Below are 72,089 nucleotides of genomic sequence, written 5' to 3'. Positions count from 1 at the left end.
GTCTGAAAATCTAATCTAGGGATGGTTTTGATATTTGTCAACACCACTGCCTTGCTTAGTATAGTATGCATGTCTGGGTCTGAGGTTTGCAGTCTGCGTTTACGTTGCCGAATCCAGAATGATGCACAATGACGTCAACGGCCCAGAGACGACGACTATGAAGACACTAGTCCCCACTCAACATGACAAAACATGTGCATAAACAACTCTTACCTCACATCGAGAGGAAATGTTCCCTTTTTTGATGACTGGTGACGTCTGTCGTTCCAATACGTCCTATTATTTTTTTCATGCGTCACACGTTGTTATACCTGCAATGTTTACAAACACGGGCCTTCCCCGACCTGCTTTAAGGAGGGCAAGGCAATAATATCACGTGCTCTTCATGAATCATTGACATGAATTAGACTAGTACTATTGATACAGAAAGAACAGAGTATTTCGATTGAAGTTCAAACGACACAATTGCTCCTGTGGCAAGATTTTTACAATATTCTAATTACAAACTGAAGTTAGATGGGGGGGGGGGGGGTATGAATTATGCATAGAGCTGCTCTCCAAGTTATTGGAAACGTGCATGTCCTCACATTAATGAACCAGATTGAAACTGACTGCCTCCCGTATAAAGGGTACATTCATTGTTGAAAATAAATGTAAAATTCTGAGTTACAGCTATCATACAGGATGTACCCTTAACTGGAAAATTAATTATATGAAACTATGCGAAATTTGACCTTGCACACTTAATATATTCAATTTGTCTAATCATCGAAAAAAAATCATTAATTATGGAAATGAAGCAATAAGATTATAAGCTACATCACCAAACTGTAATGGACACATGCACTTATTTACCATCAATGCATGTATTACGGGAGGCATTCAGTTTACATCTAGGGACACAATGTCGCAAGAAACTGTGTTCATTCAATCTTGCAATCTTAAAGTATTGCATGCATATGTGCAGTTTCTCATGCATGGTTGTATCAAACAGAACCGGTGAACAGTGACATGAAACGGGCTGTACACATACGTGTTTGTTTCAAATAAATGAATGTCTGGACCTATTTCACCATTTACATGGGTAATATTTTTACTGTATAGCCTGTATAGTTGTCAACGCCGTATTTGACATATCGACCGAGGCTACAGTTTTGTATTCAAGAATCTAATGGTTACTTTGAAATATTAAGATTAATAATAATTGTGAATATATTGAAATTATTTACAATGTACATATCTGGCCAATGTGAAATTAATAATGTGACTTTCAGATTATTCACGTGACATGATCATTGCTTTGATATTCAAATAGACCGCGATTACACACACACACACACACACACACGCACACACACACACACACACACACACACACACATATATATATATATATATATATATATACATACATACATACATACATACATACATACACATACATACATACATATATAAACAGAAACACACACATCCATCCATCCATCCATCCATCCATCCACCCATCCATCCATACATACATACATATACATACGTATACATACATACATTCATCCATCCATCCGTCCATACATACATACATCCATCCATACATACACACACACACTTACGTATCCCTCAAACACGCAAAGACAAACGTGCACACAGATGCGTATTTTATAAACTTCAATAAATTCTTACTGAATTCACCACACCCAACCCCCCCTTTTACTAGTTTATACGACAATGGTTCATACACTATACTAATCTGCTTTAGCAGAACATGCCATTTCAAATAAATCTTCCGATATTTCTGTATCATAGTGATTTAATACCGTCGTTTTATCTGTGTGACCACTCATGATCAGTGAGTGCGCCCTCTTCATTTCAGTTTACATTAAAAGAAATTACGCTTGTCCATAAAAGCAACACAATACCGAAATTCGCAAACCAGCCAAATCTAAGCTCTAACTTGAAAAAACATCATGAAATATAATAAGTTGGTAAAGTCAACGTTTTTTTTATTCCAAAGACATTCTAGAAAACGAGAAAACGACTCTATCTAACTTAGACCAGAAATTTGACAAATGTTAATTCCTCAACAATTTGAAATAAACCTTTCGTTTTCATACAATATTTCAAATATATACCTATCATTAGTCACTCGTTTTTGAGGGAAAGTTTACATCTCTCATTACAACTACGCCGACTACTTTCTCATCGTACACATCATATTTCCCCAGACATACGTCACTTGAAAGTATTCTACTCTCTCATTAAGCAACTGTATGTATGTATGTATGTATGTATGTATGTATGTATGTATGTATGTATGTGTGTGTGTGTGTGTGTGTGTGCGTGCGTGCGTGCGTGCGTGCGTGCATGCATGCATGTATGCATGTATGTATGTATGTATGTATACATCATTCACTCATTCTTCCTTTGTTTTATGTTCACACAATTCAATTGAGTATCTACAGATATCAATTGGACAAGCTAAAAAGAATGTATTATCAATATAAGACAGCTTAAATCCCTTTCTTTCATATAATCTTCTTGCAGGTTTCATTATAGACAATGTCTCTAGAATTAGTTTGCGATAGTTATTTTGAATGGCAAATTCTATCACAGCATTGACTAGTTTACCCCCGATTCCTAAATGCCGACATTCCTTATCAACACTCATTGTCATCAGCTCCGCGGTATCAACATCCTTCTCGGCTTGCCGCAAAGAGACTGTACCGACTAACTTTCCGTTGTGTTCACCAACCCAGAAGTAATGTCGTGGTACATCCATGTAATATTTCTTGATATCCTTAAGGTCGGTTGAGAGGCGCCCAGAGCAATATTTTGTAAACACACAGTAACAGAGTAGATATACCAATAGCATGAGAACCAGAGCAGTGACGAAAACAACGGAAATAGACTGCGAAAACCACCAGGACATCACCATAGCCGATGTAAGTATTATCCATGTCAAAACCTTGTGTAAAGACGCTTCCACTAAGCCAACAGTGTGTCCTGTCATCCCCGACCTGAAGAGAGCTTTGGCACGTTCTTCATCTGCAGTTGTAAATTCTCGGACAACCACTTTACCCTTGTCGCTAGTAAGGTTGGATTTGGACGTCATCTTTTAAAAAAAATATTAATATTATATATATAATTATACATGTTAAAGAGGTAAAAAAAGGTAAACATTTGAGTTTGCAGTTTCTCAAGTCGAGGGTTATATATGCTGTTGGGTTGAAGGTTAAGATGTTATATATGCCAAGCTTATCGTCAAACAATTCCCTCAGGGATATATGGATCCAAAGTTAATCGACTTACATCTAGCATAATGCTTATAATAAAATTGGGTTTTTAATGGTTTTCATACATACAATGTTCAACGTTTCGCTCAATTATGTCTAGCTTTAATGTTAAATGAACATATCAACTGATTACAGTAACATAGTAAACGTTTCTAAAGAGTGAATTGCTCATTTTGCCTTGACCACATCTACTCAAATTACGTTGAATATAGACCATTTGTTGAGCACCCATCTTTGCTCGAAGTCGCAGTGCTCTTAAGAGAAATAAAGCATTTGCAAGACTGGTCTAGATTGAAAGCATGTGGACCCATAATTAAATAGATATTTGACCTAAAGTTATGAATCAGTCCATCCAGAACTCGTAGACATAACGAAAATTACCCTTACGATAGTGTAATGTCAGCATTCTTAACCTCTCCCTATACAATGTGGTCAATCCCTTATGTACCAAACTGTATGCAAGAGTAGCCAGTACTTGGCAGAACGAACGTAATACTTTGATAATGTAATGTTAGCATTCTACCCCCCCCCCCTCCCCAATAATATATGGCCACTCCCTTATATACCGAATCTTCGGCATCAATACAACCAGTAATAGTAAACAGTCAGTAAGAAAACAATCTTTGAGTGCGTATGTAACAAATATTACAGCTAAAATGATGTTGGTTTGGTGTTTCACTAATGGGACCGTTACGTTTTTGACACAAAGATAGACATATTTCAACTGCAGACTAACAATAACAGACACACAACAAACACAGCAGGGTCCTTTGCCTAATTACATTGAACAGTGATAGGCATTGCTATTCTTTTACAGTGCAGTAAAAACAGGCTTCTAATGAAAACATTACACATGGACTTGATGTTTTAATGCCTTCAATTGTTTAATTTCTAACTGATAATCAACATATCAACTTGCTTACTTCTACACCCTAAACGGTACACAACACCTAATTATATATTGTTTGTTTTGCATTATAAGTTGTCTGAGTGTGTAAAAAATGTCATGTTACATGAGTGAAACACCAAACCAACATCATTTTACCTGTAAGCACATTACACAGATGTTGTCCCTTTTGAGAAAAATCTGTATTGTTAATTATTATAACAATGTTGTGGAGCTAGGCGTGTGGGGAACCGCTCCATGTTTTCATGTTAGACCACTCTAGGAACAACCCAAAAGTCAAGTTGACATACATGACTTATGAATAATACAGCTATCCGTCAAATCTATATCAGACCCACTCAGTGTTTAGTTCGACAATAGCCCCCTCCAACTGGTTTGTTGTATTGCAGAGTCATTCAATTTAGGTTTGACCTTGAAAATAAAGGTTAAGGTCAAAGTCTATCTGAAGTGTAACTACACCTCTAGTAATGTGGGTGTATGCACTTGAATGGTGTCTCTCAGGATAAACACATTGAACTTGTATAAACAAAATGTATCGAAAAAGTCACCATTTAACTCTTGAAGATGAAGGTCGAGTTCAAAGCTTTATTATCCAATTTGAAAGCTAACCTCAAATGCAGACACTTGAATGGTGTCTCTAGATACAAATCTTCATGAATTATTGACTTATTTGCTATTTGACCTTGAATATGGAGGTCAAAGTCAAAGGTTAAGGTCTGAGTAGTCTTGCTGCTAGACGTTCGGGCTTTCTTTCGATACTATAAGAGAATGAAGTTCGCAGTGAGGGCTTGCCCGATGTTCCATCCTCGATAGCGATGTTCGGTCGTGTGTCGTATTCTATCGGAAGAACATCCGAGGTCTAGCAGATAGATCTAGACTAAGGTCTGAGAAGGAAGCTTACTTTTGATAATATGTGTCACACTTAAATGAATTCTTTGTGTATTCTACTTCTTGAGATAGCGCAGAAAGACAGATTTCGCTTCTTTTGACTTGAAAAAGTTTCCCAAGGTCAAAGATCATATTCTCATATAGAAAGCTTACCATTCATAATGAGGGATATACACTTGACTGGTGTCTGCATTTATCAAATGTTTGGAGATGAGAGGCGAAGTGTGTTTTTTATGGCAAATATTGCCAGCATAATGCTGTATACATAATAAAAATATAGTCACGAACGTATGCACGCATGAACACACACACGCACACATACACACACAGACGCTAGGATGGACGAATGCATGAATACAATTCAACGTTATAGCCTCTGAGTAGTGCCCGTTCGCGGCTAAAATTCTGTTCCCCTGTGCAATTTTAATGCAGGACTTCGAATGGTTACTTGTGTATATCACATCTTTGTAACATACGAAATTATCTGGTTTTCTCTGTTGACCTGAACTCGTAGCTATTAAACATGAGTATGACCTTTCTTCCTTTGCTATTGGTAGGTATAACGTGAGTGCGACCTTTGACACTTGTCTACCCTAGATTTAGACATGGCATAACTCTAGGTTTAATTTGTTGAAATCTAATTGCGTCCAGACAGTGAATTATCCATTTATACATACATATACATACATACATACATACATACATACATACATACATACATACATACATACATACGTACGTGTGTGCGTGCGCATGCATGCATGCTTGCATACATACATACATACATACATACATACATACATATATACGTACGTACGTACGTACGTACGTACGTACGTACGTACATACATACATACATACATACATACATACATGCATACATACATAATACATACATACATACATATATACATGTATGCACGTACGTATGCATGCGCACTAACGCACGTAAGCAGATCTACAGACAGGCGGACAGACAGACAGACAGACGGACAGACAGACGACAGACAAACATACATACATACAGACAGACAGACAGACAGACAGACAGACAGACAGACAGACAGACAATTATACATGGCATACAGATATTACGTGATATTATACAATATTTAAAAACCTTCCCTTCTCATTGACAAGACTACAGACAACCCTCCTCAGAGGTTGTATCGAAGCATAAATCATAGGTCTGTGGCTGAATACTGTGTTATGTGATTGATTGATTGATTGATTGATTGATTGATCGATTGATTGATTGATTGATTGATTGATTGATTGATTGATTGATTTTTGATTGATTGATTTTTATTACCTTTACAAGAAATAATTACAAGAAATAATTACAGATCACTTGGAAAAAAAAATATATATACACAATTTATACAGGCAATGGGAGTCAGAAAATAACTTTGCTAATCAAGTCTGGCCCCTTACATTAATATTTAATGGTTACACATTCACGGGTGTTACAAAACGCACTTGCCCCTCCCCCAACCCCCATCCCAATCCCAATCATTTTAAAAGTGGTGAGAAGAAAGTTCGGTGAAGAGTGTCAGCTATGCTATATATTCTTTTAGTAACCCCTTAAGTGACCGCTTGAAACTATGTCGTGTTGGTTCTTTCCTGATATTGTATTTGATGTCGTTCCATGTAGTTGCACCTGTATATGATATTGATTGGTGTTCAACTGATGTCTTCACTGGAGGAATATATAAATTACCCTGAGCCTTCTGTCGTGTACTGTATTAATAATTCAACAGCGTGCAATAATCGGTTATCGAGTGTGGTAAATTATTGTGTATTAAGTCGTAAACAAAAACCCTTACTAAATACTTGTGTAACTTAAACACGTCGAGAATTTCTAACTGGTTGAAAAGAGGAGAAGAATGTTCCCGAAAATGGCTATGCACGCATAGGGACTAATAAAATACAATTTAAATATGAATGAAAATAATGTGACCATTAGTAGATCAGCCAATTCAACTTGATAGTCCTGCCTGCATACGGAGCAAGTCGTCCCTGCACATGTTGAGGGTCATGTCAGTAATCTAGTCCCTTGCACCGTCTGCAAGCAGGACTACCAACTTGAATACAAAATGTCGTTGTACAAAATTAAGTAAGCTCGGTGCTTGGTAGTATTTCTTTGTTTAGTTTATAAAGGTCATTGAACTTAGTTAGAGGAGAAAACACTGCATGGTCATAGGTGCAACATTCAACCCCTTTTCTCGCAATTTCTCCGATTAATGCCGTTCGATATGCTCGGGCACTGTTCGTAGAAGATGACGAAAAGTTATATTATAGGAAAATGTTGGATACTAGAATTTACGGGGAAAAACGTTCTACCAGTACCACGAGTATCGGAGTATGTCGGAATACTTAAGAGAAGAATGGCCTATCACTGGTTATTAATATTTGAAGATATAAAATTTGTGATCACTGTATCTAGGATGTCACCTATTTCCATCACAAGCTATATTGCTATGTTATGAATATACTACTGTAACAGTACTAGTACATATATACTTTGTAACCTGAAAGATCCATTGTTTCCACATGTAGCAAGTGTTTACATAATTCTATTATAAGCGGATAAACGACCTCCCCAGACTTCAAGTCAACGTGTATGGCAATATATGTCACCGTTTATGGGTTGAAGTGAGGTTTATTTTACACTTGTGCCTGTAATTTGGCTTAAAACGTGAGTTAAGAGCGAAAGGAACTTACCTTTTTGAAATGAGACGGAGAAGACTGGTACACGGCTATTCCTGAGGTTAAATAGGATCTATCTGTGATGACGATGTTCACTCAAACCGTACTGTAGTACTCTTTACGTAACTGTGTATTTGGCCTTGCATGCCTTGATTACGTCACAAATCAACCAATCAATAAAAACTATTTGTGTACTGGATTCACATGTGATTCAGGTGCTTTCTAATGTTCAAAGGCACTGAACAAATAAACCAGTGGTACGGGAGACCAGCAGATGCCTTGTTGACAGTTGTTTCTTTGCCGACTTTGTTTTCCCTGTTCCTGTTTAGTGATTTGAATTATACATTTATTTCTCTATCTCGTGGATAGTATGTAGGTAGTCTAGTTGAAACCCCAAGCATGGTGTAGATTTTATTAGCCCCTAACGGGCGCAGCCAGGAGGTGCTATATGTATGACCGCTTTCTAGACGATTCGGGACCAGACCGATTCGGCACTGGTCGATTCGGTACCACTTTTTTGTTACCCTGGTCGACGGTACCAGTACCCTGGTGGTTTCGGGACCACTACAAACATCATTAGAGTTTGATTTTTCTTATGTTTTTCATTCATTCATTAAAGCTTATTCTAAAGCACAACCAAGTTTCTACTTAGAACATTTTAGTTGTGTTGCGAATTTATGTGTGGGGAGTAAATGTATCAGTTTAGGATATTTTACTAAGTGTACACATTGTTCACAGCGTCATCAATAAAGAATTTAGCAAACAAAAAAACAAGTACATGTACAACCTTGCGCAAAAATTATGCTGTGCGTGTCAACTCATTATGCTAATGAAAACATCGATAGATCTACCGCTAACAAAAGCTAATGCGGCAAACACAAAAAAGTACGTTGACACCTTCTACTATAAAAAGGGTGATGCTGGTATTGTCCGGCCTCTTCCCTTGCTAAAATTGAAAATGGACATTTACAGTTAAAATCACATTAAATGCAAAGTGAGAAATAATGAACGAAAAACATCTGAAAATGAGACTTCTAAGTTCCATGTCCCAGAATGACCACGGCAAATAAAACAAAACAGTGGTTTTGGTTTGCATAAAATGTTGGTACGCTTCTGTTTGCAGTCGTGCAAACGAATCGTTGTCAAGTAAGGTAAGGGGTCGTTATGTGGGCTTGCGTAGATCGTCTGAAAAAAACAAAACTGTACACAACTAAACATGTCTAAGTAGAAACATGAAAATAGTCACACTCTGATGTTGTTGCTAGACTTCAGTTTGTAGTAGTAGTGCCGAATCGTAGCGTTGCGTTGTCAACTATGGGGATCGTGGGACCGAATCGACCAGGGTAACGATCGTAGTTTTCGCTGCATAGATCATCTGAAAAATACAAAACTGAACACAACTAAAAATGCTCTAAGTAGATACTTGGTTGTGCTTTAGAATAAGCTTAATGAACGAAAAACATAAGAAAAATCAAACTCTAATGATATTTGTAGTGGTACCGAATCGACCAGGCCGAATCGGTCAGGTCCCGAAAAGACCAGCACCAGGTTCGTCTTTCTGTACGTCCGTGAGTCAGACCATGCGTCTATCTATATTCGTGGTCAGCCCTATATCTTATACCCATGACTCAATTTCAACCAAACTTGGTACAAATGTGCGAAAAACTCTAGGGTGCATGATGAAATGGCGGCCATAATTATCCTAAAGACACACATTTTGTCTCATTTCTCCACAACAATTGATAAATACAGACACCACTCTTGTGTAACCGCACATTATGAATATTAATCATTCTAAAGAGACCTTGAACTTTGAATTTAACCTCCACCTTCAGGATCAAGAAGCAAATTCTTCAATAATTTTTGGAAGTTTTATACCTAGAGAGACATCATTCAAATGTGTACCCGCACAATGTTAGAGTTAAGATTACTATTGTAATATAATTCTGACCTTGAACTTCATCTTCAAGGTCAGATTTAGACTTGTTAAATAACCTTTGAATTTTTTATAATAGTACCACCATTCATATTGTCTAAATTAATAATTTAAGGGCTGACCTTTCTGATATTAACAGCACACTATATGTTGTGTTCGATGGGGGTCTCAGTCACGGTACACCTTGTCAACATTAGAAACGTATTTCTTTCATTTCAGCTATTTTCGACAATTTCATCCCTTTCTTAGCTAGAAACTGGAGTATTGCGTAGTCTAATGTCTCGTGACCAGTTGATCACGTAGATACTTTCGCGTGTAACCATGGGCCATTCACATCTTTCTAGATTGTCCAAATCATAAACCAACTCGTAAATATGATTATGCATTCAGATTTATGGTAGTCTTGTGATTTAAATACATATCATTTAGAAGATAAGATTGAGTTGTGACTGGGTCGGCAGTGCAAAACTAGGTTGGGTCGGGTTATCGGAACCAAACTATTATTTTCTTGCGTTACTATTTCAGATCTGCAAACGTAAAATTGGAATACTCTAAAGTAATTGTTGAAATGTATAGAGGGCCAATTGTCGACTCTTTTGGAAGGATCTGACGACCAGGAGAAATATATCATAAATGAAATCAACCGAGGCGCGGCTAGAAAATAATAGGTGATATAGAGACAAACATGTTCCTGTGTGTTCACATAATAGTGGCATATAATGCTGAAAGACAAAATGATTCGATAGAATGGCGCCCTCTGTATGCTTTATTCTTTCATCTTATTTTACATCAGTTAGCTTACATCTCAGTCGTAAACATGTCTCAAGCATTCACCCCCCATACATGAATAACATTGTAGTAGGTTCAGGGAGTACTCCCATACAATGGTCAACGGATATGTGTACGGGTATTTTTCACAACAAAAATTCCTAAACATGAGTAGATTTTTCATCGGAAACATTTCTTATCACAGTTCAATGACATAAGGGAAACGTCTTCATGCTTTAGACATACTTTGAAAGCATCTGAATTAAGGTAACTAGAAATCTGAAACAGTGAGTATGTCTTTACTTCATACACGGGTAGATGTTTTGAACGTGGGCCACACACTTCGTCTGAAAATCAGGCGTGTACGGGGGGGGGGGGAATTGCTTGATAAATGGAACACCACCGCCATGGTACGAAGATTTTGGTATCTCACACACACACACACACACACACACACACACACACAGATATATATATATATATATATATAATTCTTAGCTTTAAATACAGATTGAAAAGCAAATTTGTTGAAACTTTATTTATGATGTTTGTCTTACCAGCCTGTGAAAGAACAATGCACTTTATGAATATGTACTATTTGTCCTCCTTTGAAATGGGAATGTAACAAAAGCTATGTCATGATATCTATAAAACTGTTCCTTCAGAATATGGCTAAACACTAAATATACCACATAAATATAAAGGTAGCAATACGTTAAAGCGTATGAATTATGTCACAGTAGTACCCAATATGACAAATTAAATTTCTGATCACTTAACAGGAATTAGAAAGCAACCGTCCCCTCAATACAATACTTTTCCAAATTTGCAGTAATGTGAAGTTGCTAAAAATCAAAACTGAAATTTGTGATCACTTGCTTGCGTTTCCTGTTACGCCGTTGCGTTAAATGTCATTTATTGTATATCTACAAGACCATAGAATACACACAGTCTTCAATATCATCACATATATATATATATCTGTAATGGTCGATACCAACAAGTTTAAAACATTTCCCTTCATATAATCTTATCGCTGGATCCATGACAAATAAAGTCGTCAAGAAAATTTCCTTTATTGCCACCTTTCCGTGTAAAGTCTAAAATGATATCAGCCAATCTATTTCCGATTCCCAAACGACGGTAACACTTCTTGATACTCATCGTCAGCAACTGGGCTTTTTCAGGATCTGTTTGGTTTTCTCGCACACACATCCACAGCCAACCACTTCGCCGTTCAATTCAACATCCCAAAAGTGGCGTTCCGGTTTCTGCAGGGAGTATTTCATGATGTCCTTCCGATCGCTTTGAAGACGCGACATACTATATCCCCTCGTGAATGAATAGCATAAGAAGTATGACGTCACCATAACTGCAATAGCGGTAGCGAATGAAATATAGACAGACGACCAAATCCACCAGGACAGTGTGACTCCAATCGTCATCGTCAGCCATATTTCTTTTAACATGAACTGACGTTTGTAGAGATTAATCGTTTGAGCCATCATCCCCGTCCAGAACATTTCTATGACGTCACCTTCGTCTTCCCTCGAGAAGCTTCGGATGACAATGTCCCCCGCATTTGTTCTGTATGACTTCGTTCCTTGGGTCGACATGTCTGTAGATAGCGATCCGACGTAGATATGATAATGGCTTTTGGAAGGGACTACAGAGCGGAGAAATAGAAAAGGGAAATAGCATGATAATCACGGTTTTGAATGGTGGTTATGGAAAATTAATCTTGCAAATTTTCAATCCTTTTTCTTTTTGAAACATATAATAACTTAATATAATAACACATAACTCATACCATCGGTATGTATTTATGTCTAGTATGTATTTTTTTGTAAATAAAGGCCTGGGCTTCAATCCCACATTCCCGCTTTAGTGTTATCTTATGATATCTTATCAGTGGAGCCATAAGGATTTACATAAGAGAATGCTCAGTTGCTAAGATCTGCCAAAACCAAATGTAAATTATGTTAATGAGGTTACGTGAAAGTGAACGCTAGTTTTTGACTACAAACCCTGGAATGATATAACAAGCTCAAAAACAAAACAATTAAACCTGAAACTAAACAAATAAGGCACAAATTGTGGCGGCAACTTTCCCAATTACGTCTTCACGTCTCTTGATTAAAATGAGAAGTAATATATCATACCATGTTGTACAATCAGATCATGGAGGGTCGACTTTAATGTCAATTTATTGATAGAAAACCCATTTTGGACCAATGTTGTTGAATATTAGTAGTTGGTTATTAGGTATATGAACAAGTATTTTCAGAGAGTGTCATATGGGTAGTTATGTTTTAGTTATATTTGTTGATTTCGGAATTAAAACGTGTAATGGGATCGATCGATTCTCCAGGGTTTCACAACTGCAGCTACTCTGCAGATATGTAGGCATCGGTGATGGTATTTTTGGAACAGTATTGTGTATTATGATAATCCTTGAATAGATCTAGAATATCAGCTCCTTGAATGAAGATTAGCTCATAAGTGACTGTGTGAGAGATATGATATGTTGCGATTATTGACCTTTCCATGGGAAGTCTACCCGACCTTGTTTCTTCTCATCAACTGAAAACTATTTCCCTTGAATGAACGGAATTCAATTACAATATAGAAATGTTCAGAACTCACGAATAACTTAACATATGAAACTTTTAAATACACAACTTTACCTTTAAACTCATAGATATAAGTATACTTGTATACCGTATTCAAGAAGCAGGGCAAGGTCAGCAGGTACTCACTTGATATTTTGTCTGAATGTATGTCTGGGATGGTATGTGTGAGGCAATTAATGGCGTGAACGTTAGGTGACGTTGCAGTAACAGTACTGTACCGGCTATAATTTAACATAGCAGCGATCTGAATGTTGAAAAAAAAAATCTATCTCGGCAGCGCCTTATCATATTCACAAAACCTATGTGAACGGCTTGAACAGCGAGACTTAAAGTAACCCACGATATTGAATCATTCTTGGGCAGACACAAACGAATAATGCAGTAACATATGAACCCCGAGTTGACGCTTCAGAACTTATAACATCCAAATGAAGCATCGTTTTTTTTGGTTACAATAACAGAATTTTAACACACACGGACCATTTATTTATGTTAGCATACTATAGTTAGTTGATGCACTAAAAGTATCGAACTTACCTTTAAATTGCGAACACAAGACTGAGCGGTACTTTCAATGCGTCAGCAGTCGACGGTTGAGTGTCAAATGCCAATTATATTGACCTACTACGGTCAGGTTATTCATAAACCTTTCACACATAATATGGCCAATATCTGGGAATTTTGCATATGTTATTAACTTCATTTTCATAAAATAATAATAGGAAATATTAGTAATATATAAAACCCAACTTATATTGTACAAAATTATGGTGGTTGCAAGCTGCACTAAATAGCTTTATATCAGGGTCATATTTCTTGATTTTCATAGTTTTACTTAGTATTGGTTGGTCAGACTCTCACCGCTGGGGGCTCTACTACGTGACCACCCAGACGAGGGATTGGGGAAACGTAAGATCAAACGTAATCCAAAGTTGCCGGATCTCTTGAACCCAGAGCAGTGCATGCTGGGGAATACTTCACGTCCAACTCTGCAGGCTTGGCGATCTAGGTACCTTCGCAACAGGTTATCATATCACAAGCGACATACATCTTAATGACAACAGACAGCCTTGTAAGCCCATTATTCATGAACTTGTAATAATGCTCTGTGTGCGGACGACTTTGGATCGGTTTCCCCCACACTATTGTCTGGGGGACGGGGGGGGGGGAGGGGGCTTGCATTAAACCCTCCCAGTGTTGAGCGCCTGGGTAACCGAGACTAAGTGTCACTGTCACCGTACTGTGTTACATGGTATGGTTTGTTTCTTCGTTGTCAGGTAGAATACACTCTTTTCATTTACGATTACCTGCATTCTTTATTCAAAAGTCATATTTTTCAAAAGTCATTTTTCTAACATTGTTTCAGAGGCGTTGAGTACACATATGCTTCTGTATTAAAACACACAAAGGGTAGCTCCTTGACCCGTGTGACCTTAAACCCTTTACGTTCGTATAATTTCCTGGCAGCATAGTAAACAATCAAGGTCACCAACCATACTTCTGTGAAGTCGTTTTTTCGCGAAAATTCTACAACAGTGTCCACTAATTTATTTCCGATTCCTGAACGTCGGTATCCATACATGACACCCATTGTCAGTAATTCTGCTTTCTGTGGATCTGACCGATCTTCTCGCACACAGATTGAGCCAACGACTGTCCCGTTGTGTTCAGCCACCCAGCAGTGGTGTCTTGGTTTACTCATGTAATACTTCGAAATATCCTTGAGATCGTTTCGAAGACGGTAGATGCAAAACACTCTTAAGAATGCAAAGCATAGCAGGTATACTATAAACATGATTGTAGAAGTAGTAACCAGGGATGTATAAAATGACGGCCACATCCGCCACGATGCTAACATTCCAACCAGAAGGCTAACCCATACTGATGCCCACTTAAACTGGCGTTTGTAAAGGTTGAATGTGTGTCCAATGTTCCCCGTCCAGAACAATTCTTGGACGGCGTCTTCGTCTTCACTGACGAAGCTTCGGATGATAATGTCCCCTACATTCGTTTTGAATATTTTCTTCTCTTGTCTTGACATCTCTGAACAGACATAAATGACTCAAAATTAATAAGTGTTTTCATGTGTTAATGTTGTCTACATTGATAAGCGAACAACTGTAAGGTATGACCGGTTTGTCTCAGCTGCATTGTTATGATATAAGAGACCATGAAGTTATTTTCACAAATCCCACATCGCAAGACCTGTCAAAATATCAGAAATAGAGTGATAAACATTGGCAAGTCTGACGAAGAGATCTGCTGTTAAATGGGATGAGGCATTATGTGAAATTAAGTACATTAGGAGCTTCACACTTTTTAGAATACTGAACACACAATGCTGATACCTGCTGTGAGAACGTAAGCATGAAGAAGTGCAGCTAAGATAAAACTAATTATACCTTCACCTTTCTTTCCCTGTAATGCTGTGTTTTTGAAGGCCCATGATTCAATGCCAGGTCATTGAATTTTAAAATATCTTTTCAGTAAAGCCAAAAATGATTATATATGATTATTCTGTACTGGACCTTTTCAGATGTTTTTTTTAGCTCTGCCTGATAATTGTTTTCCATGCCTACATTTTACATGTAACCGGACTGTAACTGTGACTTAAATTGTCGCGCCACAACTCGTGTACTTTGACGAGGAGATCGTTACTCTACATTTTCGTACATGTATACGAAGATATGCCTACCTACCATTCATTTTATAAAGTGTTCTATGGCAAATGTTAAATACGTGAACACACACAACTACATGTACAAACACATACATATACACTCGCATAATATAAATATATCGTAGTATATATGGAAAGTTGTGACTGTCTTATGTGGTTGTTATCCAATATGTAATGCACTTTTCTCAATATATTATGGTCAAATGTTAATATACGATTGTGAACCGTCGATGTTTTACAACCATATAAAGACATTGTACCACCATATAACGAAGTCATACCACCATATAAACACGTTATACCATCATATAATCATGTGCAAACATAGTGATGTTGTACCCATTGTGGCGTCATTATGAGCGAATGGTTAGAGTGATCGGCTTGTAATCGGCAGGTTGCAGGTTCGAGCCCCCATCGCTGCTATTTGTTTCCGAGTGGCTAAAGTCCTTGGGCAAGATTTGAACCATGATTGTATAATTGGGGACCTGATAGGATAGAGGTTACAATGTGAATGCTTTTAATCCTATGCACTTATAAAGGATTGTATGCTTCCCAGGGAGTTGAGGAAGTATGAATGACCGTTGTGCCGATATAGATCTGAGACCGGGATAATAATTGTAAAGCGCTTTGACCACAGAGTGGGAAAGCGCTATATAAAAAACAGTATTATTATAATTATTAATATGTTTTACCACCATATAATGATGTTTCACCACCATATAATGGACGGTTTATAATCGTATTTTAACATGCATTTTATCATGATATATTGAGAAAAAGGCTTTGTATATTGGATAACACATAAGACAGTCACGGCTGTCCATATATCTTTGTATAACCATATTTGCGCAGATACCCTCAGCTGACCACAGCAGTAAAGGCAGGGGTCTGCGTTTGATGGATTTATGTACGTAAAGCCTTGCCTTGAACTGTCTATTAACCCTTGACCTTTATGAATTTAGTTGTTGTTTTTATAATAGTTATAAATCGCTTATACCATATGTAGAGTATGGCTACCCGCCTACTTGTTGATTACCACACGGAATTTAACTTAAGAATAACATGGTTACATGTAATATAAGAGATCTTTTAAACGGTGTCTACATTACTAAGCTATACATTGACTTTCAAAGCACGAAAGGCATACAAACGTGATATACCTGATCGTCAACTTTGATTAACAGCGATCGGTCGTATTGAGTGTGGATACCATATCAATACCATGTACGTGAGGAAATGCTAGATCTTTCTAATACTGTGGCAATTACACATGTAACGCCTGCATTCGGACTTTCACTACTTGTCACTCCCCATCAACACAAAATACCAGAACGGTCTTTGTTTAATTCGACCTGTTGTGCACACTTCATACCATGGAGGTATTACAAGTATGCTATACCTCCATGTTCATATTATGAGCACCAGACGATATATGTTGACTCGCCAGGCTAGTATATTGACATAGCACACACACACACACACACACACAATATAATAGTTTTTAGAACGAACTACTTGCTTATTCTAACAAATATTCATGTACTCGACACACAGACATATGAAGCACGTATGAAAGGATCTAAAGTTGTTGACAATACCCTCTGACAGCTACAAAATCAAAGGATAACCTTGAACTACAAAAAACGGTGTGAGGAAGCTCTACATTTATTTCATCGAAGCTGTCAGGAATGGAAAACACAACCGTTACGGTATTTAGGACCTCAGACCACTAAAAGAATTATTTTAATAGTCTGAGTTAGGACGAACTACTCAGTCGATGCACGTTGGTTCTTACACGTACACAGTCCCTCCTATACTAGCCAACTTGAAAGACAAACGCTACTACACTAGTTCAGCTATCCTAACTGACATTTTGATTTTTTGGGTTTTTGGATCCTCCAGGGCCGACGAGGGAATTTTTTTTTATCAAAATGGCAGTTAGGATAGCTGAATAGTGTATTGCACTAAGCGCTAGACCTTCAAGACTACATGTAGGCTACCCAGTTCCTTGCAACACCGCGTGATAGAGGGACTGTCGCTCATAAACAACGTCGTAAACCACATGCCTCTTTACCACACGTACCCGTCAGCAGAAATATGCACTGTGGCTTGCGAGAATGGACGTTGTGTTCAAAGAGTTGTGAGACAGCTTGTATATTACCCATTGCATTCCCAGTATGGACACAGACATATCACAACATAATACTAGTAGTTACCTTTTACCTTGGAACTTTTGCCTGCGAGGGGCTTTGAAGTTGCTGAGTGTCGACGACTAACACGCAAAGAAAGGTTAAAGGTCACTTAGGCCTGTCAGAAAAGCAATAACGCATGTAAGTTGTTGTCAGTCTATAGCTTAGCAACCATCGATAAACATTTACACATAGAAAATGTTATGATATCAGAACTCCTTCTTGTTTATTTAAATCACATCGACTGCCGTACCTACAGTTCACAGTCGGCACATGGCCAGCTACACTGTTGTAGGTTTTCTCTTTGTCAAACTTGTGAAATAATGCATTACGTCCAGTAGTAGCATACTCTAATTTCAAATGCAAACTTCCCACACGTTCACGAACATACATGTACTTGTATATTGCACCTGAGATCTTACACTGTACTTGCCCTTTGTCCAGAATATCTTTCCCTTATTGGCTATTAGGCAATTTAATCCCCAGCCAGGTACTCAGTACCACCCTAACATGGCATAAACATACAGACTGGCAGGCAGGCTGATAGGCAGGTAGCAGGCGCGCGCGCGTACGTGAACGAACACACACGTACACACACACACACACACACACACATGCACACATACATACATACATACATACACACACACATACATACATACATACATACATACATGCATACATGCATGCATGCATGCATACATACATACATACATACATACATACATACATACATACATACATACATACATTGTACGAACCGAACATTTAGAGAAGCCAAATAGCGCACAATTAAATACTTTCCCCGACAACTTCCAGTCGAAACAACATACGGTCAAACACAGGACACTACACAGCATTACACTTAACAATTATCTTATTTATCTCAGTTGTAATGAAACAACATACACTTTAGTAATAAGTCTTGGAAGTGTATACAGGATTTACAAACTTATCAACTGAAGTACGTAGTTCACCAAATGTTTTAAATAAGAAAAATATTCAGTTCTCAGACTTGACTTGCGACTTGACTGTCGAATATCGCGACTTGTAGTCTTACCGGTGGTGCACACAAACTCTCCCAGAGTACAGAGCCGAGGACGGCGAATTCTTGAGTGTTGAAGGTGGCTATGCGGGACAAACTTCGACTCACGGTTCCTCCGTTGTACAGAACTGTACTTTTACGCCATTGTCCGCACCATTTTATACCACACGTCAGGGTCCGCTTACTCTCAGCAATGTTCAACTTTACACGTGAACGACATTTCACCGGACAGCTACAGTCACGGGCCTCCCTTGACTTAACCACTGAGAAAACTTCTGGAACGAGCCATGGACTGCCTCAACTCCCAATAATTGTAGAACAATCGACGTGGCACTGTATTCCTCGCTATTTAAAGACTATGTTAATTAACAGTTAGTGAATACACCTGGTCATTAAAATAATGCATAACAAATAAGACAGGTGGTTTAAGAACCAACCAATAAATACACTTTATCATCATCACAACATACATACATACATACATACATACATACATACATACATACATACATACATACATACATACATACGTACGTACGTACGTACGTACGTGTACGTACGTGCGTGCGTACGTACATACATACATACATACATACATACATACATACATACATACATACGTACGTAAATACATACATACATACATACATACATACATACATACATACATACATACATACATACATTCCAATTCTATGTGAAATAAAAATTGTTTGACCAGTATCAATTTTAAATCTACACCAAATACAGCGTACTGGCGATCAAAACGTATTGAATAAATACGCCATGCTTATCTTTTATGCACCTTCTGTAAGGACAGAGGCACGTGTTTGGCAGTAGAAATTTATATTACCCGTGTACTTGCAATGGTGTCTTTTTATATTATGGTATGGTGGCCATGAAGTATAAACAATTCATATTTACAGATACATTCTTATTGTATTATGCTAAATACATTTACTTTAAAAAAAAAGAAAAAGAAAAAAAAAAGCTAAATACATTTACTGTAAATGACATATTTCGGATAAGCACCAAAAATATAACTTGGATGTAGAAAATGTCGTCAGATGTATTTTAGTTACAATCCATACTACAGCCATCTTGTTGCTGTTGATATAATTTTCTATTTCGTTTAAAGAAAATTCCACATCACGTTTGATTTTTTGTAATGATATTCCTTACAGTATTATCGAATAAAGACATATTTCCTTTCTAAACAATACGTGCAAATTTGACTCGTAAATCTTAACTAACTTAAATCCTTTCCCTTCGTACAATTTTCTTGGAGGTTCCGTAACAACCAAAGTCTCCAGAAACAGTTCTTGGTGCCTATGTGTTCTTGCAAAGTCTACAACAGTATCTACTAATCGGTTCCCTATCCCCAGACGTCTGTATTCCTTCTTTACACTCATCGTCAACAACCGTGCTTTCATAGGATCTGCCTCGTCTTCTCGAACACAGACTGAACCAACGACTCTTCCGTTGTATTCAGCAACCCAGAAATGACGTCTTGGTTTATTAATGTAATATTTAGTAATGTCCTTTAGGTCGTTTTGAAGACGTAAAGTACAATACCCCTCTGCTTCCATTATGCTGAAGAAATAAAATATCACCATGGTTGTAAAAACAGCAAACAGTAGACTGTAAAATGAATGTGTCAACCACCAACATATTATCATTCCTGCCAACATGCTTAACCATATTGATTTCAACTGAAACTGACGTTTGTAAAGAGGAAATGAGATTCTTACGCCAGTCACAAACATAGCTTTGACTTCATCGTCATCTTCAGTTGTGAAACTTCTTATGACAATATCTCCTGCTTCTGTCTTGAAAAACTTCTCCGCTTGTTGTGACATCTATTAGGGAACAAAACCGTGGGTAATCGACATTAGAGAAGGTTATATTAATTGGCAGGGCGTGGGTACAAATTCATCCTGAAGGAATCAAAATATAAGTACAAAATCTACAAATTTAAGTGTAAAACTAGAAAGTGTAAAACATATAAGATAGTCACGGCTTTCCATATATCTGTGGATAACTATATCTGCGCTGATACCCTCACCTGACCACTGCAGTAAAGGTCACCTCTGCGTGTGTTGGATGTACATAGAGCCTGGCCTTGAACTATCTATTGACCCTTGACCTTTATAAATTTAGTTCTATAATAGTTACATATCGTTCATACCAAATGTAGAGTACGGCTATCTGCCTACTTGTTGATTATCACGTGGAATTTAAGCTATTGCATTCTAAGAATAATATGGTTACAAGTCGTAATATAATGTATTTTACACGGTGTTTACATTACTAGCTATTGGTTGAACTTTCAAAGCAAGTAAGGCATGCAGACGTGATATACCTGATCGTCAACTTTGATTAACAGTGATCGGCCGCATTGCGTGTGGATACCATATCAATACCATGTACGTGAGGAAATGCTGGATCTTTCTAATTATGTGGCAATTATACATGTAACGCCTGCATTCGGACTTTCACTACTTGTCACTCCCCATCAACACAAAAATACCAGAACGGTCTTTATTTAATTCGACCTGTTGTGCAAACTTCATACCATGGAGGTATTAGAAGGATGCTATACCTCCATATTCATATTATGAGCACCAGACGATATGTTGACTCGCCAGACTAGTATATTGACTTGGCACACACAATAATAGCTTTTAGAACGAACCACTTGCTTATTATAACAAATATTCATGTACTTGACACACAGACATATGAAGCACGTATGAAAGGAACACAAGTCTGACTGCTACAAATTCAGAGGATAACCTTGAACTACGAAACACAGTGCGGGGAAGCTCTCTACATGTATTTCATCGAAGCTGTCAGGAATGGAAAACACAACACGTTACTGTATTTAGGACCTCCGACCACTAAAAGAATTCTTTTAATGGTCTGAGTTAGGACGAACTACTTAGTCGATGCACGTTGGTTCTTACACAGTCCCTCCTATGCTGACCTACCTTTAGTCTTGAAAGACTAACGCTACTACACTAATTCAGCTATCTTAACCGCCATTTTTATTTTTTGGATTTTCACTCATCCTCCAAGGCCAACGAGCGAAAGTTAATTTTTTATCAAAATGGTAGTAAGGATAGCTGAATAGTGTAGTACACTTAAGCGTTAGTCCTTCAAGACTACAGCTAGGCTACCAAATTCCATCTCAGACCACTTCGTTAGTGGTCTGAGATTCCGTGCAACACCGCGTGATAGAGGGGTACAGTCGCACATAAACAACGTCGTAAATCACATGCCTCTTTACCGCACGTACCCGTCAGCAGAACTATTCACTGTGGCTTGCGAGAATGGACGTTGTGTTCAAAGAGTTGTGAGACAGCTTGTATATTACCTATTGCATTCCCAGTATGGACACAGATATATCTCAACATAATAGTTACCTTTTACCTTGGGACTTTCGCCTGCGAGGGGCTTTGAAGTTGTATCAGACTCAACGACTAAACACGCAAAGAAAGGTTAAAGGTCCCTTAGGCCTGTCAGAAAAGCAATAACGCATGTAAGTTGTTGTCGGTCTATAGCTTAGCAACCATCGATAGACATTTACACATAGAAAACGTTATGATATCATAACTCCTTCTCGTTTATGTAAATCACATCGACTGCCTTACCTATAGTTCACAGTCGGCACATGGCCAGTTACAGTAGGTTTTCTCTTTGTCAAACTTGTCAAATAATGCATTACGTCCAGTAGTAGCATACTCTAATTTCAAATGCAAACTTCCCACACTTTCACGAACATATATGTACTTGTATATTGCACCTGAGATCTTACACTGTGCTTGTCCTTTGTCCAGAGTATCTTTCCCTTATTTGTTATTGGGCAATTTAATACCCAGCCAGGTACTCAGCGACAGTACCACCCTAACATGGCATAAACATACATACAGGCAGCAGGCGCGCGCGCGTACGCGCGCGCACGCACGCGCACACACACACACACATACATACATACATACATACATACATACATACATACATACATACATACATACATACATACATACAAACACCCACACTCATACATACATACATACATACATACATACATACATACATACATACATAAAGAAATACATAAAGAAATACATACATACATAAAGAAATACATACATACATAAAGAAATACATATAGAAATACATACAGAACTGCATTAGGCATGTGCTTCGTTGTGGTTGATGAAGGTACAAAATTATATAGAATTTGAAGTGTGTAGTCTCAAGATATAGCTTAATTACTGAAGATCATTAGTTATGCAAGTTTGATCACAACACTACAATGGACCACATTTTGAAATTAATATAGTTTATTGTCTATATTGCAGCCAGAAGTCCATAGCAATATGACACTGTCAGTGACAGTAGAATGCATGATGCCATATTTTCAGATGCATTTACAGTATTTCATAGACTATTTTGGTCAAGAGATCCAAGCAATTGCAAACTAAGGTCACTTGTTATCATCTATCTCATGTTACAATATTATGTAAAATATGGATAAAAATCATTTTAATGCAGTCACCTGTACTTCAGTACCATCCATGTTTTAAACCCTTTTACAAACGGGCTTATGAAGTCAGTTTCAGACAGACCTGTTCCTGTTAAGTGTCTGTCTGCGTCTCATCATTTTCTGTCTTTCTCAGTCTGTCTCTTTGCTTGACAGCATGCCTGCCTGCAGCTGTCTCCCCCCCCTCTCTCTCTCTCTCTCTCTCTCTCTCTCTCTCTCTCTCTCTCTCTCTCTCTCTCTCTCTCTCTCTCTCTCTCTCTCTCTCTCTCTCTCTCTCTCTCTTACAATGATCTATGATAATTGTTTTCCTTTTGTATAATAGCAAATTTGACCTGTACTCAAAGTCTGATGAACTTCCCAATATCGAAGAGCTCAAACCTTACTACCAAAGCCTGGTTGATAAATACATGCCCGGCAAGCTGAAGTGGTAAAGATCAACATGTGGAATATATCAGTGCCTAGGCTTACTAAGTAAGCCTCTCTAACAAGCTAAGGATGTTGGGTAGATTTGTTTTGCACGGTCATTGCACGATTATAGGGAGATGACGAGTAACAGGGTACATTTTTTTAAAAGTTAAAAAAATTAAAAGTGAGTAACAAACTCACAATATTTGAAGATAATGAGTCGAAGAAAATGCTTTCTTTAAATATTTCTCATCCAATTGCCTACACCAATGTAATCAGAGGTATTTTTCTTATAAGACAATAAACTATGACCTTGACCAATACATTCATGGTCAAAGAGCAGTTTACTCCAAACCTTTGAATTTTTTCACATATAGGTACAGTTATTCATGTGTATAGATCCATAATTTTAGAGATGGGCAACATGTTTCACATATGATCTTTGACCTTGACCATAGATCTTTACTTACAAACAGTAAATTACTAAAGAAATTTTAAAAAGTGTTTTCATTTAGGCAACACTTAAGCACATCTAGTCAGACTGACCTTGCCTTGTATATCAATGTATTATACTATTTATATTAGATGTCCATTTTCTCCTGTATTGTGTTTGGGTCAATTAGCATCACCTGATGTTATGAACAGACATTGCTATTAATGATTTTGTCAATTTGGAAGTGAATTGTAGGACTACATTTTAGACACTAATTAACAGCACATTGGCGTTAGGGCCTTTGTCATCTCAGAAGACTTGTTATAGTAAATATCAGATGAAACCTTGTTGCTTTTTTGCTTGTTGCTTGTAAAATTCATACATATAATATGTTTAAGATGTGCACTTTGTTTACACAACTATTATATAAACTTCGGTATTATAAAGGCTTATGCTATAATAACTGTTCAACTACTTGCTTATATTCAACAGCATGTATATTATGAATCTAAACAAACGTGTGTAAAGAGTAGGCTTAGTGGTATGTAAACAAATTATAAGTCTCTTCCACACCCAGGGAAAATAAAGCACAAATAAATGTTTTGAAGGTTTTTTTTTCCAACCTGAATATTTATACATGTTAGCAATTTACACAGTGATTTATAGCAAAATATCAGAGGTTATAGGGAGCTGCTTTGAGTGAGTAAGTAAGTAAGTAAGTGTGTGTGTGTGTGTGTGTGTGTGTGTGTGTGTGTGTGTGTGTGTGTGTGTGTAAAACTCATACCAAAACTGGATGGTCTAAACAAACTCAACTCAAACGGTTTCTAAATTTTCCAACTATTTGTAGTGACTATCCATCTCTGCCATGTTGCGTATTTGAAGACGTCTATGAATAAAAGGAGCACAGAAGTAAAGGCAACTAATAAACAATCTGTGCAAAAGAAATGCAATTTCGAATGTGAAACGTTTCCAGAACAACCATTTTCTTTGTTTCTGTCACAAAGATTACTAGGTCAATTGTGATTTTCTAATGTTGTTATTTAAGTGTCATCGAATAGAAACATATTTCCACCTTCATAACTATCATATACTCGTTGTATCCTACAATCTTTATCAACTGGAATCCTTTCCCTTCATACAGTTTTCTTGGAGGTTCCATAACAACCAACGTCGATAGGAATAGTTCTTGATATCCATGTCTTCTTGCAAAGTCTATAACAGTATTTAATAAACTCTTTCCAATGCCAAAGCGTCTATATTCCTTCTTTACACTCATCGTTAGTAACTCTGCTATCTTAGGATCTGTCTCGTCTTCTCGAACACAGACTGAACCAATGACTGTTCCCTTGTACTGAGCAACCCAGAAGTGATGTCTCGGCTTATTCATGTAATAGGTGTTGATGTCTTTTAGGTCGCTTTGAAGACGTGAATCAAAGTAGTTTTTAAATGCCAACATACTCAAGATATATAATACCACCATGGTCGTAAAAGCAACAAACAGTAGGCTGTAAAATGAGTGTGTCAACCACCGACATATTATCATTCCTGCCAACAGACTTAACCATGTTGACTTCAACTTAAACTGACGTTTGAAAAGACGAAAAGTGTTCTCTTTCATACCAGTGACGAACATAGCTTTGACTTCATCGTCATCTTCAGGAGTGAAACTTCTTATGACAATATCTCCTGCCTCGGTTTTAAAGGTCCTGGACCTCTCCACTTGTTGTGACATCTATAAGGAAACAAACCAGGGGTGGAATGTTATATATGGGGGCAAGGGGTTACTTGGTAGGGAATGCTTACAGGTGTACCGTATGGATTCAACGTAAAACTACAACCTCTCATAAATATGTACCGGTACTAAAACTAGGTTCAAACGATTTAGTCCATGGGCCAGAGGGGGTTACCGTGCACCCCCCCCCCACAAACCTCCAACATAGGTATTTTTTGTTCATTGGAGTCTACTGAATGAGAAACAAAATGTTAACTGAACATTTTGGGATGCACTACCAGTTTGGCCTCGATTTCAAATTACATGTGCGTCACAGAATGGCGTCGAAAGGTTGAGGGTAGGGGTAACACATTGTCTTCCATTCGACACATGCAAGCACGGACTGTATTATCCAATATATATTTGGAAGGCTTAGAAAATTTCCTTTCTAATGATATAATGTTTGCCATATATATGCCAAGAAATAAAAATTTTGGAGGCTTTAAATTGCCGATTTTTGAAAAATCAAAAAATTTTCCGGAAAATTACATAAAAACTTTCCATTCTTTTTTTAAATAACATGATCTGATACCCATGAAAGGTGTTTGTTTATTCAGTTGAATGAGCTGAACAAGAAAAAGTAGGTTAACATTGAATATTTGTGGGTTATTACTGATTTTCTCCCATTGAAACCAATATAAGCTATTATTTTGAAATACCGACGGTAGGGGGTAGGGGTAAATTATCTTCTTCTCTGTGCTTTTAAAGATAGGGTGTCATAGGGCTAGGTGTAAGCTAGAGAAAAGGGGTCGAGAACCTGTGTTATTTTGTTGGCACTTGGGGGCACCTTATTTGGAAAAATGCTAGTCTAGTACTTGGCACCTGAATTTGAAATACAAGTGCAAAGGTTTGAAACCAGGGGCCAAGTTAATAAGAGTCTACATTTTAGCCAGATGATAAGCGGCGAATAACTACTTTATTTGGTTGGCCACTTAGTGCATCCATTTTGTCAAGACCTAGTCCAGTGCTTTTTCTGGCCCATCACTTGTTCTGACAATTTAGAATGTAAATGCAAAATTCCATTTTTAAAACTAACAGTTCAAAGTCTACATTTCTGCCAGGGGATATCATGTGGTTGACAAGTTTTTATGTAAGCCAGAAAGTAGACCCTGAGGTCAAACACAAAACAATATAAAGCTTTGTTTTAACCGCTGCATGATATAACACATAAAACATGGGACCTGCACCATTTGGACTATTCTCTGTGTTAGTTTGCCATCAATGTGACCTTTGATCTTGTTATCACAGGACAACATACTACAAATAAAACTCTTTGCTTTACAAAGGACAAAATACAAAATCGTCGACCATGTATAAAATACATATCGGAATTAAGTTGAAGAAAAATAACGGTAAGTTCGAACAGACGTCCCCGTGTTTTAAAAGGTTCAACCATAGCCTCGGTGTTAGAGCTTTATTCTGTGTTTACATCAATCGTATCAGATTCAATACAAATTCACCGTTATCCCTTCACAAATTGATACTGAAATAAGTTGGATTTGACACCATTCATTCGTACAGCCATGGTATAACCACAGGGCCCTGTAACGTTAATAATTAACAAGTCCGAGTTGAGGCAAATGGATTTTGTCATCGGAATAGTACTATTGTTACTTATAGTTCAATAGGAAGAGTTCAAAATGCTAGAATGATAACCATGAATTCAACCTCACCTTGTGGTAACAGCGTCAAGCGGAAACAGAATCGGAGAACTACAAACGTGTCTGGGGCGAACACTGTTGTAGACACAATGTTTAATAGTCTGCGGTAATGTTATAGCTGCTACGTAGACGAAGTGTGTGTGTGTAGATATGTCATATTTCATGGGGTCAGTAAGGTCAGACGACATTCAGGAGACATGGTCATCAAAAAGTTCGTTGACCAGTAAACAAGTAAGTCTTCACCACAGGCATTTGTTTCCCGAGTTATGGCTCAGAATATTTCTATCAGAATACAATAAAATGACGATAATATCGTTAATATTGACGTATTAAACCAACACTATATGAAAGGGGTGAAATTAAGCTTGTTTCTGTGATCGCGCAGTTTCACTCAATGCGAAGGAAGACACACGGTATGAAAGGCAGCCACCATTACCATACGTAAACATGAACGTTCAACCGGCCGTTGTACTGGGCAAACATTTCGAAGATTTTACCTTCCATCACTTCCTGGTTCCCAAATTTAATAATCTTCCGATAAATCGCGTCGTTGTTACAATCGGACCACGCTTACCAAAGATATCAACGGATTTCTAATGCCATGTAGGGGAATTGGAGCAGATATTTCTTTTCTAACTACCTATTTTGCATATTGTCCTAGCCCTTTATGTAACAGCAGCACATGCTACGGCCGATAACGGCTCTCCATTTAACATGTAGACATCGATATCCAATCACGTTCTTGGAAGGTAGTTAGAAAAAATCACAGAAACAAGTGTAATTTCACCCCTTTCATATAGTGTTGGTTTAATACGTCAATATTAACGATATTATCGTCATTTTATTGTATTCTGATAGAAATATTCTGAGCCATTGTGGTCTTCACAATGTCAAGTACGCAGGGCCGTAGCCTGACCAAATTGCCGGGGGGAGGGGGGGGGGCAGAACTTTGTCTTGGTGCAACCCTGCATTTAAAATTTAGAAAGGTGGCCAATATACATACATTTGCATGTAATTTACATTATATCCATTTTAGCGTACGCAATTACACATCATATGTAATGTCGTATCTTTTGAAAGTAGTTGCCGAAACGATGTCACATTCCAAGTAAAAAAAACTAAACTTTTTAATTTAAAAAAATTGGATGGTGCTTTCTCAAATAAGTAACACAACAAAACAGCCCTCTTCTTTACCCAACTATTTGTCCAGGTACAACGGGAAGTAGAACTAACATTTTGAACAGATTTTTTTTTCTGTCTTTCCCAAAACTTGTATGGCCCTACTGTATGTCGGAATCCAAGCTGAACTCAGTGGAGTCTCCTTGTCATTATTATATTGTAATGTAAATTGAAGTTTGGATTTTGATGTCGAAGGGACAGCTCTGTTTACAAAATTCAGGGCCATTCTTCCCATAGCAAATTGTCGCTTCAAAATGAATTGCGGAATAATGCTAGTGTCAGTGCAATGAGATAATTATATGAAACAATATTTCAACTAAAGACAACTTCGAACACAATTAATGAAAGTGGATCTTCAAAGAGTACATCTTAAACTGCGTACCTAGTTTAACAGTTCTTCAGGGCCACCAAATATTCCAAAAAGAGATCTGCCGTTTTATCAGTAAAATCAGAAAAAATTAAAAAGCTGTTCAACGGGCCCAACCTACCAATTGCAATATTTTTGGCATTTCAATTTTTATTTTCTGATGATGGGCAATGTATCATCATGCAAGCTTCACATGTCAGTAACTGTTTCAAAATTAAGGGAATTTCTTTATATTTTATGAATGATACATATGACCATATGCATTTGAGTCAATTCCAAATTATATAATACCTTATACAGTGGTTTACTTGGCTCTGATGATGCATACAATTAAGACTGAATTGAGATTAAACTAAGCTGTTGCATATCCAATGTGCAAAGGAATGGGCAAAATTTACGACCATGGAAAGGGGGCTGAGCAGTCGTTGGGCCATCAACATTCTGATAGTCTGAAAGTCTTGAAATGTTTTGCTCTTTATTCGTGATTTTTTGCAACCAAACTAAACTTCAGAAGTCATTTACCAAGTGCACATCTGAAAAAAAAATATCTTACAGCTTTGCCACAACAAAATACACTTCGTTGCCAGGTAATATGTACTGCATCGTATAATTGTCTCAATTGTGGTACCATATACACATGCCAATCAAATGAAGTGGTGGGGTGAGGAAAGGTATTGGATTAACCAATGTGCGTCTGTGCTTTCTGTTCAGTGTGGCCGTCCATCGACTGGACGGTCATATCCCTGAGACAAACAATCAATATGAAATAAACGTTGCCATTGATTGGATTTTGGCTTTGACCTCATATTCACTGTTAAAGTGGCCATATTGATGAGGACTGGGTAGTTATTTTGGATATTTAATTTATAAAACAATATGTCATGGCTTCTTATTTGAACAGGCAATGTGAAACAGCATATGCCAAGTCCTTTACTGTAACTTAGTAACGTCTGTAACTTAATAAAGCTTTTTGCAATGTATTGAGTTTCAAATACAGACTTTGTCTTTGTTGTTTTACTTTGACATTTCAAATAGGAAGCCACAACAAAATTGTTTTATATATCACAAAGGTCCAAAATAACTACCCAATCCTCATCCATATGGCCACTTTAATACCTTCAAATGAAACAGTCATTGCCCTTGTAAATGACCTTAACCTTCATATCCATGGTTAAAAACACGTTAGACAAAACATTCAGATGTTGTGTAGATTGTAGTCAAGCACTGAATGACTGTTAACCTTGATTTTAAAGATCGAATTACAATTGCACAATACATTTGGAAGTTTCTGATCATTTGAATTTCTTGAACCTTAAATCCAGAGTCAACACACATGTACAAATAGTGGAGAAAGATTATATAGTCAGACTGACCTTGTTTCATATGTCGATGTCTTGCATACTAATTATTTAATTAATGTCTATTTTCTTCTGAATATGGGGTTAATTAACATTATTCACATTATAAGAAGACAGTGACGTTCTGAAATTACAAGTGATTACTAGCTCATCATAGAATCATATTTTAGATATCAATTAATCGTGAACTAGTGGCGGAAGCCATGTCTTCGAAAGTAAAAGACTTGTACTAACTATAAAGTACAAATAAGACTGTAGTATAAGCTCTGTTAAAATACTGTGATGGTGGGGGGGGGGGGGGTAACACATGTTAAAGCAACATATACCCTTGATTATGCAAATAACGACTGGCTAATAAGGAACTGTAACATATTGAATAGATTGTGTTCCACGGAGACAAGAAATAAAAGACAGTCCATGGTGTGATAATAACAAAACAATGAACCATAAAGTGATGGACACAGTAGGTAAGACACCACCATTCCAGTTACCACACATATCCAAACTGATTTAAACTTGAACTGTCGTTTGTAACAAGACCATTGTGAGTGACAGGTGTAAGGCTTTTATGTTGCGATCTATATATCATTTTTAGATACTAAGTAGCCGTGAACTAATGGCGGGGGCTATGTCTTCGAAAGTTGAAGACTTGTATTAATCCAAGGTACAAATTTAGTTTTAGTATAACCACTCTCTGATAATATATAGTGGCGGTATAAGGTGCAATACCTGTTAACGTTACTGGTACTCCTGATTTTGTAACCAACCAACGACTGACTAAAATCATGACAAATATACTTTGATATGGAGATTTGCAGTGGCAACAATTCTTCCTAAATGTATAGCATAGGCTATATTCCACAGACACAAAATTTGAAAATAAACCAAAAGAAAAAAAGGAATATGTCGACCGTTTCCTTTGGTGGAAGTAGCCATTATGTTTATTGGATGCATCTCGAATATATTAACTCGAAGAATATGCAAACATTACCTCTTTTTATTTCGAAGACGAATACTTTTAATCATGCCTGTTGAGTTTCAGTGAATAAAAGCACACTTCCGATTTGAGAAATATAAACTGTATGTCATCCTTGATCTTAACAAGCGTGAAACCTTTCCGTTCATACATTATTCTTGGAGCTGCCATACTAAACAAAGTCGTCAGAAACAGTTCTCGATAATGATTTTTCACTGCAAACTCTACTACAGTGTCTACTAATGTGTTTCCGATTCCCAAACGTCGATAGCCATTCTTAACATTCATCGTCAACAACTCTGCTTTCATAGGATCTGTCCCATCTTCTCGAACACTGACTGAACCGACGACAGTTCCGTTGTGTTCAGCAACCCAGAAATGATGTCTCGGTTTGTTGTAATAGTTAGTAATGTCCTGTAAATCGGTTCGAAGACGTATATTTGCATACATGTGTTCATACTTAAAACTTAAGAAATAAAATACTGCCATTATTGTGATAATAACAAACAATGAAACGTAAGGCCACAATAAGCAAGAGACCACTACTCCAGTTACTAAGCATATCCATACTGATTTAAAGTTAAACTGCCGTTTGTATAAATCAAAAATAACTGTTTTCCTCCCAGCCAAGAACATTGTTAAGACGTCATCTTCATCACCACTAGAGAAACTTCGGATGACAATGTCTCCTGCCTCCGTTTTGAATGTTTTCTTTCCTTGCGTTGACATCTAAATGTGTAAGGTGAAACAGTCGGTTTGGGTTATCCTTTTGTCGACATAAGGCTCCCTAAGGTAGTTCAGATTTCTGCACAAACAGTCATCTTATTAGTGTAACGTTAATAAATAATAAAACAAATAAATAGATAGATAAATAAAGAGAGTTATATTGCACCTAGTATCCATCAAGTGATGCTCACTGGCGCTCTACAAAAGATGCACTGTCACGAATAAGCTCTCTCTTTGGTATGATCAGCCTAACATTTCAGTATTTCGTGTTTGACACTGTAAGGCTCTTTTTTATTACATGTACGACATTGCAATGTTACAAAATCTGACACAGAATTGCAAGAATATCTGCACCTGGTTTGCTGACTGCTATAGAGCCTGTGACAAATAATCAAGTCCTTTTTGTTCTTAACAAATTTGATTGGCTGGTAGAGCAATTTTCCTCAACAACATCACTTAAAGGCTAATTATAATAGCAAATATCAATTACGAAATACAAAACTGTATTTAACACATTGAGTAATCCGACTCTGTTTTAACCATCAGCTAATATTATGGCGATATACAAGGTTTTCAACATACCTTAGATTGGAACTAACTGGTCCGATATATCCCCCTCATATATCTCTTCAGGCCTCGAGTACTTCTGTAATATTATATTAACCTGTTTATGAAAAAGCAAAGTTACAGTCATGATATGTTGGACATGATGTGAAGTTAATCAATGTGTAATAGGAGACTAAAGGTAGATGATGAAGTATTTCTAGGAATTGTAATAGCGCCCGCTGTCACCAGATTATACAGATCATCATATGAACTATATTTCAACTCCATGTCGCCCAAAGCAGCTGATATATAAATGAAGTAAACATGTCCTCCAGCGTGCTAAATTAACGTCGGTGTATCGGTTTGAGGGCGACCAGTTCTCCGTCGAACCAAAACAAAACCCATTGATTAATGTTGACAAGAGATATACTTCATTTAAGCAACGACAACTGTAATGTTTTATTCAGTATTATAATATCAACATGAACCCATAGCTATGTGAAATCTATTTTTAGCAGCCCTCAAAGTATTATTACTCAAAGTTCATCTACAAACGTTGTGGCAACGGTTACCTTGACAACCAACCTTTACACCCTAAATTTGTAGAATATCAGTACATATGTTGGTGATGACACAAAAGTGACCTTTATGGTAACTATCATGAAACATATCTACACGTATACAAACCTATATGGCACGTATATTAGAGTCTCGCCCTCGCCAGCCTTGTTGTTTTCGACGCTTGTGACTATAATCCTGGTGTTATCCGGCATGCAACGTTGTCTGGTTTTCGTTACTTATATCGTGAACGGAACATGTCGCCAAACTGATTTGATCATGACTATGTTTAAAGTAGCTCCACATTCACAACGCACTAACCTGGTCATCAGGTACTGGTAGCAAAATGTCGTCTCGAAGTCCCGTACATTTTGTTTAGAAAGAACGTGACTCCGCCTCAAGAGGGCGTGCTACATAGTCAATGTATTTCAATATCACACTACAGCGTGGAGTAAATTGTTCAACACTGTCACAGGTCACTGGCTTAATTTAGGTTAGTCTACCTGCTAGACCTCAGGCTTTCTTCTCAACACTCTGGAGGTGGCACACGATCGAAGGTGAATTCGGGCTGTCGCCCTCACTAGCGACCTTCGGTCACCTTGACAGTGAGCAGAAAAGCCCGAGGGGTCTAGCAGCAAGACTAACTTTAGTTGTGCACTGTCTTTGTTAATGGAAGTCTTATTTTGTGCATGGTGGGCAACGATAAAGTACAGTCCACATGTAACATATAGTGACTACATGCGTATAATTTGTCTAAATGTGTTACCATTTTTACCTCCCGTAAGGGTACGGGAGGTATTAAAAGAGGGATGTCTGTCTGTTTGTCATATGTCCGTTTGTGTGTGTGTGTGTGTGTGTGTGTGTGTGTGTGTGTGTGTGTGTATGTGTGTGTGTGTGTGTCTGTCTGTCTGTCTGTCTGTCTGTCTGTCTGTGTCATCATTTTCTTAAAACAACGGCAGGCTCAATTATACTGAAATTTGGTACACAATGTTTGGGGTAATGGCTAGAACTGATTAGTTTTTAATCAAGATCTGTTCATATTGATTAGAGAAATTTGCATATCAATGAAATCAACTAATTAAGCAATATCTCAAGACTGCATACTTCAATTTCAATATAATTTAGTATGTTTGTTAAACATAACAAAATGCATTTGTCCTATAACATTTGTTGATGTACCTTACAGCGTTAATGAATAATTTGCATTAATGATTTTCGGTAATTAGGATATATCTTAAGAAACCATACTTCAATTTCAATATAATTCAGTACATACGTTAACTATAACAAATTGCATATGTCCTATAAAATATGTTGATGTACCGTGCAGTGCTAATAAATAATTTGCATAATTAGTGATTTTCCGTAATTAGGCTATATCTTAATACTGCATACTTCAATTTCAATGCAATTCTGTCCATACTTTAACCATAACAAATTGCGTATGTCTTATCAAGTTTGCTAATGTACCATACTGTGTTAATGATAATTTGCATAATTAATGAGTTTCTGTGATTAGGCTATATCTTAAGAGTAATTTACTCACATATTAAACATAACAAAGTCCATACGCCCTATAAAATTTACAGTGTTAATGACTAATTTAATTTTTTTCAGTAATTAGGATGTATCTTAAGAATGCATGCGTGAATTTCAATATCATTTAGTACATAATGTTAACCCTAACAAAGAGGGTACGTCCTATATAATTTGTTGATATAGCTTACAGTTTTAGTGAAAAATTTGCATAATTATCGATATAAGGTAACTAGGCTGTAACTTAAAAATTCAAGCTTCAAATATCATGTAATATTACAATATGGTACATATATCAACCATAATAATGCGCACTTGTCCTATGAACTTTGTTGATACAAATTTTACCTTTAATGAGTAATTTGCATAATTAGCTATTCCCTTACGGAGGCGTTCATTTTAAATCTGGTTACCTTTCGTAAGGGAGGGGGAGGGGTATTGAAATGGTAGTGTCTGTATCTCTGTGTGTGTGTCTGTCTCTGTGTGTGTCTGTGTGTCTGTCTGTTTGTCTGTCTGTGCATGTGTTTGTGTGTGTGCGTCTGTGTCATAATTTTCTTAAAAACAGCTGGCTCAATTATAATGAAATTTGCTACACATCTTCATATGCTAATATGCTAAGATAATTTTGTATATGTATTGATGGTCGATGGTAAAGAAGTACATGTGTCATTTAAAGCTTCAACTTATAATCTATATAGTTAATTTGAATAACCAATGTGTTTTTTTAATAATTAAGCAATATATTAACCGTGAAAGCTTCAAATTTCATTTCGTTTCATATAATAATTTTTCCAATTAACCTACATCGTGTATAATAGCTATAGTTTAGAATTTTTACATTCCAACAATGTGTGTAGGCCCAAGCCCTTATGGGAGGCATTCAGTTTAAATCCAGTTAATACTATTTTAAATGGGCTCATTACGAAAATACAAATTTTTCATGAATGGAAAGTTTTACATTTTGTATTCGGAAACTTTTCTTTAGTTATCAATTTCAAAAGCTTTCCCCATTTCTTAATATTTGCAATTAGTTTATATTTTTAGCCGCAATACGAAACTGTACACTCTGAACGTTGTAATTGATTTTGTCAATATATATGAAGTGCTGCTAATTGCTGGACAGAGCGTCGTGCCATGTTACCGAGTAATGTTAGATACTTCATAACATATTTATAGCTTTGGAAAAGATAATTTAGAAATGGAATTGACAGAGAATACAGATTTCTAGAAAAAAAGGTGGTGTCATAACCAAAATCGGGCATCAAAGGTCACTAGATGGGTATCACGTTTTGTTTGGGAGGGCGCTGTACATGTAGTGCTGCTCACTGTTTTCTGGTGATTGAAGTCTGTAAGGTTAGCGGCGAGAGAGAGAGAGAGAGAGAGAGAGAGAGAGAGAGAGAGAGAGAGAGAGAGAGAGAGAGAGAGAGAGAGAGAGAGAGAGAGAGAGAGAGAGAGAGAGAGAGAGAGAGAGAGAGAGAGCTGTAGGCAAGCAAATTGTCAAGCAAAGAGATATGGAGACAGACACAAAAAGACAGGAAATGATGAGACACAGACAGATACTAGACAGGTCTGTCTAAAACTGTCTTCAAAAGCTCCTTTGTAACTGTGAGTGTGTTTTCCCTTTTCCCTCCTCTCTCGGTATCTCTCCCTCTTCATATTGTAATAAAAGTAATTTGATGATATGTCCTTCGTATGACGCCACGCAATTACATGAATGAATAATTGAATGAATGAATGAATGAATGAATGAATGAATGAAATTTATTTCACCAGATAACAAAAATAAGAAACCCTTTCAAATAAATAAATTTAAAGAATGCGGTAATTGTGAAATCACGCTCAGTTTTGCAAGTGTCACGTCCATGAAAAGTTGCTGAAGTAGAACAACGTTTGATGACTGGTCGTCATGACGATAGTGGCTATTCATTTGATGTTCTTTCACTTTGCCAAAGAAATCTATTTTGATTTTGGTCTTAACACGTATCACCTCCGGCTCTGATTAGACATACAAGAGCGAAAACAATATGTGTTACACAGAATAGATGTCAAATGATGTCATTCAATGCACATTGACATTACAAATAGCCTGCAGTCATATATCTGTGACCAAGATAAGATGAAAAATCCACTCTTAGACATCGGGTTGGGATTTCCTTAATCCAGAATGTTTTCCCGATTATTATTTTTAAACTTTACAAAGCCAAATTGGGAAGTAAAAAGTCCACTTAAATTCACTGCCAGTATTATCAGTAAGCCGGAAATTGCCGCGATCATCAACTGTGCCATCATTAGCTATTCATTTAGCATTTACATATCCCATGGGAATGGCAAAAGGCAAATTCTTCAGTGTGTTTGCAGTCTAAATTTGGGTTTCCCAAAACATTAGGTCTATAAACAACCTGGAATTAGTCCTAAGCACTCGTTCCATCCTGCAGGTTTACTGAAAAGGTCACGTTTATTGAACAAACACAGCTAATCATAGTTAATGTATTTTAGGGACATGTGCTATATATGCAACGGTTCATGCTACAGCATTCAGGTCAATATGTCCTCGAATTACAAGATGAAATCCGCCGGCGTGGTGGTTGATGACAAACTGTAATTCTGACCTCTTTCTTGACTTTGGAAAACACGTTTACCCTAATTCTTGGCGGGGGCCACTACTTCATTCAATGATCAAGTGTTTTGCTTTTGAATTATGTAGAGGCCAAAGCCACTACGCTTCATCAATAAATGAGAAACAGAAGTAATGAGTATTAGCAGAAAGACATTTTGTGGCAAATAAATTCGCCTCTCTAGCTCTCATAAACGTGTTCTACTCGGTGACATTTGCCTCCAAGAGCTTTTTATGCACTCAACAAAATATAGTTCAAGAGAGAAGTAGTTTCATTTATGCTGATGAGGAACAAATCCCACCTAGCTTTTTGACCGTTAATGTGTTCTACCGTTCCGTTCGTCTAATACATTATGCTAGGTATATAATCATCACAGCTTTTGTCTCAAAGTTGATATATGCCAGAGGTGATAGTGAGATTGGTACTACTATTACAAAATCCTGGGGATATCACTCACTCAGCAATACGATTATCATTAGAAGATATCCATCTATTTCATTTCAGTTTGCATCACCCATGACTTATAGCATGCGTCATTATCTCCTCTGGGGTTTACATATATAATAAGCAGCTGGTCATGGCCACCATCTTGGCAAACAATTATAGCAACTCACATTATAGCTCACATATCCACTAAGCAGATTCTGAAGCTCAATGATATCATTGATTGATTTTCTTACTTTAAAAGAATTACTATTTGAATATTATTAGGTACATTAGGTATTGAAGGTAAGGAAAACTACGAAAGTTTCAAGATTTGACTTCAATATTTCAGAGTGGCATTTTCGGTACATTTATATGCAGTTGTCATGACGTTTATGCTTATCAGACTCCTATATCAAGTGACAATTTCGATCACTGGTCGAATTATGGTAAACCAAAGTATTGCTTTTACCGCTGTACATCTATACTACCCTAGTCGCAAAATTCAAGGTCTACCCTGAAGCATGACAGAGAGGCTTTGTCCATGAAGACTGCGCTCAATATCAAAGGTCACGCCTGGATGAATCCATAGGTACCTATCTTATCATATAATCATTTTCTCAGCACGTACGTGTGCGTGTTGTTTGAAAAGAACTTCTATATGTATATCTTTTAGGGAGCAAAACGTTGAAAAAGATGTACACGAATGACTTCAAATAGTAACAAAACTAACACAACGGATTTGGCGTTCCAATGAAGACTGCTCAATATCAAAGGTCAAATACAGAATGTCGTTCTTTTGCTTCTCTCGTGTGAATGAATACATAGATACGTACCTTTATTAGACAATGGGCCCTATTCTTATGAATTAAACTAAACTTCTAAACTATTATACCTACCATTGCCTCAGAACATACGTGTACGTGTTGTTTGAAAAGAACTACGATATGTTTTATGGAGCCAAAGTGCAGAACAAGAGATAAGAATGATTATGATAAAATACTAGTTGCAGATGAAGGTGTGATGGCGAGAGAAGTTCATCCGACCCAATTGAAACTTGTAATCTTTTATAATCTGTGATAAATGAATTTGTCTTTATATGACCACAATGACTTTGATATAGTACACTCTTTAAAGTGGTATAAGCTGAGTTTACAGACGTTTTTTTAATCGGAGGAAAATACTTGCACAAATTCCTGAATAAACTATTCTAGTATATGGTGTTAATGTTGGATTACCGCTCGTCTTTTAGCATTGTTGGTACAGTGGTTTCCTTAACGTTCTTTGTATACGTACACTATGCCTAAATACCGGGTTTGAGTTGACTGTGAGAAAAGCAAATGATGCTTGTTATGAGCCAAATCAGAGTGAATATACAGTTTCAAATAGATGGCACTTTGGTTATTACGTCTCGTACAAATACTTTGGTTTAAAATTTCACAAAACAAGATAAAGACACTGAATGCAGGTAATAATATACAATAATATATTTTATCTCACTGTAAATGCAAATCATTAACACTGTCGTATAATGGAACAAGAAAGATTAAAACACAAAACTGTTTATTTGTGTTCAAAATGTAACATTTCTTGTGAAGTACGCGTCAACAGTATATCAGCCAGCTATAGTCTTTCTGGTTCGGTATTAACGATGCTTCAATAGGTAGAATATTGTTAATATAATACGTAGCAAATTTTAAACCACCCCGACCCCCCCCCACCCGACTCCAATAAACTGAGCTGTGTATCTTTAATGTATGTGTCGAAATGTATCCATCTAATACTAAGTGTGTTATAAGTGTGGACCATGCTTATCTTTCTCGTTAAAAAAACTAAGTCATATCAATTGTGGTATATATTGATTGCTCAGAAAGGAACAATGTGATTAGAGTGCCATGATTTTGTGGTAAAGGCTTGTGTTTTTGCTACTCACTACTAATTCATACCCTACCTGCTAACTAATGCATTTGTAATAGTAAAACTCAAATATATCGCAATTCGTATTTTGTTATTACAGTTCGGTAATAGTACTTCAAAATAACATTTGCATCTTTTTTAGTCTTTCACGAATCAGAGCTTATTTACAAAAGTGCCTTTCCGCTAATATAAATCAAGATCTAATCAGGAAGAAAGGTATTTGAGGATGCTGCTCTAAAGGATACTTATTATACTCATAAAAAGATTATAATCTTTTTTATAGAAACGAGAATTGTTTGTCGTAAGTACAAGTACATTGTCACAGTGATTTAAGTTATAGGGCAAACGCCGAGTTTGTTGAAGGTGATATATAAAAGAGAGAGAGAGAGAGAGAGAGAGAGAGAGAGAGAGAGAGAGAGAGAGAGAGAGAGAGAGAGAGAGAGAGAGAGAGAGAGAGAGAGAGAGAGAGAGAGAGAGAGAGAGAGAGAGAGAGAGAGAGAGAGAGAGAGAGAGAGAGAGAGAGATTTTCATTCTTCTTTCGCCAATTAGTAGAGTGCTTAATCAGCTTGGAGAGTAAATCCATAATACATACATACATACATACATACATACATACATACATACATACATATACATACATACATACATACGTACGTACATACATACATACATACATACATACATAAACGTTGGAGAACCCTCACTATACCACCATTATTGCTAACAACACTAAATGATGTTTTAATGCCATTGAGGACATGAATCTACATGTACAGTATAGCTTTAAGTGGAGATATGGGTGATAAATAGGTATTTATTTTTGATTTTGATTTTATAAAACATCTTCACTATGTTTTTCTACTTGAAAACTCAATAAACTGCAAAAAGATGCAAAACGTGTAAAATGTTTGTTATTGGACGTACAATAACAACACATTTTACACAGTGTTTAATGTTTTGTAGTTTATGAACATGAACTTGGTATATGTTATTTCACATTATTTTTCAAGTAGAAAAACAACGAAGCTGTTTTATCAAATCCAAATCCAAAATAAATACCAAATTCTCATCCATATGGCCACTTTTACCTGTTTTTGTGTATGTATTTTCAATCGAGTAAAAAAAAGATTCTAAACCCAGTTTTTACCCAAGGCCTTTAAATTTTACTTCAGAGACAAAAAAATCTCCTATGAAGAGGGTGAATGTGAACACTAGCTGAATCAACCATATTTACATTAAGGATATTCCTCATCCCAAGGAACTAGAGTTAACACCGCTGAGAATCCAATATTGCATGTCTTTAGCCTTTCACATCACTGGCGTCAAGCACTTACATTTTAACCTTTAAAAACCAGCAAGCAGTGAGTTGTGTAAACCCTTCACGTCGCTTAGCGTCGGAAATTGGATTCTATATTGTCAGAACTACAAAAATACGTTTAGTAATGGGAGTAGTCAGTTGAGGGTTAACTGAACATTAAAGCTGACAGTTTATCAGTTTATCTGAGAAATTGAATCTGCATTAGATGCAACTGAGACATTTTCTTTTCATCAAGCAACCAGAATATATTTTCAAAACATTTTGAATTCCTATTAGAAGTAAATAAAGACACTGTTCCTGTTAATCAGTGGTCTATTCTATCCGTGGATAGTATGGTGGCGGGTTTAAACTTTGAAGGAAAGCTTGTTTTTGCTTCGATATGTACATTTAGTAGAGGGATAACTGTAGTAGTAGTAGTAGTAGTAGTAGTAGTAGTAGTAGTAGTCAAACACAGGATAGCCAGGAAGCAACAAAAGCTGATTCGTCCTCTCTGACATAAGATGATTTATGTTTGTATTATCCCAAAAGTATGAATTGTTTTGCACTTACGTAATATGCATTGGTAGACTTCTCTGAAGGACAGTGCTGTTTTAAGCTGAGGTGGTGCAGCGTGAATCGAATACAGAATACGCATCGAACTCCAATAGAATAATCAATATTATATGAAATATACCCACTATTCTGAAGAAAGCAGCAAACGATTTGTGTTGAATGCATTATTTAGTATCCAATCAAACTGTATATATGCGTCATATTTCAATGAATTGAACATAATAGATTCTACACAACCCACATAATCAATCAAATAAAGGAAAAACCAATAAACTATATCTTCTGTGTCGTCTTGTTATCAAAAGCTTTACTTGTATTTCAGGGAATTAATTTTCCAGGATGAGAAGTCTCATCGATATTCAATTACTATTTTTATTAATTTGCATTTATTCATGGTCGAAATTAAGTTTGTGCCATACGTAAGCGAGTGCTTTGAAACGGTACCGCTCTCTTTACCAAATTTTTAAAAATTTTGTTATTACCCTATAAAATCAATGAGGCTTAATATCCTTAAAATAATATTGGTAAATAATTTCGGAGTAATTGATTCACATCTTTCAAGAAATCGACTTAAAATTTTGATAAAAAAAGTAATCAGCTGATTGTCTAGAGACGCTGTTTCCTCGTCATGAAAGAATCTATACTTCGCTAAACCTAAACTGCCTGAATACAGATTTCCAAAGTTTAGATTGCCAACGGACTTTATCAAATCATGGTATCATTACCCCTGCAAGATGATGCGTTTTAGCAAACTTCCAAAGTTCATAATTTGACATCGTTGTTGTTGTTGTTGTTGTTGTTGTTGTTGTTGTTTGTTGTTGTTTTTTTAAACAAGCTTTTTTTCCAAAGTAAAGATACAAAAAAAGCTCCCTTTGGCAAATCAACGTCAACTGCATACCTATATACATCTCTTTATTTATATATCCTATTCAGTGGTCGAAATTATCACAAGATACATAGGCCTGGTGTGTGTGTTATTGATATATATCAAATATACCTTTTTGAATAACCTTTCGTTAAAAACCACCATTTTCAATATCAGATAAGAATTCAGGCACAGACTAACAGACATACCCACCTTCCTACCTACGTATACCTACCTACTTGCCTGACTACCCACCAGTCTGCTTGCATACAAACACACACTCGTATGTACACCGTACACGTACGTACACACACACACACACACACGCATGCATGCATGCATGCATACATACATACATACATACATACATACATACATACATACATACATACATACACACACACACACACACACACACATACATACATACATACATACATACATACATACATACATACATACATACATACATACATACATACATACATACATACATAGCAAACAGCAAACTCTAAATTGTAAATATCTTCACCGGTGCCCTTTACTCGTAAGAAACTCATAGTGCACTGATCCATTTATAAATTTTGGTAAATTTGTAGTCAAAGGCAATGGCTGCAATTTCTATTAATAACTGTTCACGACTACAAACACTGTACTATTGAAGTGACGCTTCTCTTTATGCTGTACAAAGTATTTAAGGATTAAACACTATAGCTTCTTGTATCGAACAATAATCTCACACATTTATCAAGTATGTAGCTCGAATTTCTTTCTTGGAAAGCTTTATAGATATATTTCACTTAATCTTTCATTGAAATGTTTTGAATTAAAGAAATTCAGAATAAATACTGACAGATCATACATGGCAAATCGTGATTGGCAGCTCGTATTGTAATGACTGTTGGACTGTGCGCAGTATATATAAGCAGTTGTTTTATTTCGGTCTGCCAGGGAAATTAAGCCCATTCTGAATGGAGTTCTTTCCGATCTCGTAAAGAAAACTATGAACGGCAGAAAAATTTTATTTTAAATTCATGGTGGTACAATCATTTCAGAACAGCTTTGTTACAATGATGCCAGTAATTCAACACTTCTAGCTAGTCTGATGAAATTTGCAACTGGTCTCAAAGAAACAAAATGCAACTAAATGGTAAGAAATGTAATGAAATGATAATTCTCTTCTCAAGATCTGAAATTGAACTTCCTCTTCTTAAGTGCAACAATATTAACCTGGGGATGGTCAATTCCTACAAAAGTCTTGGGCTCATCACGTTGGCAACCTCAAATGTGATTCTCAAATTGAGGAAGGAATATGTGTAGAACTTTTTGTATAGCTTGGTAATGACAGCTACAAACAATTTGAAATGGTCATTGGAATGTTGTCCAAAATAGAGCCCTGAGACTGAGTACTGTGTTGTCGCACATGCATGCCGCTAACGAGCAGGCTCTTTAAGCTCGGTATTGTTAGTTTAGAACAAAGGCTGTCAACATTTTGGTTTTACGATTGTATCAAGATTGTATCAAGTTCAATCAGTTGTGATTTTGTTGTGTAACTCTTTTCTTGTTATTTCATATCGAATTAGGTGTTTGTAACTGTAAACCTTTATTTTCATAGATATAGATGAATACAGATCTGACTGGTTCAAGGCACATTTCTTATTACAAATGCAGATTGTATTTCGTCCTGAAATAATGCGTTTTTTATTTAACGGTGATGATTTTTGTGGTGGTGGTGGTGGTGGTGGTGGTGGTGGTGGTGGTGGTGGTGAAGGCGGCGGCGACGGCGGCGACGACGACGACGACGACGATGATGATGATATTTTCTCGTTCTTCTTTGTGATTGTGATGCAGTAGTAATTGTGTGCTCTGCTGGTTGTGGTAACGATGGCAACGTTTACGCTCCTAAACGTTCTCTAGACAGATAAAGTTATTCCATAGAGTTTCAAATTCCTTGTATATTTTTAATGCAATTTCCTAACACGAGTTACTGATCACTATGTCATCAAAACTAACGCCTCAACGGAAAGGTGTCATGTATTCACATGTAGATAGCAATCCATTCAATTATATCAGTTTCTGTGAAATAAACCAGTTCATTTGATTGAAATATGTAATATTCTACTCCTCCCTCCCATCACCTAAACAATTTTCAGGGTTTATGGTAGTATTGCATTTCATGTTCATTATTTAAATAATTTGAAAAAGAAACTCAAGTCGTCGAGATAAGCACGACCAACGATTATCTAACACATAATAGAAAACATGAATACATTAATTATGCATTATTCACTCTTCGGTATTAAAATCTATTCAATACATAAAAGACACAACACAATCTGTTGTTATGTGCTTATGTGTATATATATATATATATATATATATACACACACACACACATATATATATATATATATATATATATATATATTTATATATATATATATATATATATATGTATATATATATGTGTGTGTGTGTGTGTGTGTGTGTGTGTGTGTGTGTGTGTGTTTGTGTGTGTGTGTGTGTGTTGAAATCATGACCCGTTTTAGTTTTAACTGCTGGGAGCCTGTGATGCAGTTGGTGTTGTTTTAATACAAGCAGGTCCCGCGGTTCAGAATCGTGCTATTACTATTAGTACACACACTATTTCACCGATTGTTAAATCCATATGTTTCTTTTACGATATAGTATAAACAGATGCTCCTCTATTCATATCATTTGCCTGTTCCTCTCTAGGATTTGGCGTAGTACTGACAATAATATCGTCGTGTCTCGACGGTCTCATATGGGCAACCATTGCTGGCATGTTTGTGTTTTCGATGTCATTAATCGGTGCCACGCTATTTAAACTCTCCCCCGTGATGCACTTTCGATGAAAGATTTTCCTCAACAATCGTAGATATGCGTATCGAAACCTCCGATTGTAGAACCCGTAGAGAAAGGGGTTGTAGACAGTACTTATAACCAGCAATAATAGTTCTATTAGATGAATACCAGTCCCACTTTGTGTGTTGTCATCTCGACCTGTTACTTTCTGTAACAGAAATAAAAAGGTTCTTGTGTTAAAGTAATCACTTGATAATACCAAACAAACTGGCCTTCCTTTATACCTCTCTCTCTCTGTCTTTTTTTGCAAATGTCTGTCTGTCTGTATGTGCATTTTTCTGTATGTAAGGATTTATATTTTGAGTCACCTATATTGAAGTTGGCGTCGTTTGTAATTTGATCATTGATTTCATGGATTTCCTAAAGGATTCCTTGCGGCAACTGGTGCAACATGGTTTGAAGAAACCATACATATTGAAATCAATCACAAAACAAACAAAAGTGTGTTAATTTATTTTGTCATTTTACTCGTATAGAGCATACTTGCGATTGACTGCTTTGAAATTTGTGACGTTTCCCTGGTTTGATTTAGGGAAGCTTGCGGGCCATATAAGTTACTTTGTTCGAACAGTTGAATAAGCTTTAAGGACAGTGATAATCAATCTTGACGGTTTTGAGTTACGTTTGCAGATTGTTTATGGTATAAATATAGTAGCTTGACATTAAAGCAAATGCCGCCACTTTCAGAGTCAAGTTTGGTGACTGTGTTCTCGAAGAAACGGCTAAAACATATTTTTTTTAAGAATGTGTTCAAGAAAAATGTGCTCCTGAGACCGATTCTTCAAGTAATAATAAAAATGTTGGCCTTTTAAAAACTTATTTTATCATTTTCACCTAATGTATTTTATTTTCTTTATTTCAAGTGAGAATGGATTTCAGAGTCATTGAACAAAGTAACAAAGAAATTTAAGACAAATTTTATACAATATTTTAAAATGGTGTAATTCTAAAAATGACGTATTTCAGTGTTTGTAATATTGTGTTTAAACGTAACATACACAAGTTAGTCTACATCCACTGACAACATGTTTTCATTCTGGTTCATTACTGTGCTGTGGCAATCATCACGAGATACGCTTACTTTCATTGGTTTGGTAGGACTTATACCTTGTTGTACAGTTTACCTACCTACCTACACCTGCATTTAACACACACAAGACTTATAGGGACGAGATCGATGGTTCAATGAAGGATACAAAACTTACTTTACTTAGGCGTCAGCCCCCCCCCCCCTTACCACCACTAAATTGGCCAAAATTGAAAAATTTTCAGACACCGCAATCATTACCAAATCAGCATTTAGGCGTAAAAAATGTGTGGTTCGGATTACATTCAATTTTAAAAGAGGTGGGGTAGGTAGATGTTTTATTTTCATTTTATTATACATTTTTTTCATGTGTGAGTGTCTAGTTAAGATTTTCCATTGTTTTCCAAATGGTCTCTGTGTTGTTTATTTTTTCCTATCAGACGTACAGCCATAACAGATTGGAAGAATAGTTTTATATTGTCGTTTTAAGTTGATGTCAGTGTCCGCGCCCACTATTTCTTGCAAGACTTCACACGATTTTAGCGATTTTATTATTATTTTTCTCGAATACGTAAACAAAAGTTTAGGGTGGGCGTGAAAATCTAGGTGGGGGTCGGGTAACCGGAACCAAACAACCTTTTTTTTATTTGGCCTTAGTAGTATGAGGTGCTATGAATACAAAGCAGTGAGAAGTGAGGAAACAAATAGCTCTTTTATTTACATTTTTACTGTTAGAGTATTTTGGTGTCATGCATTTATTATTATAGCAGAAATTCTCCCATTTCTGAATTTGACATTTTTAAAAAGTATTTGTACTTAGGGGTATAAAACAGATCCATTGAAAATAAAGTCAATTTTGTAGGATGAGAACTAAAATGGCTCAAAACTCCTCCCCACCCCCAACCCCCAAAGTAAAAGGATGTAGTGTTTATCGTACATTGAACTATTGATTTCGCCCCTAAGCTTACCTCATACGCATACAATGCAAAGAACTGCGCCCACAACGTAGCAAATATAACGGCGGTCAGAACCAATAGTTTCACAACTCTGACCCTGTGTTTGGAAACGAACGACTGTCCTACAGTTGACGATAACTGGTTGTCATGTTTATGAATGAATCTTGCAACTTGAACGTACTTCATCAAGATTATTACCAGGGGGGCGATGTAACAGGTCGCGATCAGAAAAGTCATCTCAAGGATGGGTATGATGGAGTTGTGGACGTGTTCGTGAGAACCACACACAAGTATTGATTCATTCTGGTAGAATTTGAGATACACAGAATACTCAAAGAGACTCGGCGTTCCAGCAAGGATAGAAATGATCCATATCCCGACAATGGTGATTACCAGTTGTCTGTGTGTTAGAGTTGGTCTAATGTTTTGGACTATTCCTCGGTATCGGTCGATAGATAACAACACTAAACTGTAACTTGATGCAGTGACACATACCAGTGGTAGGAACATATCGATTTGACAAATCAAGCTACCTGCAATGACGAAAAAAAGGTAGACAGTGTGTTACGCATTAGAAGCAACATTATGTAGTGCATATATATATTTAATTAAATAACAGGACCCCTTGCATTGCAACATCTATCGTACCAAGGTCCAAATTGCATAGCTGGAGAAACTGGGGCGCAATCGCTGTTCAATTCATGCCAAAGGACTTCAGCTATTCGAAAACAAATGTCAGCGGCGAGGCTCAAACCTGCAACCTGCAAATTCCAAGCCGGCCACTCTAACCGTTCAACTACCATGGTTTCACTATACAGTTAGTAATAATGGAATAGACACAAGTACAACTGATTATAGATACGTCAGTTGTCTACATGTATGTTAGTAGAAGATCCCAGAATTCCAATTTATTTCCTCCCTGAAATAATAACATCCTGCACTTTCTTCGATTTCAATGTCTTTCTTAACATGGACATAATGGATGAGGATTGGGGTATATATTTTGGATTTTTAATTTACAAAACAATTTTATCTACTTGAAAAGTGAATGTGAAACAACATTCATAAAGTTAGCTTTTGTAACTTAATATATTGCAAAACGTTTTAAAATGTTTAGAATGTTTGTTATTGTACATGTTATATTATAACAACGATTTCACACGGTTATTAATCTTTTCTAATATATTGAGTTACAAAACAAGGACTTGGCATATGTTGTCGCACTGATTTTTCAAGTGGGAAACCATGATAAAATTGTTACATGAATTAAAAATCCAAAATAAATATCCAATCCTCATCGATGTGGTCACTTTAAAGATATGTTCTAACAGTCAACATCCTCTTCTACGTTACGTTGCTTTAATAGTAGAATATCCCTTCCTTTCTGAACAGGTATCTTCCTCCGAGTCGGAAATGGAAGCACGGATATATCAATATAGTTTGTCCTATGCGACCTTTTACTGAAGACCCCATGTGGTAAGTATAATATGTAGGAGTGTATTATAGGAAATTACTTCTTGATACCAAAGGGTTTAATTTATTTTCCGCGTGGTTGTTACAGGGACTGTTGCCCGTTATTTCGAACATAGCAACCAGAGTTGCGAAATATAAGAAGTTCGCGATCGCGCTGCTAGTCTCACGAAGAAACCATATCTACCCTTTAACGATACAGGTTTATTTCTCCAAAGGAACACTTCCTTTATATAAGCGCGTTCAGACTAAAGTAGAAAGTGCCCAATCTCCGGTCCGGAACTGTTAAGTTTGTTCTTAATGGTGTTTAGGACAAAGGGAATTGTATGAATTAACAGAGCTAGTTTCTAAATCTTAAAACGATAAAATGAAGTCACTAATATAATAAGATTAACTAAATACTTTCACACACATACACATACACACAGAGACATACACACACAGCATACACACACACACACACATCCCATGCCATCGTTAAAATATAGCCTTCCCTTATGGAAGATAACATTCTTACAGATTTCCCCCATGATGGATAAGTAATCCATTTTTGCGATAAATTGAAGACAATCAAGCAATCGGAAACGGGCTGAAGTCTGTTGTTACATAATTGGTTCATACAAAGCAATTACTTTCTAAATTTGATTATTTACCCTAGGCAAGTCTTTAGTAATGCATCCTAATAGATGTACATTGTATATTTCACCAAATGGGGTTATTTTCTTGATTACATGATCGATCTAATAGCGTACTTAGTTAGTTTCACATTGTTGGATATCATTTCTGCCATACTTATTTTTTTAAGTATCGATTTCAACCTGATTTGAATTGCATATCGTTCGTAAGGCCAAAGTCTTTACATTTTCCTTCCTACATGCAATAATTGTTGGGAATGCAATATTCTTAGCTATTAACTATTAAACGTGATATACCCATTAGTTGGCAAATGATTATGCCAAAGAGATAATATAAGACGTTTATTTACTGAAAATCATTAATAAAAACAATAGGACAAATTTAATTTGTTATCGTCAATTGTCTGCACCAAATTATGTTCAATTTGTAGCTTGTATTCTCAATTCACTAAGTATACAAATGACTGATTACAATTTAAATTATAATCAATGCATGTCCCAAATGATATGAAATTTGAAGTGTGCATTCTTAAAGAATAGCATATAATACTGAAAACCATTAATTATGCAAATGAAATATTTTAGAACATGTACGCATTTGTTATGATTGAAGTATGTATTTGGAACTTGAAGCATGCACTTTTAAGATATATCCTAATTATTTTGATTACAATGTGAGTTTCAGGATGATTAAAATAAAAGCACTAAAGGGAAATGATATTTTTTTCAAAGTATTACAGTATTTATCATGCAAAGAAGCCAAATAAAATGTCGCAAAAAATACTTCACCAAGACGTGTATATGGGACGATGGCCGACCTTTAACCTTAAAGTTTGTAAATCGAGTGAAATATTAATTCTTTGAGTTGTCTTTGAACCTTCACATTACCTTGTACCTGGTGTACTTTTACGTGACAAATGTTGGCGCCCCTTCTATTAATCACTATCTTCTGCTATATAATAGATATCTTAAAATCTTCATTTTTATTAAGGGCTCAGTCCATGGGCAATTTTCAAAATCTAGATCTTTTTGACGATTTTAATGTTTTTAGGGACATTTAAATGATTACTAATTTTAACATGATTTTAGCAGTGTTTAATTGTCTCTGCCATATTTGTGTACTATAAATAGTTGCGTTAAACTTTCTACAACCTGTAAAACTGTGGCAGTCCGTTTGATGAAATGTAAGTAAACAAACAAACAAATAAACACACACACAGATATATATATATATATATATATATATATATATATATATATATATATATATATATATATATATATAGCTAAGTAAATAAACAAACAAACAAACAAACAAACACACCTAGAGGAAAATGAAATGTATTCGGTGATTTACGAGTATTTTCAAAATTCCTACAAAAAATCGTACAAAGACACCTCTTTTTGTTTGTTTTCATGTTCCCCTAGGTAAATTGGGAAAAAATCATGTTGTCCAGAAGTTTTAAGAAAGCATCAAAGTAATAGTATGTTAAGGTAATTGAAGTGTCTAATTTTATATCCAGAGCGAATCTACATCGAAAGCTAACTTCAGATATATATATCACGAATGAAATCAAATCCTGTCACTCGCTCGCTCGCCTGCTCGCTAGAGAGGTATTGATTACATACACACACACAGAGGGACGAGAAGAGATGAGGCAGATGGGGGCTCATATATCACAGGAACCAAAAATACCATTTTGCAATTGAAAGAAATGCTAACGATAAGCAATAAAATAAGTCAAAGTTCTTGAAACGCCTTGCAGGGAAAGTCTTTGAAAAGAGGAGAAATCAATTACTTTGATGTATTTCTACAGTCTTCATGTCTAGGAATAATAATCTACTAATGGATTAGTTGATAAGGAAATACTTAAGTAACCTGAGACTTTAGATATAGTCCCGTAAAACCTAATCTATAACAAAAAACAGCAATTGTTGTTCATGTACAGCAGTTGTTGTTGTTCGTATACAGCAGTTTTGTTTCTTTGCATGCACAGATAAATGGGTGCGTATTTTTTGTAAGTATAAAAACATAGCTTAAGAACTCCGACTGACACATTGTACATATCTGCTTCTGCAAAAGTTGAGTTTGACATATTTTCAACTTGCCATTACTTTCCATTTTAGATACTGTAAAAACGTAAACCTCAACAGTATTTGCTTAATGGTCCGTTCCAGAATTTTCGGTAGAACGAGGTACAATTTTACCCAAAAGATGAAGCTGACCTGGTTTGATCAATGATCTTCAATGCATGCTCTCACGGCAAACAGAAACACGCGGTAGTGCAAATATATCAATAAAGTACAAAAAAGATTTTCAATTTTGATTGACAATGAAATAGTGAATAGATCGTATGAATTTATCTCAGCGAATTTTCAAGCATGATTGTCTGAAGATGCGATCTTACAGCCAACACAGTGTGCAATGCAATGTGAAACGCATAGGCCTCACCATTTTTACCGATCGAATTACCAAAAATGTGCAAATAACGTATTAAAAATATAAGCAACATCAATAATATTTTCAGAACAGATGAGCTTTGGTATCGCAAATGTATGTACCAAATAATATTGAATTCGAAGTATACTTTCTTAAGATATAGCCTAATTATCGAAAACCATTAATTACAGAAGTTGCTCATTAATATTCACGTAATGCTTACCAAAACCTAACCAATTTTTGCCATTACCCTGCAGAACGCGTGCACCAAATTTCGTTTGAATTGAGCCAGCCGTTATTGAGAAAATGGTGATACAGACAGACACACATTGTCACATACACACAGACTTTTCATCCCCAATACATATATCCTTCCTTCCGTGATGAAAACATGATATGTGTTAATTTTGACCTTGATTGCATACCATTACTAGCCTTTATGCAACAACGCATTGCCTTTGATTTAAATTAAAAAAAACTACATTTATTTGCAATACTTCTTTGACCCCTTTTGTATTACAGTTTATAAATAAAACTGAATGTCTGTATTACATTTTATGGAGTTCACATTGAAATTGTGTGTGCTGTTTTATGCCACAATATATTACCCACCTTTTGGTTGATTTTATATTCTCTGATTTTTTTATGACACAGCAATCATAGTTGTAGGTTATGCAGTCATACAGCTTATCAGTCAATATTGTATGCATGACTCTGGTGGTCGTATGAAAACCTCTGCGTGAGTCTGTGATAGATTACAAACAATTTGAAGCAACCTCGACACGGTACTGAAGATTCGTCGTGATACATCTTCCTACGAGACCAATTGTAAACACAACAGCTGGAGGATAGCTGATCCCCTGTAGACTTAACGAAAATGAAATCGCAAAACTTCGCCTCCTTTGTGTTATATTTCATCTGATAAACCTTAGTTACAATATAATCAGTTCAGCTACTAGTCCGATATCGTCATGGGGGTTGGAGAGCATGTTTCACAACCCCTACTTTAATTCAGGCGTTATCTATGATAAAACCTCATCCAGGGTTCGTTTATACTGTCATGATAAAGAACAATCTTCAGTAAATTATTTCGTTAGAAGAGAAAAATAACGTGAATTTGCAATATTAATACTTTGTGTAATTCAAATAGAAACGTCTTGGGGGACGGACACTGAGGTTGGGTACTAGTGGTAGGATAACGGAAATATTAAAACTTTAGAACTTTTACAGTTAGGTCTAAAAATAATAATTGTTTTGTTCCGGTTTAACCTAGCTTTTTACTGTCGACCCTAAATGTTTTTTGTTTACATATTCGACAAAAAAATAATAACATCACAAAAATTGTTAAGTCTCACGAGAAATTTTAGATGTGGAAAGTGACATCAACTTAAAAACACAAAATGAAACTGCTCTTCCGATCTGTAATGGATGTACATCTGATAGGAAGAAATAAACAACACAGAGACCATTTGATTTGGAAAACAATGGAAAACCTGAACTTGATAATCACACATATAAAAAATATATTTAATAAAATAAAATAAAAAATCTACCTACCCCACTTCTAAATTTGAGCATAATCGGAACCACATAATTTATTGTTAGGCCTTACTGTAACGGTGAATTTTTTAAAAAAATGTTTCCGATAGCGTGACCTCAGGAAATAGGGTAGGTAAGTCGGGGTTTAATTCTATTTTATTTCATTTCATTTTATCTTATCTTTACCTTTTCAATCGTTTTCATTTTCTGAAAAATATTGCTTCGACCCAAAAACAAACGAAATGTCGATAGTCAGATGAAATATGTACATACCTCCCAAAGGGTGAATAACCACATCCGTGAATACGGCAACATGAGTAGAATGGCAAGAGTGACAGACGAGAATGGAAATTGATGGAGGAGGGCTTCACCCAATATGATGGATATGATGAACATACCCTCAACTAACTAACTAACTAACTAACGAACTAAAATAAATAAACAGTTGAATCATGAAGCCTTCTCTTTCCATGCCAGGTCGCCATGGTAATCACAAGTACATCTTCTTAAAACCATGCATTAGGTCTGAAATTTTCAAGTATGCCATCACCATGTTTGGAACAAATTTCCTTTCATTAAAAATGTCAAATGCATAAAATTTGCCCAACTAATGCATTCATTACAACTGTTTCCATAGAAATTCATACCATGAAAATGTATCTATGTTATTGCCAATATTATATTTTTAGCATAGGTTACATTGAATCAAATGTTGTCATATAATCTGCACACTCAATACTGTTAACCATCAAATGTAGGGCGTTCACAGCAATTTGATTTGAGAGGGGTTTAAAATGTAATTGAGGTTGAAACGAGTGCCATGGCAACGTTTTACTATTGTCCAAATATCGTGGTGTGTGTTTGGTTATGTATATTTTTATCTGATTTCGGAGCATTAATTGACACTCCAAAAACAGTGGTTTCAAAGCGATAAACCCCTAGCTATCAAACCACATTTGCCAAATCATTTTAATTGGAATGCACTTCTGAAAGGAGTATACTTTTAATCGGAGAAGAGTTAGAAACTGCACTATAATTATTGGATTGATTAGAAGTTAAAATGACCATAAGTAACATCTGCACAGCTCTATACGTGCGTCATAATTGAACACATTCTCAGTTTGAATGTGTGTCGAATTCTGTGTGCATACCTACAGCTGGCAAATTATGGTAAGGCGTTTATTAAATGTTCACTAGGCATGAATTCCTTAATAAACGACTGACCGAATAAACGTGTAATGAAGTATTAGGTATATATATTGAGGACACATCACTCTCCGTTGGTATTTAATAAGTACCTTTTCTATAAGGCCTGGTATTGGACTTCTTTATATATACATCCATTACATTTACTACTAATGACGTAATCGTTCAATCAACCGTGTAGTTCAACACATAGTGGTTGATATTCAGTAAATAAGTCAAAAGAATACAATCCCTGCTGTCCAGCAAAGTAGTCCGCGTACATGTCATTGCTAGAGTATCGAAATTAGTACGTATACTTTGAGATCACTTACAAGTTTATTTTTTCTTTCCTGAACCAGGGGCTTCATTTTACACGAATCTTATTAACGAAATAATTTTTGTGAGCTCCATTGATATTTCATAAAAAATGTTAATCTGGTTAGGATTTCAATGTAGGAAGCAAAATTATGACGATCATAATTTTATTTTTGCAATTAACATTTCATTTTTAACATTACGTCGTTTACTGAGTAAATATAATGTTTTGATCAAAAACAAATGGCGCCAAATCGTTAAGAATTATCCTGATTTTCAGGCACACTTCACTTTATATATGACTCTCTTAAATGTCTGGATGCAGTACGTTTTTAATTAGTTTCATTTGAGAGAATTTGTCCATCAAATGTAACCTTGGTTACGTTTTAAGTGGCATAGACTGACGTGACAGGAAATTGCAGCAGCAAGGGTCCTTGTAGATTGGGGAGCACACAGAGTTGATAAAGTTATACTGTAGAAAAGTTCCAAGTCCCAAATCAACACAATTAAATACAGCAGAGCAAGATATTTCTTTCTGGCCTAGTTCGAATAAGGATAAAATTGATTGAGAAAAACAGTTATCACGAAGCGTGTTGAGAAAATGTTGACCCAGATAACAAAAGAAAAATCCTATGTAAACCGCATGGCTCCATCGTATAAGATAACACTAATGTCAAAACTTGTGACTTTGAGTTTGGCTATGGTAAAGTTTCATGATTAAGCTTTAGATGTAGAGACCTCGAGATAGATGATGGCTAGTTCTTCTAAATTCTGCACTGAATATAAAATAATATAACGTACACTATAACCATAATATCAGTAATCTTTTTTCTTATACCGCGTACGCGTATCACGGCACTGACAGTAGAACGTAAACGTGCCTGGTGTGTTTGATCTTGAATGGGTAGCCTTTCTTTTCCGGCACTGTTACATTTAATGATGCACATTTATGCGTAATCCCGTGTGGGGTCATTAAGGAAGATTGCACCGCTGGAATCAATCAGTAGGCTTGTAAATCGAAGCAGCTTTCCGCTATGGAAAGTTGTACCCGGTCATTTTGCCAAAAATAAAATGAATTTAAAATCAATGGACAGTCTTTTATATTATCTCATCCATTTAACACACACCTCAGCGGTCTTTTTGGAGTCAAATTAGCATCTTATTTTGACCTCTATTTAAAAATTTAGCATACTCAGTTCTTGTAGTGAATTATCGGCCTCTTAACATCAGTGGTCGCAACTCAAATGCCACATATAAAATAATGGCTTGACAAATGATTAAATGTAATATAACTTGCATGTATCATATCAGCACTACTTTTCATTTCATACCTATTGACCATATCATATTGCTTATTTAGTTTAATTAAATTAACCACATTGTACCTAATTCATTACATATACTACATAACTGAGGAGTTTACATGATTGTACAAAAATCAATGCCCCAGACTTATTAACCTCTTTAGTAAAACCGCCCACAAACCAGTTTTGGAGTACAATGAAGCTGCCCACCAGTTCAAACTTGTCAATATCTTCAATAAAACTGTCTGCAAACCAGTTTTGTAGTACAATGAATCTGTCAAACTTGAAAACCACTTCAGTTTACTAATAGTCTCTTGCTGATTGAAGCGACAACATTGCTTACCTAAGGGTCTTAGACTATATTTATTTTTAAATTGTACACTATATTTTGTTACAATATGCGAAACATTTGCAATAAATTGTACACCTAAAGAAGCCTCGAGTAAAGTACCCCATCTTCAAGTCGGTAGTGACATGCTAGAATCATCGATAAACAAATCGCACAAACTAGCAATAAGATTGAAATGCATCTAAGAAAATGGTCGCTTTTAAAAGATGTTGTTATCTAATTTTCCTGTGGATAATTTAATTTAATATTGAGTAGTGTCACACTTTTCCTACTTTTGTCTTTTTGTTGCAGTCTTGTTTCTTGTTTGCTGAGCTATAAACAAATATCACATAACACTTTATTAAATTGCTTGATCTGTCATGTTTGTATCCTTTTGCTTTGTAATTAATTGAAATTGTTTAAAAACAATTTAAAAATTTAAAAAAATACCTCGATCATCAGACTTCATCGTTTACGTTATAAGACAGTTTTGAGAGAACCTTGGTTTCTACATTCGCTTCTGTAATAATTCAAATATTATTTCTAGGTAAAAAAAAAGATAACTAAAATACAAGCATTGCATAATAGCGCTGATCGACAACAATTTTAAAGTGAAGTGAAAAACGGTGGAATAATGTAAATTTTATGGATTTCCCAATTTTGTTAAAACGTTAGTTATTTTGTCGTTGGAGAAGAAAAATACCAATCGTTATACTCCTTTCCGACTTTTCCCCATTGTTTCAACTCTGCTCTCGATTCCATTTAGCAGACACCTTTTTTTCTGTTAACAGGACACGTTTTACACAGTGAAAGTTTCTGCATGCTGTTAATCCATGAAAGGAACAGTCCTCAAACCCATGAATGAAACTATTCTCAGGTTGTTAATCATTTCTGTAGCAGCGTCCCCATCTTGTCAACTGTTACAATGCAATCATCATGTGCTTCCCTGCCTAACACCATGTTCTATGCCTAATTGTGCGCCTGTCAGTTTGTTAAAGTGTGTATAAAATCTCGAACACAGTACAGTACCTCTAGTTCTGTACCTATCCAAAGATATGCTGTATAACCACTTCACCACAAAGTGGCTTGTGTAGAAAGTAGGTCTCCATATTGAATGTGTTCATTGAAATGACAATGCGTATGCGCAGAGATATGGGTGAGTAATGATGGAAATACTGTTCGCATTGGGACTGTAACTTTGTTACAATACGAGTCTTTGCCTGGTTAATGGATTTCACACTGAACTTTTTTTTGGGGGGGGGGAGAACATCGGTTTATTTGGCAGAGATATGCGGGATGGGTTTTCTATAGTGAATTTTATAATTAACATGATAATGGGTAAGAGGTTATCTAACAGGGCTGTATATGATAAGGTTGATTTTCTTGTTTAAAACCTAAAAATCTCGTCGAGTTCGAAATCAGATAGCTTTGTTATAGGACAAGTCATCGGCCATTGACTGAAAATAATCGGACACTCTTGGGTAAAGCTCCACTATTTTGTCTGAGGCGCATATTTGAGTTTTACCCAAGAGTGTCCGATTATTTTCTGTTAATGGCCTCTGACTTGACCTACAACTATCAGATAGCCCCCCACAAGTGTCTTGTTAAAATCATTATACCGACACAGAGTCGTATTGATTAAATAGACCTCTGCAACATGTTATCTGCACATGGTAGTATATCACGTAACACGTTCATCCTTACAGAAAGGTGAGGGAGCCCGTAGAACCCGAGATCAACCATCATTAATCATGAATGATTCATCTGTCTATCGTCCCAATTAATAAATCATCTCTTATCGCTAGCCCCTAGGCCTATGTAAGTAAAAGTGATCGCAACCTGATATTGTCAACAACAAAACCCATTACCTGTAACCTGTATTATATTTCTGTTCTTTTTTATTGGTAATTTATTTTGTAAATTTAAATTCACATGTCCACTATTATATAAAAAAAATAAAAAAAATAAATAAAAAAACTCTTACTGCTATGCATATACAATGAGGAAGTGACATGTTGATATATACAATGTGGTCTAAAAAATATACGGGAGAAGAACCGTGATGTAAGCTGATAAATATGCGACATCACAAAAACAAAACTACGTTGAAACAGATGATCATCCAAAATACTTACTAACATTACTACTGTTGTAGCCTTACAAATCATGTTTCCTTTGATCATCTGGTGTGACAAAGATGTCACAAATATTGCTATATTTTCTTTACGTGAACTACATTTATCTTAATAGAGGACCATCGACAAACCTTATACATTGTAATAACATAAACTTAATATAAATCAATGGATTAAAATGTATAAATATGATTACTTTGTAGAACCAGACGATAAAATTGTGTAATGTTTGTAAGATGTTTGTCAAGCCAAACTGTAAAATTGTGCAATTGTAGTCGGATTTGTGTCAGGCCAGACAACAATTTGTTTCAAGCTAACTAACAGGATAATTAGTGTATTTGATGTGCGTCAACATGCGTTTTTTGAGGGCAGAGTATGTGTTCACGTCTCCATGACTGATTTTTATTAGTATTATTGCATGCAATGTCACACAGCAGGAAAGGACCCGCCTCTAGGGGATCATAAAGACAGCTGTCAAAGTCATTGGCAGTGATTTACCTTCCATGGAATTGAGTCTCGCATATCATGTTCGTTTATGGGGCGAATGAAAAATAATTGCAGACATCTCACACGCAGCACATGGGCCTTATAAACTAGTTTTTTAATTGCTTCCCTCGGGGGAAACGTTTTAGGTCATTCGTATCAAGAACTGTACGTTTTAAGAATAGCTTTTATCCCAAAGCAGTGCATTTTCGAATTTTACATATATGGGATCGTGTCATTTAAAATGGCCATATGGATGAGGATTTGGTATTTATTTTGGGTTTTTTAATTAAAATAAAGCGATTTTATCAAGTCTTCCTATTTGCAACATAGACCAAGTCATTGTTGTAACTGAATAAATTGCAAAAGATTAATAAAATGTTTCCGATCTTTGGTATTGCAATACAGTAACAAACCTTTTCAACACATTTTGCAATGTATTGGCTTACAAATAAGAATTCTTATTAGGTAGCGATCGAAATTTTTTTTTACAATTTCAAAATCCCAAATAAAAACCAAATCCTCATCCACATGTCAATTAATTAACGCACAAGAAATTCCTTCAATTTAGTTGACGCAACCTCCCCCTCCCCCCCCCCGCCATACACACTCAAAATGTATTTTTTTTATAATGCGAAATACAGAAATGAACAACCTGTCCTGCGTAGCTACTTCACGTACCAACTTGCAATGAATTCAAATTATAACACATTTTACCTTCTCCTCAAACCAAACGCGTTTAAATTGGGAAATTGTATTTTACCAGTCCTTATGTTGTTTATAGTTTTTATGTAGTCTCTGTTGTTATAAGTCGCACGTTTCTGTAATTAATTCATGTTGATTTTGACATCCAAGTGTATAGTACCATGACGGCGATATAGCCCTTGATTTCTTTCACATGTTTCAAGTATCATGTTAAAATACGTTCAAATATCTTCAGAATAACTCAAAACCATCGCTGAATAATTATTTTACACAATCGAGATATTGATTTTCAGATTAATAACAGGACTTAAGCAACATCATCGATCACCTTGATATGAATGTCGAAATTAAAGGTTGAGCTGTGAGTTGTTTTTTATTATAACTGACGTGTCATTCATGTCCGTGCACTATCTGGAGATTGATGTTTGAAATTGAAACGTATTAAAGTCTTTTCGACCTTACATGAAATGGCCTAATCTAATATAATCTAATATTCTGCGACTTTCTTTACATCTGTACATTTGTATACATGCAAAATCTTTCCCACTAAGAACAATAGTTTTCCCTTGACAATTTGAATAAGCATTAGACTGAGACTGGTCATGTATTCGTACCAATTAGATAGTTCGCACTATTTAAAAAACTGAACACACATAATCCCAGTGCATTCATCATGACTTATCCTGAACAACATATACATGATATAGGCGTGTACGTAAATCATGGAGAAAAATGTTACAGATCAAACATTTTCCCTCGGGCATTAAAGTGCTGATTGATTATTAAGTCTGACACAGTATGTACGTAGTTCCAAGAGACATAGCAGGATTCGACGTAAAGTCGTAAAATATTATAGGAAACACATTCAGACCGAGTATATATCTTTAAGGTATATCGGTTGTTTGTAACTGGACATTTTCCTAATGCCCTGGCGAATTATTATATCGAATTGATGCGAAGAACTCACACAATATATCGAACAATTATCTAAAACACGATATAAAAATAATCTTAAGTGCCAGCAACTCTCTGTCTCTCTCTCTCTCTCCGTCTCTGTCTGTCTGTCTGTCTGTCTGTCTGTCTGTCTGTCTGTCTGTCTGTCTGTCTGTCTCTCTCTCTCTCTCTCTCCATGTCTCTCTCTCTGGCTCTCTCTCTCTGGCTCTCTCTATCTCTGATTCTGTCTGTCTGTCTGTCTGTCTGTCTGTCTGTCTGTCTGTCTGTCTGTCTGTCTGTCTGTCTGTCTGTCTGTCTGTCTGATAAAACTACTCCCAACATATCGCAATGTGCATATGAAATAGCTTACAAGTATAAACTTTGCTATACTATTCATAATCAAAAACTCATATAAGGATGTTAACTCACAGTAATGTCGTATCGATACGCCTTTAAACACGCATACACATAAAAGATGTACAAAGTTTAATATAAACGTGACAGACTCGTGCACACACACATACGCACGCACGAATGCATACATACATACATACATACATACATACATACATACATACATACATACATACATACATAGGATTTCGATTTAGTAAACACAATCACCCAAGATAGCAACAACGTCTTTTCTTGTGGTTTGAACCGCGTTCACGTAAACATTGGATCAGCGGTAAAAATCGAAGTGCACAACTAGAATCTGATGATGATAAATAAATAAATACAATGTATACAACTTGTCCACTGAAGTGCACAAGGTTTCATACACATCGATCATTCTATAGCTTTTATAAATCAAATCACACTCATGTAATTCTGCGCTTGAATTTTATTAACACGAAATATTTTTTAATGGTGAAATCTGAAAAGTCATTTTTTGTCAGCATATAGAGAATGGCGACTACTAGTGCATTCTTGGCTGTACTGGTGTAAATTGAATTAGGTATAAAATGACTTTACTCCCCGTTATGTTCAGTCTGGGGGGGGGGGGTCACGATATTAATGGTATATACTAGTATGTACGAACACTAAAATAAATATCATTAATGTTGGTTAGGAGGAAAAATAAAGTTGATTCGTATCTAATTCGATCCAACCCAGATAAATATTTATTGGATTCTTTAGAACGACATAAAAATACTTTTTAGTGGTCCATGCTGATTCAGCGGTTTTGAAAAAGCATTATCGTAATAAAGTACCGCCCAAGATTGATATCGCATTTAAAACTTTTCAATCGATCGTCAACTTCATACAGAAACTAGTAACTTAACTGCAACATCTGTTGTGGGCAAGCACGAGAAAAGTCCTGTTGATATCCTGATCGAAAACAACCCTACACATTATCAAATAAAAAAGCCAAGTACTACCGGCGAACCATGTGTTACCTCACAACAAGCGAACGACGACGGCGCTACTGCAGTGAACACCACGGCCACAACTCTACCGTTGGAAAAAAACTCGGCTACACCAATATACCAGCAGCCCGGTGTTTTTTGCCTTTTATGTATCGACTGCCATGTCTAAAGTTTTAGATGGTGTTGTTAATAAAGCTTTAATAGTACTATTGTAACACATGCAAATCTGAGTGTGTGATTCCTATAATAAGCGGAGTCTAAATTATGTTTGGGCTAAAAGGTTTTCGCAGCCATGTCCACCCAACCATCAACCACGTTGAAAATTGTTTACAGTAAATAAAATTCAAGTCTAGTTTAATTAATAGAATGACACAGTGTTCTGATTTCTAAAAGCCAAATTCAGTGTTTATGATGAAATCATGTACAGTTGCTTTGTAGACAAGTTGTATACTTTGTATTCATTTATCATCATCAAATTCTAGTTGTGCACTTTGATTTTTACCGCCGATCCAATGTTGACGTGAACGAGATTCAACCAACAAGCTTAAGAAAAGGAGTTGTTGCTATCTTGGGTTATTGTGTTACTGAATCGAAATGTGTTGTAAGTACATAATATAGTAAAAGATAAAATGCATACACCTACCTTCAAAGAATCCGTCATAACTTGCAACGTCATGAAGTTTCAAAGGCATAGCTATCCCTGCCAAGAATGCATCAGATATTGCTAAATTACAAATCAACAAATTAGTTACTGTTCTCATGGTTTTGTCTTTTAGTACCACGACGAGAACAAGGGTATTGCCTAACAGAGCTACAACCTGAATAACGACTATCAGGACGATTATTGGTATACTACGGTGATATCGTAAAGAGAGTTCTGCTGCGTACGGTGTGATGCTGTCCATTGCATCGCCCTGCCTAATCCAAGTGATGTTAGTACATTCTGAGCTCTGCAGTGTATCTACGACAATTTCGCCGGGATAAACACAATGATATTGATAATTCAATCGCAGACATCATACTATTCTGGCTCTATATCTCTAAAAAACAGGCAAGTATATTCTGGCACTATATATCTAAAAGGATGTGATCAGTCGTACAAGCCTCACTACTCTACACGTGCTACACTATACGCAAGTAGTTAAAATGACGTGATTGAATATTTCGATCTCTGATTGAAGTCATGCATCCCAGTTAGGCTGGGGTCAGAATTTACAGCAGGGGGGAGCCTGGGGAGAAATTATTTTGGTCAAACAAAATTTCGCAGCCCCCCCCCCCCACTTCGCGCTCTCAAAAATGTTCATGCCCCCTCCCCCAAAGAACCCAAGGATTTTCGTAGCCCAACCCCTCCCGGCTACACATATTTTAATGTGTAATTATAGAGTCTCTTCACCCCCTCCACTTCAGAGATGTACAGTATGGTACACTACATTAAACTAACAGTGGAAATCAACTTCAGCGTCCATACATAACAATGAGAGATTTCTTTACAAATATATATGGGCTTGGCGAAAAAGGTCTCATTTTGGGCTGCACTTTGAGATACTTAGTCAGCAGGCTGTTATCTTTCAATATGGGCAGAAACAGCATCCCATGATAGTTAGTGAGGAGGGTGTGGGAGGTGGTGTCCAACAGGAAGCACTTTAGAGAGAGAGAGAGAGAGAGAGAGAGAGAGAGAGAGAGAGAGAGAGAGAGAGAGAGAGAGAGAGAGAGAGAGAGAGAGACAGAGAGAGAGAGAGAGAGACAGAGAGAGACAGACAGACAGACAGACAGAGAGAGAGACAGACAGACAGACAGAGAGAGACTGAGAGAGGGGGGCAGACAGACAGACAGACAGACAGACAGACAGACAGACAGACAGACAGACAGACTGACTGAAAGGGGAAGGCATATACAAATTCATTCGCATGGATGTCACCCAACTCAACACTGAATATAGATTTTAGAAGGTTTTGCGGTTTAATTTTGTTCAAATCATGAGCAAAATATTTCGGGGCCCCTCTTTCAGACCATCGAAAATTTCATGCCCCCCCCCTCTCTTGAACCCTCATTTTCATTTCAAGGCTCCTCCATTTCTAATCCAGCCCCCCCCCCCCCCCCCCCGCCGCCTTAAATTCTGACCCAAGCCTTATCTTCTCTGGGTAATCTCGCGAGAGAATATCATGTTATTGCAACCACACTATGTTAACCCTTTCTCATAGCGTAACGTAGGAGCACGGCTAGAGTATTTGTTCATTATACTACCCCTACCAATAGGGTGCGAAGTTGTTGATTATATAGGGACATGTGAATTCCCTTGGGCTAACAATTTCATTTGGACGTCATTTGACCTAAACGTACATTGAAATATGCTATGTAATTGAACTCATTTCTCCGCGCTCACCGGTGTCTCCTTTCCTTCTAACATACACCCATGGGCCTTGCTCATTGGTCTCTCCTAATGTACTCCCACCTTCTGAATAGAATAAGTAATGAGTACAAGCTCTGAAAGCGATTAGCCACCATATGTGTTCAACGTGCCAGGTTTGACTGATTTTGACTCTGCTTATTACCTAGTCGTGATTCACTATATGTATATCCACTAAGATTTCAAAATAGGTCAAATATGGATTGTCAAATTTGGATTTTCAAAGGATATTAAACACTTTAATATACCTAAAGCGCATCCGTTGTATGGAACATTCACGGTATGAAGGCATAAAACCAGACAAAGAGCATTGGATGTAATGGCGTAGAATCAGCAAACAATTTCTGTGAGAACTTGGAAACGATGCTTTCATGTACGTACAAGTAACTGAATCATTTAGAGCTACCCGCTGTATACATACCCCGTCGGTAATAATGTGAACGACTGTGTACGTTTTAAATGCATGTAACCGGCACAGTTTGATTTTCAGAAATATTTCGTTTGTTTTATTAGGTATTCATGTCGTGACATATTATATTTTTAAAAACTGAATTGTGAAATGAAACGATACACTGTATACTATATATACATGTACACTTTCCTGCGAATGGTCGAAATCCTTTGGGATATGTATATATACAAATACAGGTGTTTAAAACATATAGCCATAACGGGATGGAAACACCGAAACGAAACAGCACCGTCCACTTGGCAATCGATATCTGCTACGTTTTCCGTATTAAGCTCCTTTATATACAGGGTAGATCCAAGATCCAAATGTGTAATATATCTTAAGTATGTAAGCTACAAGTTCCTAGTCGTAAGATACGGGTTATTTCATCCATAAATTATCTTTCTAGAAAGTACCGAGAATAAATATTGCAAACACACAAAGACATAACAACTTGATGAATGGAACTATACTAGTGCACAAACATTACGTCATCACAACCTGTTTCATGTTAGTGTTAACTGGCTCTGTTTGATATAGTCACAGAAACCAAATAAAGATGCGTATGCTACATTTTAAGATAACAAATTTGAATGAATACAGTTTCTTGCAAAAGAATCACATGCAGATATGAAATGCAGACATTACAACATTGGCGCCTGTGTGTCTACGTGCAGTTGCAGTAGTTTAAATAGTTTATTTCATTTAGACTAAATATAGCAATATTTTTTTATCTTGCTATCTTGAGGTCTAGAATGTGCAGTGTCTTGCTGGTTTCTGTGTGTTGTCATTGTAAATTTAGACTAAATGTAGCAATATTTTTGATCTTGCTATCTTGAGGTATAGAATTTGCAGTGTCTTGCTGGTTTCTGTGTGTTGTCATTGTAAATTACTGTGAATTTCTATCAACGTACTTCTGCTAAGACGGGAGCAGAAAGAGAGCGATTGCCTCTTCCTGTCCAGTAGGTCAGATGCCCCTCAAGGGATGAACAACTCCTTGCATCGACACGCAGATCACTTTCTTGTGACAGCTTTCATTAATTTCGTCTTAAACAGACATATACTAACACTGCCAACTGACATTAAACTTGCACCAACTATTGATTGTTTCAAAAGAAAACTGAAGACACATTTGTTTTGTAAAGCCTACGGTGTGGATTAACCATCCAGCGCCCCTGAGCAGAACTTTGCCTGGATTTTGGCGCTCTACAAATTATTTTGATTGATTGATTGATTGATTGATTGATTGATTGATTGATGTCGATGAGATACTTTAAGACTCCCATAGTTACTATTCGCATGAGTTGTCATACCTTCAATGTTAATTAAATATGTCTCTGGTGAAATATAAATATAGATATCATTTCAAGTATACATGGTATTTAATAATATGAGTGATATGTAACAAGATACCAAACATGTCATGGAAACTAAATAGATGTAATATCGTGGCAATTATTTTCCCCCGCTATTAATAATAGTCTGCACGTGATCACTGCAGGAGACCCAACACTCAGCAATTTGATTGTCCGCCATGTTTTCCAACTAAGCTGGTGACCAAAACAAAGTCATATTTTGCTTTTCTTGTAAATTAATTATGTCCTTCCGGACTACCTACCTAAAACCCGAATGTGACCATATGTTGTACTGCGGCAATATTTTCTAATGTCTGTTTTGTATCAAAACTGTATATACGTAGTAGAAGCATGTTTGAAATCTGTTAAATGACGTCACCGTGCTCTAGTTATTTAATATACGTTCCAGAAAGAAGCGACCGAGAGCTTGGTGATATAATTTCATTGCATATACTATTGCTGTGTACTTTTACAGCGCGTGACTTGTTCTAAACCAATCAATGGATGACTTGTAGTATGTTACTTTTATTGTTCATATCTACCAGGCCATTGTATTGAACACTGCGAATCGCCGCTTCAAGAACGGGATTTATTGCTCATCTACATCGTCTTGAATTTACTGGTATGTCATCTAAATGGATAAAGTTTTGATGAATAAAATCAATAGAAAGCCGCCTAGATGACACTTATTTTCGACAACATTTTATTATTCTAGCATTCCTGTTTGCTTTGTATAATGAAGGTGAATATTCAATGTTTGGCAGATTATGACAGACTGGGTGGTGATTGTGGCCTCGGAACTCTGGAAAAAGTCAGTCAGATAGTAATAATCAAAAGTGTGCTGGGAGTTATAAACCAGACTGAACGTTTCCTTACATAATACATTACCATTGCATTCAAAAAAAATGTCAGTGATATCGATTCTGAACCGAAAGCACAAGAAATGTTTAAAGTCTGTTTGGCCGACCTTTCAAGATCCTCTTTATAGACCCCTTGTAACTCCATAAGGAGAGTTATCGTGATTATGTACGGTGAGACATCGATAAGCCCTGGTATTGTATACGTTTACAGAACCAACCGAAAGAATGTTGTCTTTGACACACCGCAATCTGTGCATAAGCGCTATATACAACAGCTCTCTTGAGGATTCTATTTTAAATGGTGTGCTTAATAGATATATTTAGCATCAATGCACGTCAACGCAAATGCTGACCACCGACCGGTTTACTGAGTAAAATTTGTATCGACACATCTAACCTAGAAATTGAGATAAGGTTATGTCTAACCCGATATTTAACTACTATAGATACGAACATAGTATCATGTTATAATTTGATGAAGACAGTATTCGCTCTGTTATGCATACCGACAAAACTGTTCATTGAAATACATACATTTTTTGTATTTAAGGAATTTATTTATGAAAACAAAATAGGTGGAGAAAATAATTACATCGCAGAAAAGTTACATACATACATACATACATACATACATACATACATACATACATACATACATACATACACAAAATGAAAAGTAAACAAATCAAAAATACACTTCACTAATGTCAAACTGTTCACCGCAAAAACACAGGTCGCGTGCTAAATGCCCGAAGTCTGCTGTTTGAATGTCCTCTTCTGCACATGACAGATCGTTCACTGTTATAGCAGTACATGTAACAGCACGATACAGTGAACATAACGAGACATGAATCAAATAAAAACGTCGTCTGGCTCGAGAAAAATCTTCCGAACATTGCTACATCGTATCGTCTTCTTCGAAACCTTTCTCAGTTTGTAAGATTTTTGTTGAGTCAGACGATAAGATGTAGCAGTGTTAGTAAGATTTTTGTCGGGTCACCGACTACGTTTTGTTTCAGGTCACGTGATTTTCATTGTAATATGCTTGTGACGTCACTCGTCACATCTATACACACTACGACATCCTCATGAGTAGAATAAAATGTTTCTGGCTTAAACTCATCGACTGTTAACATTCAGCATTTCTGTCAGCAAGGTAGATTTGCTAAAGGGGCAACTAAAGGCGATACTGATTTTATCTTCCCTGCATTTCTTAACTTTGAGGACCCAAACCACAAAAAGCCATTTTAACAGTTTGTTGCCATTGTTTTGATCGAATGTTCACGCCAAGTAACTTTCAGCTGATTTTTACCTGTTTTTAATATGTAATTCACAAAAGCTGTTACGATACAGCCTTGAACCAGATAGATATTATAGCTTCATAGCGGCAATTCATGTTCCACTTTGATCTTTCAATTCTCCAGAAACAAATAAAGAAACCAACGGCAATAAAACAAGGACTTGCAATTTGCAAATTTACTGAAGACGGTCAGTTTTCATGTTCATATTTTAGTGCGTTTATAAGAGCTTATAAAAGCAGTTCCAATAAATGAAAATAATAATTAATTTTCAAAAATCACTCCAGTTTTCAGATCAACGCGGAGCAACAAAGCTATTGATATAAGTTGAATGGTCCTCTTAAAACCACAGTGTTTGTGAAGATATACATGGATCAATGGATTCCCTTGGATGATTGCATTTTCATGGTACACACAGCAGGTACAGTAGGGTGCTATAATGTAGTACAGTCATATGAACTATCATGCTCGTCTCCCTCACGATAGCAACGAGAGGCGATATATTGTGTTACTTAAGTGAGTGAGTGAGTGAGTGAGTGAGTGAGTGTGTGTGTGTGTGTGTGTCTGTCTGTCTGTCTGTCTGTCTGTCTGTCTGTCTGTCTGTCTGTCTGTCTGTGCGAATGATTTTGTGTGTACCATGTGTCTGTTACCATTTGTGTTTGTTTGTTTGTTTGTTTGTTTGTTTTGTTTGCGTGCGTGCGTGCGTGCGTGCGTGCGTGCGTGTGTGTGATTGTTTGTCTGTCTGTTTGTTTGTTTTGTTTGCGTGCGTGCGTGCGTGTGTTTGTGTGTGTGTGTGTGTGTGTGTGCGCGCGCGCGCGTGTTAATCGCCGTTCCTGGTCATTTGCAACAATTAAGAATATTGGCCAACAAATTACTGTATTTAGCCTCTTCCTCATTGAAAGAGGTACTGTATACATAACAGCTATTGTTAACGATACAAATCGGTTGAAAGGTCATGAACAGAAGCAATCTTCATCATTTTCATGATGGCAATTGATTCTTTATGTAATTCCATGACCAGGGTAAAAAAGGGTAAAGTTGAGATGGTAATGACAAAGAAACACTTAAGCTTCCTCTATTTACCCCAGCAGTTGTCAAATTAAGACTGTCAGAAAGTCAATCACATCAGGTTATTTATTCCTTAATATAAAACATCCTCAACTTCTCTTCATTCAGTAGGATGAGAAGGTCAACGTCTTGTTTTGCTCTTTAAGATGAGAATGGAATCAAAGTTGCAAAAATTTCAATGGCAAATTTTATACAGTATTTTCTATACAAATTGCGTGCTATATATGCCTAGTCAATCTTCGTAGAGTTAAGTAGTCTGTTCATTTTCGTAACATAATGGATGAAAACGATATTTTCTGTTATTTGAAGTCGAATAAGTGTAATTTCTCTGCAGCTGGGTGAAGCCCTTGACCCAGCCCCTACATTGTATACAAAACAAATCCTAATAAGCTATATCTCTTTCAGTCTGTACGCTTTTGAACTATCTTATTTTGATTACCTAAAATACCACCCAGGCGCTATAACTGTAAAATGAAGACGTTTATCCGCTCTTTACTTCTTGTGAAAGAAAGTACATGTCCTATAGCCATACAAATAACATGTTACCTCTCAAAGAGAGAAGACAGCTTGTGGAAATGGAAGAACCTTTATGAGCAACCTTTGAAAAAAAATCCATGTATGTATGTATGTATGTATGTATGTATGTATGTATGTATGTATGTATGTATGTATGTGAGTTTGTTTGCTTGTCTGATTTTCTACCTTTATTGTGTGCTTTTTGTAACATAATATTTGTTTTGACAAGTTCTTTTGCCATAACCCATAAGATAGGATAACATACAGTTTAGACTTCAAATTAAAAAAAAAGAACGATACGACTTAAATTAGAATCTAACTCTTATACATATATGTTACTGTTTAAACGAGTTTTCAATAAAATTACATGCATTACAATTTTTATGATGCAAGACAATGAAATTCAAACCAGGTTTTTTTATTGCTGACAGCAGCTCGTATGTCGCCTTCAGACGTATACCATTTATTAAGCCATCCTCTGAACGTGTACACCGAGGACCATTCATAAACAATCGCTGTAATATAATACTAACCCCAATTTAAATAAGCCATCACATCACTATCGAAAAACTTAAATCGAATGAATTACAAAGACGGTACCAGGTGATACGTCAATAAAAGAGAAATTTATGCTATCAAACAAAATAATACAATTATCGCCAGCAAAGTTTACATACTACTGTCAAATCTAGTTAATCTAGTTCCTAAATGACGCGTTAGGATTACTACCATCATCTCCATTCACGTATAGGGAAAGTCCTTATCTTAGCACAGAAATCTGTGCTACCCCCGCTGGGGGCGCGAAGGGTAAATGACGACGCTTGTCAGTAGTAATCCATCACAAATTGACACGCAGTTACAATTGGTTAGTTTCTATAGACAATTGCTCATTAACCGAACTCCACATCTCCAGTCTGAAACTAAAATCATGTGGGGGCGGACGCGACAACGTCATCACGTTTATTTGAACCCAGTGGGGGTAGCACAGACTTCTGTGTTAGAATAAGGACTTTCCCTATACGTCATGAGTGGAGATGATGATAGTAATCGTAGTTCTGTACACTTTCCTTATCGTCATAGACTGGCACCAGTCGTTTGGGAGATGTTTTTAATTGTCATATAATCTTCATATGTTATGAGTTTTTTTCACTTATTTTTTTTTTAAAGGAACGTGTACTCCGCATTTTAAAAACTAAGTTCTCGTCATCTCTAAATTGTTTTCGCAATCAATCAATCAATCAATCAATCAATCACTCACTCACTTATCATTTCAGGCAAAAAGAACACAATTATGTTTGCTTTATTAAAATTATTTTATCTCGCTACTAAACCACGTGATTTACATGTATACATTTGAAGTTGCAACATGTTGAATGCAAATTAGATGCAAATGAAAATTTGCAAACACAACATACATTTTACTTGAATGGCAATACTCATGCGTACGTTTTGATGAACGACGCGGTCTTGGAAAAGAGGTGATTTAATTTGTAGCTTGCATCCATATGAGGATATGAAATTTATGTCAATCAAATATATTGGTCAACTATAAAAAGAATGTAATTTACGGAATACAAGAATAATTCATCAATAATAACAATATTGAAAATTAGAAAGCAAATT

General features: G+C 36.3%; 4 protein-coding genes across 5 annotated transcripts; all 4 read right to left on the bottom strand.

The window, feature by feature from the left end:
* Positions 1-2,410: 2,410 nt before the first annotated feature.
* Positions 2,411-3,109, bottom strand: LOC144438019 (putative N-acetyltransferase camello). Its single transcript, XM_078127051.1, has one exon. The coding sequence runs from the start codon at positions 3,107-3,109 to the stop codon at positions 2,411-2,413; it is 699 nt and encodes a 232-aa protein (XP_077983177.1).
* Positions 3,110-14,445: 11,336 nt separating this feature from the next.
* On the bottom strand, positions 14,446-18,055 carry LOC144438318 (putative N-acetyltransferase camello). Its single transcript, XM_078127384.1, has 2 exons — positions 18,035-18,055; positions 14,446-15,174 (listed from the first exon to the last, which is right to left on the bottom strand). The coding sequence occupies exon 2, from the start codon at positions 15,170-15,172 to the stop codon at positions 14,483-14,485; it is 690 nt and encodes a 229-aa protein (XP_077983510.1). The 5' UTR covers positions 15,173-15,174; positions 18,035-18,055; the 3' UTR covers positions 14,446-14,482.
* A 7,413-nt stretch (positions 18,056-25,468) lies between these two features.
* On the bottom strand, positions 25,469-26,164 carry LOC144438017 (N-acetylaspartate synthetase-like). The gene has a single exon (XM_078127050.1). It carries the CDS (start codon positions 26,162-26,164, stop codon positions 25,469-25,471), a length of 696 nt encoding a protein of 231 aa, XP_077983176.1.
* A 5,600-nt stretch (positions 26,165-31,764) lies between these two features.
* Positions 31,765-33,943, bottom strand: LOC144438188 (N-acetylaspartate synthetase-like). 2 transcript variants are annotated; one of them, XM_078127231.1, is made up of 3 exons: positions 33,896-33,943; positions 33,053-33,134; positions 31,765-32,473 (listed from the first exon to the last, which is right to left on the bottom strand). In XM_078127231.1, exon 3 carries the CDS (start codon positions 32,471-32,473, stop codon positions 31,787-31,789), a length of 687 nt encoding a protein of 228 aa, XP_077983357.1. In that variant the 5' UTR covers positions 33,053-33,134; positions 33,896-33,943; the 3' UTR covers positions 31,765-31,786. The 2 variants fall into 2 exon arrangements, with proteins under 2 accessions (XP_077983357.1, XP_077983355.1); XM_078127229.1 differs by having other exon boundaries at positions 33,704-33,935.
* Between the last annotated feature and the right edge of the window lie 38,146 nt (positions 33,944-72,089).

The sequence above is a fragment of the Glandiceps talaboti genome, chromosome 7, assembly GCF_964340395.1.
Source record: "Glandiceps talaboti chromosome 7, keGlaTala1.1, whole genome shotgun sequence".
NCBI lineage: Eukaryota > Metazoa > Hemichordata > Enteropneusta > Spengelidae > Glandiceps > Glandiceps talaboti.
Note: the sequence above shows the minus strand (reverse complement) of the source record. Positions and strands in the feature narration are given on the sequence as shown.

What these genes read in the sequence shown, in the direction of transcription:
- LOC144438019 (XM_078127051.1), bottom strand. Translation starts at nt 3,109, where the DNA reads ATGACGTCCAAATCCAACCTTACTAGCGACAAGGGTAAAGTGGTTGTC.
- LOC144438318 (XM_078127384.1), bottom strand. Translation starts at nt 15,172, where the DNA reads ATGTCAAGACAAGAGAAGAAAATATTCAAAACGAATGTAGGGGACATT.
- LOC144438017 (XM_078127050.1), bottom strand. Translation starts at nt 26,164, where the DNA reads ATGTCACAACAAGTGGAGAGGTCCAGGACCTTTAAAACCGAGGCAGGA.
- LOC144438188 (XM_078127231.1), bottom strand. Translation starts at nt 32,473, where the DNA reads ATGTCAACGCAAGGAAAGAAAACATTCAAAACGGAGGCAGGAGACATT.